At 42.2% G+C, this 71,003-nt stretch overlaps 1 protein-coding gene and 1 long non-coding RNA gene across 2 annotated transcripts; both read left to right on the top strand.

Moving 5' to 3' along the window:
• The first annotated feature begins 1,519 nt into the window (after positions 1–1,519).
• LOC120036450 lies at positions 1,520–2,606 on the top strand. Its single transcript, XR_005474507.1, has 3 exons — positions 1,520–1,589; positions 2,041–2,172; positions 2,520–2,606. It is a non-coding gene; the product is annotated as an uncharacterized LOC120036450 (long non-coding RNA).
• Positions 2,607–34,471: 31,865 nt separating this feature from the next.
• LOC120036449 (myosin heavy chain, fast skeletal muscle-like) lies at positions 34,472–55,734 on the top strand. Its single transcript, XM_038982888.1, has 39 exons — positions 34,472–34,687; positions 35,027–35,169; positions 35,380–35,536; positions 36,513–36,540; positions 36,800–36,908; positions 37,073–37,165; positions 37,341–37,401; positions 37,553–37,651; positions 37,988–38,091; positions 38,463–38,601; positions 41,916–42,034; positions 42,203–42,352; positions 42,447–42,617; positions 42,859–43,162; positions 45,341–45,405; positions 45,499–45,586; positions 45,685–45,802; positions 45,923–46,046; positions 46,491–46,627; positions 47,074–47,329; positions 47,567–47,809; positions 48,123–48,299; positions 48,394–48,539; positions 48,719–48,809; positions 49,113–49,502; positions 49,624–49,750; positions 49,938–50,056; positions 50,260–50,456; positions 50,599–50,782; positions 50,893–51,058; positions 51,369–51,493; positions 51,655–51,963; positions 52,185–52,388; positions 52,529–52,654; positions 52,794–52,964; positions 54,364–54,468; positions 54,562–54,657; positions 55,118–55,249; positions 55,600–55,734. The coding sequence occupies exons 1-39, from the start codon at positions 34,480–34,482 to the stop codon at positions 55,618–55,620; spliced, it is 5,802 nt and encodes a 1,933-aa protein (XP_038838816.1). The 5' UTR covers positions 34,472–34,479; the 3' UTR covers positions 55,621–55,734.
• Positions 55,735–71,003: the final 15,269 nt, after the last annotated feature.

The raw sequence follows: 71,003 nt of genomic DNA, 5'->3' as shown, positions 1-71,003 counted from the left end.
ACTTTTTCTCTCATTAACCCACCTTAATCAGGAGTTTCCAAATGTCTTTGCATCAGGGACCCCTTCATAATATCATAACACAACTCTTACATTAGAGTGCGATATAAAAAGCATCCACGCAGTTTTATATGACTTCAGCAGTGCATGGTCGGACTAATCAAGTCTTGGCCGCTGGAAAAGAACATTTGAAAGTCCGCTCTCTTGGCATCAGAGGGAATATTTTCCCATTTTAAAGCATAAATTACAGTGCAATTATGTTCAAAACAAAAACATTGTAAATATGTCACACTTATGTTATGGACTTGAGAAGAATTGGAGCCAAGACCTTCAAATAAAGTAAAGATATAAAACTGTATTTATCTAGTTGTTTCATTTAGGCTTGTAAAGTTCTTCTAAACTGCAATTTAAGTTAATAGATTCAATAATATAATAATGATAATAATAATAATACAAATGTCTGATACATAAACACACATTGATCTAATTCATCTCATAGTAATATTTTATTTACATCTAGTCACGTGTTTCATTTCTCTCTCTCTAGATCGCAAGCTACATGTCTATTTATTCTGCTGCAAAAGGGCCGTTACTAGGGAAGCTAGCGTTGCTATGCGGGGCTACCAGCTAGAAGGCTAACGACTAAATTAGCTTGTAGGCTACAGGACTTTCATAAGTTCATAAAAACATGAAAACATAACATCTTAACAAACATTACTCTCTAGAATATGGTGCTTTTCCACTCGCTTACCTTAAAAATAAAGACATAAAAATGTATTTATGTCGGTGCTTCTGTCTTGCTGTCGCAAACTCATTACATTCAAACAGGCCAGTGGCGGCCTCTGTTGGTCATACTGGTACTGCAACATGCACTGCTAAATGCACGACAAAATCGGTCAAATAAAAAAAAGAGTCCTATATATTATAACTACAAGAAGAATTGACCTTTAAAATGTATAATTGTCAGAATAATGTGCCGACCAATATCCCTGTGAGCCTCCCATGCCCATGTTGTACATCTAAGGGTTTAGAACATAAACAGTGGATTAATAATATTACATTGTATTGTATTGGACCTTCTAATCTTGTTCCACAGATCCTTGGTAGTTTAAATCTGTTGTTGCTAGCAATATTCATGAACAAATTTAAGGGTAAATTCCACTTTGGGAACCACTTGGAAAAGTACATAATGAAAAGACAACAATTGTGCCTCCTTGACTGGGTAGAAGACTATACCTCTGTTTCACAAAGATTTGTTTCACCACCTCAAACAAATGCCTAAATGTATTTGTTCCACAAAGGTGCGTGAGCTCGAACTGAGGTGGAGGCAGAGCAGAGAAGAGGTGCAGACGCGGTCAAGGGAGTCCGGAAGTATGAGCGCAGAGTCAAGGAGCTCACTTACCAGGTAAGAGAAAGTGCATTCTTACACACTTGACACTAACACAGACAGGTTTGTGTATAAAACTATACTGACAATGATTTTATCTTCTCCCACAGACTGAGGAGGATAAGAAGAACGTTACAGACTTCAGGACCTGGTAGATAAGCTGCAGATGAAAGTGAAGGCCTACAAGAGGAATTCTGAGGAAGCAGTAAGTCACATACTGAGTCAAATACTCTGAATGCAGAAATTCAAAAAAATAAAATGTTTATCCCTAGTAAACATTACAATACTTAATATCCATACAATGTAGTTTGAAGTAAGTGTTGCAACACACCAGTCAACAACGACAATTGATAGTGCAAGTAATTGCTGATGAAATTGTACACATTTCTGAGTGCCTCCTATGTGTTACCAACTTAAAGAAGAGAGTTTGAATATTAATTAGCTGGTCTAGTGATTGTGCTGGAGGCAGTGGTTTGATCCCCCGTTCTCACTTTCTCTGCTGTATCATCTATCTCCCTGTATACATTGTTATCCTAAATCTGTCTTTTTTGTATTTAAAAAAAAATATACCTTTAAAAACAGAATATTAATTTGCTACCTGAAGCTTCAAACTTTAAATGCTGATGTTCTGCTCTCCCTCTCTTCTCCTCACCCAGGAGGAAGCAGCCAATAGCCATATGTCTAAGTTCAGGAAGGTTCAGCATGAGCTGGAGGAGGCTGAGGAGCGTGCTGACATCGCTGAGACTCAGGTCAACAAGCTCAGAGCCAAGACACGTGACTCTGGAAAGGTACAGAACTGCTGCTAAACCTATCCCTGACTCATGTTCAGATATGACCACATCAACACCACCTATGAGTCAGTCTTCTCAGAGGTCAACACAGACCTTTTACACTCAACTGTATTTAAGATCACCACATCAGCACATTTCAGGAAGGGCAAAAAAAGAAAGGTTAATTCTGTTGGTACTTCAAAATTGAAAATCCAAGCTGAGCACTGAGCACTAAATGCTTGATATATTATATTCTATCCATATATTTATCATGTTCATTATTATTACTGATCCATTATATTCTATCAATATATTTATCATCATTATTATTACTGATACATTATATTATTTATGTCTTCTTACAGGGAAAAGAAGTTGCTGAATAAACAAGACCAAAGTATTGAAGATCAAAGTCTTACCATTTTCCTGTGTTGCATAAAATATGATTTTCATGGTGAAATGTTGAGTTGATTAAAAACATGTAGATCTACATACACTTCCTTTGTGACTGTGGACTTATTACTCAGCAAACAGATTTTTAATACCATAAAATATATTGTTCTTTAATTAATGGAGCAATTTGGGATTCCAACAACAACAAAGCAGACACCCCAGCAAAGCGGTAACTTTTATTGGTAAACATCTGAGGGATGAGGCTAGGGAAATGTAACCACTATCAAATTCTCAGACTGAGCTATGGATGTAAGGACTGACCATCCATAACATAAAAATTATAGTTTTAACTCTTTACACTCTTTACACTGGAATTGTAGGGATATTCTCAGAACTATGTTCTCAGAAAACAACAAACCAGAGTTTTGCTTTTTTTTCCCCCCCACCTTTATTTAATCAGATAGGCTAGTTGAGAACAAGTTCCCATTTACAACTGCGACCTGGCCAAGATAAAGCAAAGCAGTTCGACACGTACACAGAGTTACACATGGAATAAACATACATATAATACAGGAGAAAAAAGTCTATATACAAATGAGGTAAGTTAAGGGAGGTAAGGCAATAAATAGGCCATAGTGGCGAGGTAATTACGATATAGCAATTAAACACTGGAGTGATAGATGTGCAGAAGATGAATGTGCAAGTAGAGATACTGGGGTGCAAAGGAGCAAAATAAATAAATAAATACAGTATGGGGATGAGGTAGTTGGATGGGCTATTTACAGATGGGCTATGCACATGTGCAATGATCTGTGAGCTGCTCTGACAGCTGGTGCTTGAAGTTAGTGAGGGAGATATGAGTCTCCGGCTTCAATGATTTTTGCAGTTCGTTCCAGTCATTGGCAACAGAGAACTGTAAGGAAAGGCGGCCAAAGGAAGAATTGGCTTTGGGGGTGACCAGTGAAATATACCTGCTGAAGCGCGTGCTACGGGTGGGTGCTGCTATGGTGACCAGTGAGCTGAGATAAGGCGGGGCTTTACCTAGCAAATACTTGTCGATGACCTGGAGCCAGTGGGTTTGGCGACGAGTATGAAGCGAGGGCCAGCCAACGAGAGCATACAGGTCGCAGTGGTGGGTAGTATATGGGGCTTTGGTGACAAAACGGATGGCACTGTGATAGACTGCATCCAATTTGTTGAGTAGAGTGTTGGAGGCTATTTTGTAAATGACATCGCCGAAGTCGAGGATCGGTAGGATGGTCAGTTTTGCTAGGGTATGTTTGGCAGTATGAGTGAAGGATGCTTTGTTGCGAAATAGGAAGCCGATTCCAGATTTAATTTTGGATTGGAGATGCTTAATGTGGGTCTAGAAGGAGAGTTTACAGTCTAGCCAGACACCTAGGTATTTGTAGTTGTCCACATATTCTAAGTCAGAACCATCCAGTGTAGTGATGCTGGCGGGCAGGAGCGGGCACTGATCGGTTGAAGAGCATGCATTTAGTTTTACTTGCATTTAAGAGCAGTTGGAGGCCACAGAAGGAGAGTTGCATGGCATTGAAGCTCGTCTGGAGGTGGGTTAACACAGTGTCCAAAGAAGGGCCAGAAGTATACAGAATGGTGTCGTCTGCGTAGAGGTGGATCAGAGAATCACCAGCAGCAAGAGCGACATCATTGATGTATACAGAGAAGAGAAGTCGACCCGAGAGTTGAACCCTGTGGCACCCCCATAGAGACTGCCAGAGGTCCGGACAACAGGCCCTCCGATTTGACACACTGAACTCTATCAGAGAAGTACTTGGTGAGCCAGGCGAGGCAATCATTTGAGAAACCAAGGCCGTTGATTCTGCCGATAAGAATGTGGTGATTGACAGAGTCGAAAGCATTGGTTAGATCGATGAATAAAGCTGCACAGTATTGTCTCTTATCGATGGCGGTTATGATATTGTTTAGGATCTTGAACGTGGCTGAGGTGCACCCATGACCAGCTCGGAAACCAGATTGCATAGCGGAGAAGGTACGGTGGGATTCAAAATGGTCGGTGATCTGTTGTTAACTTGGCTTTCGAAGACCTTAGAAAGGCAGGGTAGGATAGATATAGGTCTGTGGCAGTTTGGGTCTAGAGTGTCTACCCCTTTGAAGAGGGGAGTGACCGCAGCAGCTTTCCAATCTTTGGGGATCTCAAACGATACGAAAGAGAGGTTGAACAGGCTAGTAGGGGTTGCAACAATTTCGGCAGATAATTTTAGAAAGAGAGGGTCCAGATAGTCTAACTCAGCTGATTTGTAGGGGTCCAGATTTTGCAGCTCTTTCAGAACATCAGCTATCTGGATTTGGGTGAAGGAGAAATGGGGGAGGCTTGGGCAAGTTGCTGTGGGGGGTACAGGGCAGTTGACCGGGGGTAGGGGTAGCCAGGTGGAAAGCATGGCCAGCCGTAGAAAAATGCTTATTGAAATTCTCAATTATCGTGGCTTTATCGGTGGTGACAGTGTTTCCTAGCCTCAGTGCAGTGGGCAGCTGGGAGGAGGTGCTCTTACTCTCCATGGACTAGGACTAGGCTAGTGATACATTTATTACATCAATTTTCCCATTATTAAAGTGTTAGTGATGGCTTTTTAACAGTCTGATGGCCTTGAGATAGAAGCTGTTTTTCAGTCTCTCGATCCCCGCTTTGATGCTCCTGTACTGACCTCAGCCTTCTGGATGATAGCGGGGTCAACAGGCAGTGGCTCGGGTGGTGGTGTCCTTGATGATCTTTTGGCCTTCCTGTGACATCGGGTGGTGTAGGTGTCCTGGAGGGCAGGTAGTTTGCCCCCGGTGATGCATTGTGCAGACCTCACTACCCTCTGGAGAGCCTTACGGTTGTGGGCGGAGCAGTTGCCGTACCAGGCGGTGATACAGCCCGAAAGGACGCTCTCGATTGTGCATCTGTAAAAGTTTGTGAGTGTTTTTGGTGACAAGCCGAATTTCTTCAGCCTCCTGAGGTTGAAGAGGCGCTGCTGCGCCTTCTTCACAACGCTGTCTGTGTGGTTGGACCATTTCAGTTTGTCCGTGATGTGTACGCCGAGGAACTTAAAACTTTCCACCCTCTCCACTACTGTACCGTCGATGTGGATAGGGGCTGCTCCCTCTGCTGTTTCCTGAAGTCCACGATCATCTCCTTTGTTTTGTTGACATTGAGTGTGAGGTTATTTTCCTGACACCACACTCCGAGGGCCCTCACCTCCTCCCTGTAGGCCGTCTCGCCGTTGTTGGTAATCAAGACTACCACTGTAGTGTCGTCTGCAAACTTGATGATTGAGATGGCGGCGTGCATGGCCACGCAGTCATGGGTGAACAGGGAGTACAGGAGAGGGCTGAGAACGCACCCTTGTGGGGCCCCAGTGTTGAGGATCAGCGGGGTGGAGATGTTGTTACCTACCCTCACCACCTGGGGGGCGGCCCGGCAGGAAAACCAGGAACCTGTTGCACAGGGCGGGGTCGAGACCCAGGGTCTCGAGCTTGATGACGAGTTTGGAGAGTACTATGGTGTTAAATGCTGAGCTGTAGTTGATGAACAACATTCTTACATAGGTATTCCTCTTGTCCAGATGGGTTAGGGCAGTGTGATTGCGATTGCGTCATCTGTGGACCTATTGGGGCGGTAAGCAAATTGGAGTGGGTCTAGGGTGTCAGGTAGGGTGGAGGTGATATGGTTCTTGACTAGTCTCTCAAAGCACTTCATGATGACGGAAGAGAGTGCTACGGGGCAGTAGTCATTTAGCTCAGTTACCTTAGCTTTCTTGGGAACAGGAACAATGGTGGCCCTCTTGAAGCATGTGGGAACAGCAGACTGGGATAAGAATTGATTGAATATGTCCGTAAACACACCAGTCAGCTGGTCTGCGCATGCTCTGAGGACGCGGCTGTATTCCCTTGCAAGGGTTAACACGTTAAATGTTTTACTCACGTTGCCTGCAGTGAAGGAGAGCCCGCAGGTTTTGGTAGTAGGCCGTGTCAGTGGCACTGTATTGTCCACAAAGCGAGCAAAGAAGTTGTTTAGTTTGTCCGGGAGCAAGACATCGTGGTCCGCGACGGACTGGTTTTTCTTTTGTAGTCCGTGATTGACTGTAGACCCTGCCACATACCTCTCGTGTCTGAGACGTTGAATTGCGACACGACTTTGTCTCTATACTGACGCTTAGCTTGTTCGATTGCCTTGGGGAGGGAATATCTACACTGTTTGTATTCGGTCATGTTTCCGGTCACCTTGCCCTGATTAAAAGCAGTGGTTGAGCTTTCAGTTTTGTGCGAATGCTGCCATCAATCCACGGTTTCTGGTTGGGAAATATTTTAATAGACACTGTGGGTACAACATCACCGATGCACTTGCTAATAAACTCGCTCACCGAATCAGCTTATTCATCAATGGTGTTGTTTGACGCTATGCGGAACATATCCCAGTCCACGTGATCGAAGCATCTTGAAGCGTGGAATCCGATTGATCGGACCAGCGTTGACAAGACCTGAGCACGGGTGCTTCCTGTTTTTGTTTCTGTCTATAGGCTGGAGCAACAAAATGGAGTCGTGGTCAGCTTTTCCGAAAGGAGGGCAGGGGATGGCCTTATATGCGTCGCGGAAGATAGAATGACAATGATCCAGGGTTTTGCCAGCCCGGGTCGCGCAATCGATATGCTGATAAAATTTAGGGAGCCTTGTTTTCAGATTAGCCTTGTTAAAATAGGCATATTCTTGATACCATTTGAAAGAAAAAACTTTGAAGTTTGTGGAAATGTGAAATTAATGTAGGAGAATATAACACATTAGATCTGGTGAAAGACAATGCAAAGAAAAAAAACATTCCGTTTTCTATTATAATTTTTCATAATCTTTGAAATGCAAGAGAATAGCCATTATTACACTTAGGAGTCTAGGCGCAATTTAGATTTGGGCCACGAGATGGCAGCAGTGTATGTGAAAAGTTTTAGACTGACACAGCAGGGGGTTGAAACTGTAGGACCCAGTTTCTACATTTGAATATAAAATGGATTTTATCGAACAAAACCATGCTACATTTTAACTCTGGGACCCTCAGGATGACATATCAGCGCAAGATTACTGAATGTAAGAACATTATATACCTTCAGAGGTGAATGTATAAAACCAGTTGCCATGATACATGTTTTGTTGTTGTTGTGCACTCTCCTCAAACAATAGCATGGTATTTGTTTCACTGTAATAGCTACTGTAAATTGGACAGTGTAGTTAGGTTAACAAGAATTTAAGCTTTCTGGTCATATAAGACATGTCTATGTTTTGGGAAATGTTTTTGTTACTTACAACATCATGCTAATCAATTTTCGCCTAAAATGACATACCCAAATCGAACTGCCTGTAGCTCAGGCACTGACGCAAGGATATGCATATTATTGGTACCATTGGAAAGGAAACACTTTGAAGCCTTTCTTTTGCCTGCCACTGCAAAAGTTTATTGGTGGTGCCTGAAAGAGATCCTGGAGGGGAATCGGAGGAGCCTAAAGCATTGAGGAATCGGAGGAGCCTAAAGCATTGAGGAATCAGAGGAGCCTAAAGCATTGAGGAATCGGAGGAGCCTAAAGCATTGGGGAATCAGAGGAGCCTAAAGCATTGAGGAATCAGAGGAGCCTAAAGTATTGAGGAATCAGAGGAGCCTAAAGTATTGAGGAATCAGAGGAGCCTAAAGTATTGAGGAATCAGAGGAACCTAAAGCATAGAGGAATCAGAGGAGCCTAATCCCCAGGAAACTGGGGATTAACGGCTGTACTTAGCAAGGGCTTCCCCTGGGCTGTCTGGCAGGAAGTATTTATGGACTACCGTGGCGTGTGTGCTCTTTAGGGGGATCACCACAGTAGATATGTGTGTGTAGAAGGAAACACAATGGAAAATAATTCAAAATGTTTCTATCTTAAGTGTATGATTATTGCCTTTTAACTGTGTCCCATGCCTGCCAGAAATGATTGCCTTTCAGGGCTGAATGACCTTTATTGCATTACATTGAATTGATTGTTTGTAATTTATGTTACTTTAAGGTATCAAAAAAATATAAAGGAAAATTATTGGATGAAACATTGAATTTGGCATTACTGCTATTAGCCAATAGAAACACATTCAATAACAGATTCACTACATGGAACAACAAATAATCCCCCCCAATAATCTGAAATTAGTTTGTTTCTGAAGTGTCTGTCCTATATATGAGAGATATGAAAGATCAGGAAATTCACTTTAAGACCACAAGATGTCACCATAAAAACATTCCCAACACTTTCCCTGGCTGCCACTGCTCTTACTCAACAAAAATGTCCTTTGTCTCATCACAACCTTTGGAGATATTTAATTAAAATGATTTTGTGGTAAGTTGATCAAATCTTTTTACATTTTGAAAAAGTTGTAGATATTTTCCAATGTTAGATCTATAGCTGTTTCTTAAATATGCAAGTAAGAAAGCCTTAAGATAAATAATCCACTTGTTTAGAGGGGCAGTTACTCCAGTACTTTTTAAAAAACCACCCCATTCCTAAAAACAACATTTCATGAAATAACTAAAAAATAGTTAACTGTAGCCATTTATTCCCCTTTATAGTTTGTCTTAGCATGACATTTACATTTACATTTACATTTAAGTCATTTAGCAGACGCTCTTATCCAGAGCGACTTACAAATTGGTGCATTCACCTTATGACATTCATCCACATATCATTTTTGTTCTGCAAACGTTGCTTTTTTGTGTCAGCAAATAGACATTTCTAGTTACCCCCTAGTACCTTATTTATTCCCTTATTTTAGTTTAGTGCCTATCTTCATAAATACTTACATACATTTTTTTAAACTGGTACTGGGGACCTTCAGAAGAGTCTTGTGAGGCTTGTGGGAATCCTAGTGCAAAACAGAGAACACAGCTGTCCACAGAGGGGTCATATAAGTGTAGCCCAAACCGTTCTGACGCTACAGACAGAAGTTGGCAAAAGAGGCTGCACCGACTTCATACGAGTCTTGTGAGGCTTGTTGACGGAGAACGCCATCGTGTCCGGGATGTCTCATTGTCTGACAATCATCGCTCTAGCTCTAACAATTTTCACAACAGATGCGGAAGGGCGATATCGGCGGATGCGTTGGATTGAGACATGCAGCCCATGCAAAAAAAAAACAGATAAAGTATCTCTAGCTTAAATTGACGGATTTTGATGGATATTTGTTTTATGTTAGATTTCCGCGGAAATTGTAGGCAAAGGGTTAATGTTTTGTTTTCCAGTGCAAAATGTTTTGAATATGTTTTTGTTGCATGCCTTAATAATGAACATGACCCGCCTCATGGACCTGGCTAATTATTGCAAATCTCCAAACAACATTTAGTATAACTCTTCTCCAATAGAGGGCGCTAAATGCCCAGACTAGAAAACGCTACACAGGGGGCCTTTCTTTTGCCTGCCACTGCAAAGGTTAGTGGAGGAGCCTGAAAGAGATCCTGGAGGGGAATCGGAGGAGCCTAAAGCATTGAGGAATCGGAGGAGCCTAAAGCATTGGGGAATCGGAGGAGCCTAAAGCATTGGGGAATCGGAGCAGCCTAAAGCATTGTGGAATGGGAGGAGCCTAAAGCATTGTGGAATGGGAGGAGCCTAAAGCATTACCTAAACAAACAGTTGATAATGACCACAGTTAACCTCTGACTGTCTGTGAGTCAGCATGTAGTGAGGGCTTTCCCTGACAGTTGATTGGCTAGCATATTTATAGACAACATGTGAGTGTTTTAGGAAACTGGGGATCAACGGCTGTACTTAGCAAGGGCTTCCCCTGGGCTGGCTGGCAGGAAGTATTTATGGACTACCGTGGTGTGTGTGCTCTTTAAGGGGATCACCACAGTAGATATGTGTGTGTAGAAGGAAACACAATGGAAAATCTTTCAAAATGTTAAGCATATGATTAATGCCTTTTAACTGTGTCCCATGCCTGCCAGAAATGATTGCCTTTCAGGGCTGAATGACCTTTATTGCATTACATTGAATTGATTGTTTGTAATTTATGTTACTTAAATTTATGTTACTCAATTTTCGCCTAAAATGACATACCCAAATCTAACTGCCTAGCTCAGGCCCTGAAGCAAGGATAAGCATATTCTTGGTACCATTTGAAAGGAAAAACTTTGAAGTTTTTGGAAATGGGAATGTGGTATGTGCAACGTTTTAGACTGATCCAATGAACCATTGCATTTCTGTTCAAAATGTTGTATCAAGACTGCCTAAATGTGCCTAATTTGTTTATTAATAACTTTTCATATTCAATATTGTGCACTCTCCTCAAACATTAGCATGGTATTCTTTCACTGTAATAGCTACTGTAAATTGGACAGTGCAGTTTGATAAATGCAGTTATACTTTACAATGCCAGGATGTCATACTCATTCAGGCTTTTCATCTAGTATGAATTCACTGCACACTATTGAAGAAGAGAATAGTCTCTTCAGATTCAAAATATTGGCACATTGAACCATGTCACAGACTGTAGTATAAAACTCTGTGGATGGAGCTGAAACAATGATGTGACATCTATTCTGCCATCTTGATGCACGTTCCCCATAGCCTTCATTAGATCATGCCTTCTCAGTATGAACGAGCCTAGTGTGTTGGTATTTGCTACTTAATGCATGTTGTAAATATAATATACTGGTAGTATGGTAAGTACATAACATATACATTGAGTGTACAAAACATTAGGAACACCTGCTCTTTCCACAACAGACTGACCAGGTGAAAGCTATAATCACTTGTTGATGTCACTTGTTAAATCCACTTCAATCGGTGTAGATGAAGGGGAGGAGACAAGTTAAATAAGAATGTTAAGCCTTGTGACATGGATAGTGTACGTGTGCCATTCAGAGAGTGAATGGGCAAGACAAAATATTTAAGTTTCTTTCAACAGGGTATGGTAGTAGGAGCCAGGAGCACCGGTTTGTGTCAAGAACTGCAACGCTGCTGGGATTTTCACGCTCAACAGTTTCCTGTGTGTATCAAGAATGGCCTACCACCCAAAGGACATCCAGCCAACTTGACACAACTGTGGGAAGCATTGGAGTCAACATGGGCCAGCATCCCTGTGGAACGCTTTCGACACCTTGTAGAGTTCATTCCCTGACGGATTGAAGCTGTTCTGAGGGCAAAAAGGGGGGGGGGGGGGGGGGGGGGGGGGGGGGGGGGTGCAACTCAATATTAGATGGTGTTGTGTACACTCATTAATGTTTTGTACATTCATTCAACTTCAAAATTATTGGCACCCTTACAAAGATTTGTAAAATAAATAATTAAAATACTGAGCAGAACTGTATGATAAAAATAATTGGAACATTTTATAAAAATGATTGTAATTGTTAAGGAACCTTTTAGACAACCCTACTGTTTCACTATATTCACATTGTCCAGGGGACCTAGGCTTGCCTTATTGTTCTGTAACCTGACTAGGTGTGTGTATAAACATGTAAGTATGAGTGTGTGGACGGTGTTGAGTGTGTATGGGGAGAGTGTGGATTGCGCAGATGATTACGGGCCTCGTCCCCGTGTCTTTACACGGCTCGCCGTAATTTGGGGCTTAGTAAAAAAAAAACATTACACATTCCTGCGCCTGTCTCCAGAATCTCTTCATGCCAGCGTGACAGGCCACAGGACCAGTGGAATCAAACAGCCCCATAACAAAGACCCACTACCATATTGAACAGTAGGTGTAAGGTTCTGTTCTGCATATACATCCTTCTTTCAACACCAAACCCACTACCATATTGAACAGTAGGTGTGAGGTTCTGCATATACAGCCTTCTTTCAACACCAAACCCACTACCATATTGAACAGTAGGTGTGGGGTTCTGTTCTGCATATACATCCTTCTGTCAACACCAAACCCACTACCATATTGAACAGTAGGTGTGGGGTTCTGTTCTGCATATACATCCTTCTGTCAACACCAAACCCACTACCATATTGAACAGTAGGTGTGGGGTTCTGTTCTGCATATACATCCTTCTGTTAACACCAAACCCACTACCATATTGAACAGTAGGTGTGGGGTTCTGTTCTGCATATACATCCTTCTTTCAACACCAAACCCACTACCATATTGAACAGTAGGTGTGGGGTTCTGTTCTGCATATACATCCTTCTTTCAACACCAAACCCACTACCATATTGAACAGTAGGTGTGGGGTTCTGTTCTGCATATACATCCTTCTTTCAACACCAAACCCACTACCATATTGAACAGTAGGTGTGGGGTTCTGTTCTGCATATACATCCTTCTTTCAACACCAAACCCACTACCATATTGAACAGTAGGTGTGGGGTTCTGTTCTGTATATACATCCTTCTGTCAACACCAAACCCACTACTGGTGGGCATGGCCAAACAGCACTTATTTTTTCTGGCAACCCTTCCAAAGAGCCTATTGGCATGGACGTGGCTTCTAATTGTAGATTTGGAGACTTGGTGACCCGAAGATGCGACCAAGTTCTGTTATTCTCCCCCTTTCGACCATGGATATTTCTTTGCTTCCCGAACCATCTTCCTCACTGTGTGTGGGAATAACATTCACTTGTGCAACAGAATATTTGTATTAATTGTGCTGTCAATGTTCACTTGAACCAAGTGTAAAGGACGTCATGCTGCTTGCTTAGCGATCACCACTTCCTCCTGATTCAGAACATACCGAGGCTCAAACCCAGGACCTCTATCTCACAAACACATGACCTCCTGAAGCGTCCTAACCAGTCGCACCACCAAAAAGCTAACTATTCAGCAGCACAAGTGGAGACGCTGCAGGCTGAGGACTGAGTTTCACAGATCCCCATCTGCTACACAAGCAATGACAAGTCTATACCCGTTTAGGAAAAAAGTATTTTAATGTATTCGGTAATGTTACACTTATCCAGATTTACCAGAGGGTTCAAATTGCAATGAGTTAGAGGCTAGATAGCTTCGTCAGCATAGTGGAGGCTTCACACTTTTTTGAGAAGGCTATAAATATAATCCACAGTGGCGGGAGAGGTTGGAATGAAGGCCAAACAGTCAGTCAACACAGACTAGATACATGGTGTCAGACGGCAGTCATGGAGCAGTGAGCAGTTACCTACTCTGTCAGCTTACATTAGTTGCAGGTTTTGTGAAATCTGTGGTTCTGAAACCCAATGGCCACCCTCCATGCAGACTACATTGAAGACGCATGCCAGATCCCAGAACGCCTAGATTAGATGTTTATTAACATATCGGCTGACTACATCATATGATATAGCAATCTGATGTGGCACACAACTATTGGTTGATGCACTGCAACCAATAAGAGACTCTGGAATCATGATCCTGTGTGACCTAAAGAGAAAGGTTCTGCCCCATGGCCATGGAGTGTGAAGGAAAGTTGATCAGACACATTGGTTCCACACTGATGTCACTTCCATGTTGTGATTTTGAACATATTTAGTGTTGAATAAGTTCTGAAAGAAGAGGAAGCATGAACTATTTCAGAAAGAAGGTTACTAATACCTACTTATTGTAGGTATTAGGGGTGATTCCTCAAGAAACTAGAACAAAAACAAGACCACGATGTTGGGGATTATCACAACATTTCATCCTTTGGAGGAAGAATTGTTGACATATATTTGACATTAGTTTGTTTTTTGAGGGGGGTTAATATTTTTTTTCACAAAAAACATGAAAACAGAACACCAACTATATAAAACATTCTCTAAGAACGTCAACATACAATTTCTAAATTTGGATCTTAAAGCATAATTGAGAAATAATGAAATGAAGTTGGATCATATGTGACATTTAACGACCCTGTTAAAAATCAGGTATGTGGTTCTGGGTAATGGCTGAATGGAACATGACGAGAGGCGGGGAGTGTGTTGGGTGTCTCCATACAAGTTGATTTTCTAAGTTTCATCTACAGTCATTTGTTGTCATATTGGCTTAGATGTGATGGTAGAAAGATTTTAATTGAACATTGAGCATTGATCAATGCCTTCTTAAGAAGTCGGTGGCTGCCGGCTTAAAGTTTTGCTACGCTGTACCTAATGAACACAACCCTAATTCCAGTTCAACAAATTGAAAAAAATACAACATTATTGAGATGATTGCGATATTAAAGTTGACTTTTATTATGACTGTTTGATATATTATGACTTTTTGGTACACGGCCCTGTTTGTGGTATAAATTGCAGAACTATAAAGCAGAGGCTCCTATCATCAGGTCTTCAGTCATCCCAGATATAACAGCTGCTATAGACGGGAAGGATATTACCAAAGCAGCAGTTAATAGTCAGTCGACTGCCCTTGAAAACCAACTTCTCCTTTTGAAAACAGCCCATGTGGCATGATATGAGTCAGAAACATTTACTCTAGTGTCAAAATTGACTACAAAGTGTAAATAGGATAATCAGGATAAATCTAGGATAAATAATAATTCTGGTGTTGTGAAGGACAGCTCTGTGACAGGGATCAACATCCCACAGCTGGTTGGGCTGGAGGATGGTACGGTACTGGTGGAAAGTTATGGCTGGCAACAACACCTGACTCCCTACTTCAGGCCGCTGCCACAGTTCAAGCAGTACCAGCATTTCAGGTGAATATCATTTTCATTGCATTGTGTGAGGTTATTCTTCTTATCTAAACTTGGGAGGTGAATTGATGTTGTGGAAGGTTGTAATGTCTTCTACATTTTTTTTGTTATTTCCTGTTTTACAGCTTCGATGCTCTGGAGCCTGGTGTTATTGTCACCGATGAGCGTTCAGACCAAGTCAGGACCAGGTTTTAGCTGCTGCGCAACATCCTTCCTCCCATAGATGGTCTGCCTGTACCAGCACCACCTGGACTGGACACAGCTGGACAAACGTATCTTTTGGAGAAGATCTGGGAGTTTTGCGACGAAGAGGCTATGGACATCACATGCCCTGCACCAAAGTCAAGGGCAGGACAGGAACACGCTTTCCAAATATAGATTCCCTTGTTCATGCGTGGTTTTAATCTGGACACTTTCTGTGTTTACCTGGAATTTTTCCTTATTGTAGGCTACTACTTTTACCACTTTTAGTCTTAATCTTTACTACACTACTCATTGTTTAGCACAAGACCTCACATGTGAATTCTTAAACAGGTGGGTGGGGCTGGCTTAAGAGGGTGTGAACAATGCTGAATGGGTGTAGACAAAAGACAGCTCTCCAGTAGGTACCAAAACATTCAAAAGGCCATTTTCACAAAAGTGAGATTACAAGTTTATCAACTTTGAAAGCAGAATTACTTTCTCATTGTTCCCAAAAAAAATGCAGTGTATGGTATACCATTTTGTAGCTCTGAGTCTCTACTTTTATCCAATGTAAAAAAAAAAAAAAAAAAATCAGATTTTGCTACATAAGACCGATTTGAGCAGGTCGGTCACATATTATGTTTCACCGAGTCGTGGCTGAACGACAACACGGATAATATAGAGCTGGCTGGGTTTACTGTGCAGGACAGAGAAGCTACGTCTAAGACGAGGGACGGGGGTGTGTGTCTATTTGTCAATAACAGCTGGTGCGCAATGTCTAATATTAAAGAAGTCTCGAGGTATTGCTCGCCTGAGGTAGAGTACCTCATGATAAGCTGTAGACAACACTATCTACCAAGAGAGTTCTCATCTATATTATTCGTAGCCATCTATTTACCACCACAAACCGATTCCACACACAGAGACGCATACAAAGCCCTCGACCTCCATTTGGCAAATCTGACCATAATTATATCCTCCTGATTCCTGCTTACAAGCAAAAACTAAAGCAGGAAGTACCAGTGACTCGCTCAATACGGAAGTGGTCAGATGACGCGGATGATACGCTACAGGACTGTTTTGCTATCACAGACTGGAATATGTTCCGGGATTCACCCAATGGCATTGAGAAGTATACCACCTCAGTCACCGGCTTCATCAATCATTTATCGACTACGTCGTCCCCACAGTGACCGTAAGTACATATCCCAACCAGAAGCCATGGATTACAGGCAACATCCCCATCCAGCTAAAGGCTAGAGCTGTCGCTTTCAAGGAGTGGGACACTAATTTGGACAGTTATAAGAAATCCCGCTACGCCCTCATACGAACCATCAAACAGGCAAAGCGTCAGTACAGGATTAAGATTGAATCCTACTACATCAGCTCTGACGCTCGTCGGATGTGGCAGGGCTTGTAAACTATTACGGACTACTAAGGGAAATCCAGCCGCGAGCTGCACAGTAACGTGAGCCTACCATAAAAGGCTAAATGCCTTTTAAGCTTGCTTCAAGGCAAGCAACATTGAAGCATGCATGAGAGCACCAGCTGTTCCAGATGATTGTGTGATCACGCTCTCCGTAGCCGATGTGAGCAAGACCATTAAACAGGTCAACATTCACAAAGCCGCAGGGCAGGACAGATTACCAGGATGTGTACTCAAAGCATACGCAGACCAACTGGCAAGTGTCTTCACTGACATTTTAAAACTCCCTGACTGAGTCTGTAATACCTACATGTTTCAAGCAGACCACCATAGTCCCTGTGCCCAAGGAAGGCTCCTTAACCAAATCAGATTTATTTATATCGCCCTTCTTACATCAGCTGATATCTCAAAGTGCTGTACAGAAACCCAGCCTAAAACCCCAAACAGCAAGCAATGCAGGTGAAGAAGCACGGTGGCTAGGAAAAACTCCCTAGAAAGGCCAAAACCTAGGAAGAAACCTAGAGAGGAACCAGGCTATGAGGGGTGGCCACTCTTCTGGCTGTGCCGGGTGGCGATTACAACAGAACATGGCCAAGATGTTCAAATGTTCATAAATGACCAGCATGGTCAAATAATAATAATCACAGTAGTTGTCGAGGGTGCAACAAGTCATCACCTCAGGAGTAAATGTCAGTTGGCTTTTCATAGCCGATCATTAAGAGTATCTCTACTGCTCCTGCTGTTTCTAGAGAGTTGAAAACAGCAGGTCTGGGGCAGGTAGCACGTCCAGGTAGCACGTTTTTTAACAGCTTCTAACCCCAAGCCATAAGACTGCTGAACAATTAATCAAATGGCCACCCGGACTATTTACATTGACACCCCCCCATTTGTTTTTTCACTGCTGCTACGCTCTGTCTATTATCTGTGCATAGTCACTTTACCCATACCTACATGTACAAATTACCTCGACTAACCTGTATCCCGCACATTGACTCGGTACCGGTACCCCTTCTATATAACTCGTTATTGTAATTTTATTGTGTTACTTTTTATAATTTTTGACTACTACTATCAGGTGTGAAGGTAAGATCCAGATGCAGACCACGTCGAATAAACGATAATCCAACAGGGGCAGGCAATAGACAGGTCAAGGCAGACAGGGGCCTGATTGGTGGAGTGCTGCAGATATGTTTGTCCTTCTGGAATGTTCTCCCATCTCCACAGAGGAACTCTAGTGCTCTTGTAACAGTTTAACTTTAGTCCGTCCCCTCGGCCCGACCCGGGCGCGAACCAGGAACCCTCTGCACACATCAACAACAGTCACCCACGAAGCATCGTTACCCATCGCTCCACAAAAGCCGTGGCCCTTGCAGAACAAGGGGAACCACTACTTCAAGGTCTCAAAGCGAGTGACGTCACCGATTGAAACGCTATTAGCGCGCACCCCCGCTAACTAGCTAGCCATTTCACATCGGTTACACTCTGTCAGAGTGACCATCGGGTCTTGGTCACCTCTCTGACCAAGGCCCTTCTCCCCCGATTGCTCAGTTTGGCAGGCCGGCCAACTGTAGGAAGAGTCTTGCTGGTTCCAAACTTCTTCCATTTAAGAATGATGGAGGCCACTGTGTTTTTGGAGACCTGCAATGCCGCAGACATTTTTTGGTATCCTTCCTCAGATCTGTGGCTCGAAACAATCCTGTCTCAGAGCTCTACGAACAATTACTTCGTCCTCATGGCTTGGTTTATGCTCTGACGTGCACTGTCAACTATGAGACCTTATATAGACAGGTGTGTGCCTTTCCAAATCATGTTCAATCAATTTAATTTACCACAGGTGGACTCCAATCAAGTTGTAGAAACATCTCAAGGATTACAAATGGAAACAGGATGCATCTGAGCTCAATTTCGAGTCTCACTGCAAAGGGTCTGAATACTTATGTAAATAAGGTATTTTTTTAATACATTTGGTAAAATAAAAAATAAAAAAACATGCTTCCACTTTGTCATTATGGGATATTGTGTGTAGATTTATGAGGAATTTACTTGATTTTATCCATTTTAGAATAAGACTGTAACGTCACAAAATGTGGAAAAAGGGAAGGGGTCTGAATACTTTCCAAAGGCACTGTATTGCTGTGGAAGCTGGATGTATTTCTGACACACCTGTTTCTGAACATGGCCATATTGGGCTTGTAAATGATCTGTTGATTTAGTTTGCTTCCTGTAGCTCTGCCATCGACTGTATGGGATCAAATTGGAGTTTCAAGAACAGTTCAGCAGGTTTGATACCATCTCTATGACGGAGGGTCATAAAGCAATCCTAAACTACTTTAGGCTGCATGTATTTCTGACACCCAGTTTGGATCATGGTCATGGTTGGAGAAGGTCACTAGGCAGGGGGTAATAACTGTGGACTTGTTTGTCCAAAGATCTGTAAAGCTTGCTGTAAAACACAACAACTCCCCATTTGATCCAAGTGTTTATCCTTGTAAATGTATTAGATTAATATTCCATTGACATTACACTGCATGCTGAAATGGGGAGCAGAGAGAGATCCGATACAGGCCAGCACATTATTTTGACCTTATTAGTCAACCATGAGGCCCTTACATTGCTGACACCGTCATAGATTTACAGCAAGATATGTGACCTGGAAAATAAGATCTGAATTAACCGAGCCAAGATTGGATGTTTTGTAGGTCCATGCCACACCATGTGACATTTCAAATCCAGATATAGATTTTAGTAGCTTTGACATTTTAATGGATTGAATCATATTAAAAAAATGCTGACGTGAGCCAAGGCACTGGGGTGTCTCAGGCCAACTACTTTGCGGGTCGTTTTACAGAACAAAATGTATTGGATCAGCAGTTACTATCCGATCCCCCCCAAGGCCCTGCTAAAATACAAATGTACAATAACAGTTTTGTAATGACAGTTTACTCAACTGCTTAATGACTTCTGACAGTTAATAACAGTATATCAGGGACCTGCAACTCCTGTTCTGGACAGCCCATCCACATGGTGTGCAGGCTTTTATTCCACCCCAGCACTAACACAGTGGGTTCAGCTAAATCAAATGATCATAACCTTCAATTTAGCCCTGAATTACTAGTAAATCAGGTTGGGATTCCTATGAGTTGGGAGCCATCAGCCAATGAAGAAGAATATAATTGACTACTCTAAAATGGAGATAGCCTCAATGGCACTGCCCATGCTGTCACAGACACTATAATGACACAGATACAAATATGAGTCCTCTGTCTATCTGTTGTTAACACACAGTATCTGCCCTCTCATTGGCTAAAATGGTCCCGCCTAATCTCACCTCCTCCCATTTCCATTGTTAGAGTGGTCACTAAAATATATTGTCAATATAATAAACAATCTTTGGCAAAATCAACTTGTTGTGAAGGGTCATGCCACTCCTACAGGACTCCCAATTGCTCCTAATTACCCTAGGCCACGCCCCTTCCCTCCACACCTGTTACCACTCCCTAATCATCTCTCCACTGCCGTTTTACACCCCTTTCATTTTCATGTAGAAGTGGTGAGTAGATGGCGGCATGCACATTCAAATTGTGTCAACGTCTTTATTTATACCACAGAAGAGAATTGGAGATGGCGGAAACTGAGGTTTTGTTTGAAAATGCTTGTGAGTCGAGTGAAGCTAATAGTACAGAAAGTGAGAATGAGTGGTTTACCATGGCGAAGAAAAAGGGTAACAAGCGAAGAAGAGGTGTTGTGGAAAAAAGGTAATCACGAGACTCGTTTTTAGTCGGAGTGAGGTATTTTAGATCAATGCTACTGGGGAAATCCCTTTAACATCTCCAGGAAAATCTGGAATGTGTTGGAGGAAAGTGTGGAGTCGGTGAGAGTCACAAGAAGTGGTCTTATTTTTTGTGTGTTTGTGTGTCTGCGGAGCAGAAGAAGCATATTGGAGTGGAATTTTTCCTCTATGGATTGTCGTAGTCGGCTGCCTACAAAGGGGGGTATTTCTGGGGTGGCGCAAGAAATAAAGGCAGAGGATATAACTGAAGATATATCGATGGAGTGGTTGGTGTACGTCGTTTGACCTGTATGGTGGATGGGGAAAATAAATGAACTTCATCCATGCTACTGTTCTTTGATGAGTCTCTCCCTTCTCATTTAAAGTTAGGATTCATGAGATACATGGTTGGAGCTTTTGTTCACAAACCCCTTCAGTGTCATAAATGGAACCCCCATCGGAGAATGTAGAAGTGGTTCACTGCACTCAGTTAGGATAAATGTCACACTTCATTTCACTGCATATCTAATAAAGTCCCAACATCATTTGTACACACGTGGTACATTTCCTTGAGAAGTCACACTGCAAAAGGGGAAACTATTGGCCTAACCCACTAAATGGCAGGCTAATGTCTCATAGGCAGTTGTTTGTCTAACGTTTTAAAATACAATTTTATGTTTCTACATTTCCACAACCCAACCTTCCTGTCGGCCTTTACAAGCCCCAACTCCAACTCCTAAACCTTAATCAACCCCTCATGTGCTCTGTGTTCCTGTTCCACTGTGTAATAAATACTGAACCTGGATTCTTAATCTCAATCTCCTCATTGCATTCTGACCAATGGAAACATCTTAATACAATTCTTTGTTCTATATTTAATTCCTTTATTTTGGGGGGATTTGCCTGTATTGAATTGTTAGGTATTACTGCACTGCTAGGAACATAAGCATTTCGCTGCACCTGTGATAACATCTGTAAAATATGTGTTACGCGACCAATAAAATGTGATTTACAACTAATCATGATCTTCAATTTAGCCCTCAATTACCTTAAATCAGGTCCCGTATGTTAGTGCTGGAGAGGAAGAAATACAATTCAGTTCAATCAGGAAGTAAACAAAATTAAAAAATGTCACAATGCGTTTAAATAGACATAATTTCAGTTCACTTCCTGAATTTACTTGAAATGACCCCGGATCTGCATTGTGAGAAGACCCATGGTTGTAAAGTCAGATGAGGTCTTTGTAGCCAAATACACAGCTGTCTAGTTGGGTATGACAGCTGTACATATTCCTCTGACACTGATCTAAGGTCAGTTTTATCCCGGAGGGTAACTTCTGCCCAGAGCAAGTTTGGAGCTAAACATGTCCCTCAAATACAAAAACGCAGGTCATAGATCATGCAAGATCTTTGCACATTAAAATCAATATCATAAATGTTTCGTCTGCATGGTGCTAATGTTCTCTCCACCCACAAACATGGCAAGTAAATATCTTGTCTAATAACAGTGGCATCGGTGCCAGAATTAGGCTGCGTTGGCAGATATACCAAACAATAAACCTTGGCTGCAGTGAAGATGAGAGCACAGTCCAAGAAATGAAAAGGCCTTGATGGGATCCTTCCAGATGGTCAGCCCCCTGCTCAACTAGTGTATCCAGCAGATATGAGGCTTCTTGTACTGATGTGCTGGGTGGACACTGGGCATAATGAATGAATTAATATGAATATATAATAGTAGATAAGGTAATCCAAGCAATAACAATAACCCTAGAGAGGTAACAAATACATGAAATGGATGGCATTTAAACCCATTCTGACACAAAGAGAAGAGTCAGGTGTGAGAGATAGACACCTACACAATCTATACATACATACACTTTTCTATATGTTCCCAGCCTATGTCCCCAGTTACTGCCCATAAAGGCGTAAACTTGTGAACACCTAAAAAATAACGGCCTTCTCTGTTATGGACATGTTCATTTTATTATACCTTTTAGAGCCCCACCCTCCTGTGGAATAGTTCAGAACAGGACACGAACACGTCTGATACACCTTGGAATACGTGACATAACCAATATCTTTCAGTGTTTTTGTTACTAATCACCCCAAACAACCCAAAAGTACCCAAAACAACCCCAAACAGATACCCAACAGAACCCAAAAGAACCCCAAACAAGCCCACTGTAAGAGACTCGTAGTAACCCGCCATCTATAACCGCACGTCATAGAATTTCTTCACTTTGACGTGAAGGGTCACAGCCACCCCAAGAGTGGTTTGAGTGTGATCGCGGGTGGGTACGTTCCTTCGAATATCATCAAGTTAACATTCAGTCGAACCACACCCAGGCGAGAACGAGTCTATACCGGATACATTGTTTAAGATTTGGGAATGGGATTCACTATGGACTTACACCAAGTGGATGGCAGTATACCGTACTCAAAACATATTAGGAGCCAACCATGTAGAACTTCAGTCAATTAAGGGATTTTAAGACTTCATTAGACAGTTCGTCAATCATTTAGTTACGGGTTACAGATATTTGTATTTATCCTTTATTTAACTTGAGAAAGTCACATCGAGATTGACAGTGAGCCCTGGACTAGAAAGCAGCATTCATAGAGTTGTCACGCCCTGACCATAGAGAGCCCTTGTTGCTCTATGGTGTAGTAGGTCAGGGCGTAACTAGGGGGTATTCTAGTTTATAATTTCTATGTTGTGTTCTAGTTTATATTTTCTATGTTGGTGTTTTGTATGATTCCCAATTAGAGGCAGCTGGTAATCGTTGTCTCTAATTGGGGATCATATTTAAGTAGCTATTTTTCCCACCTGTGTTTGTGGGATATTGTTTAGTGTTTGGGCATGTGCACCACGTAGTCACGTTTAGTTGTTCGTTTATTGATATATTTTGTTTTGTTTAAGTTTCTTTTTGTATTAAATATGTGGAACTCAACATCCGCTGCGCCTTGGTCCCGTTCTTACGACAGCCGTGACAATAGTAAACACATGAAACACAACACAACGTTCTGTAGCGGCTCTCGTTGGTGGCAGGAAGAAGAGACCAAAGCGCAGCGGGCAAAGTGTTCATGATTCTTTTATTTAAAAAACACGCAAATGCGAGGAGCTGGTGCGGAGCTGGCACAGAGCGCACCGGGCTGTGAATGCGCACTGGAGACACAGTGCGCATCACCACAGAACACGGTGCCTGACCAGTCACACTCTCCCCACGGTAAGCACGGGGAGTTGGCTCAGGTCTAAACCCTGACTCCGCCAATCTCCCCGTGTGCCACCCCCCCCCCCCCCCCACACACAATTTTGGGGGGAGCTGTCTCTCGGGCTTCCGTTGTTGACCTAACTCCTCGTATTGTCGCCGTTCCGCTCTCGCTGCCTCCATCTGCTCCCTTGGACGGCGATACTCTCCGACCCGTGTCCAGGGTCCTTCTCCATTCAGGATTTCCTCCCATGTCCACTCCTCCTGGCCAAGCTGCTTGGTCCGTTTTTGGTGGGATCTTCTGTAGCGGTTCTCGTTGGTGGCAGGAAGAGTAGACCAAAGCGCAGCGTGGAAAGTGTTCATGATTCTTTTATTCAAAAAACACTCAAGCAAAATAACAAAAGCGAAAACGAAAGCGCACAGTTCTGTCAGGCTAAGACACTAAACAGAAAACAAGATCCCACAACCTAATGGTGGGAAAAAGGGCTGCCTAAGTATGATCCCCAATCAGAGACAACGATAGACAGCTGCCTCTGATTGGGAACCACACTCGGCCAAAAAACAAAGAAACAGAAGACATAGAATTTCCCACCCGAGTCACACCCTGACCTAACCAAACATAGAGAATAATAAGGATCTCTAAGGTCAGGGCGTGACACGTACAGTGCCTTCGGAAATTATTCAGACCCCTTGACTTTTTCCACATTTTGTTACATTACAGCCTTATTCTAAAATGGATTAAATAAATGTTTTTCCTCGGCAATCTGCACACAATACCCCTGATGAAAACCCGAAAACAGGTTTTAGAAATTTTTGCAAATGTATTAAAAATAAAAATAAAAACTACCTTACTTACATAAGTATTCAGACCCTTTGCTATGAGACTTGAAATTGAGTTCAGGTGCATCCTGTGGTAATTTCAATTGATTGAACATGATTTGGAAAGGCACACACCTGTCTATATAAAGTCCCACAGTTGACAGTGCGTGTCAGAACAAAAATGAAGCCATAAGGTTGAAGGAATTGTCCGTAGAGCTAAGACAGGATTGTGTCGAGGCACAGATCTGGGGAAGGGTACCAAAAAATATCTGCAGCATTGAAGCTCCCCAAGAACACAGTGGCCTCCATCATTCTTAAATGGAAGAAGTTTGGAATCATTAAGACTCATCCTAGAGCTGGGCGCCTGCCCAAACTGAGCAATCAGGGTAGAAGGGCCTTGGTCAGGGAGTTGACCAAGAACCCGATGGTCACTCTGTCAGAGCTCCAGAGTTCCTCTGTGGAGATGGGAGAACCTTCCAGAAGGACAACCATCTCTGCAGCACTCCATTAATCAGGCCTTTATGGTAGAGTGGCTAGATGGAAGCCACTCCTCAGTAAAAGGCACATGACAGCCCGCTTGGAGTTTTCCAAAAGGCACCTAAAAACTCTCAGACCATGAGAAACAAGATTCTCTGGTCTGATGAAACCAAGGTTAAACTCTTTGGCCTGAATGCAAAGCGTCACGTCTGGGGGAAACCTGGCACCATCCCTATGGTGAAGCATGGTGGTGGCAGCATCATGCTGTAGGGATGTTTTTCAGGGTTAGGGACTGGGAGACTAGTCAGGATCGAGGCAAAGATGAACGGATCAAAGTACATAGAGATCCTTGATGAAAACCTGCTCCAGAGGCCTCAGAACCTCAGACTGGGGTGAAGGTTCACCTTCCAACAGGACAACAACCCTACGCACACATCCAAGACAACGCAGGAGTGGCTTCGGGACAAGTATCTGAATGTCCTTGAGTGGCCCAGCCAGAGCCAGGACTTGAACCCGAACGAACATTCCTGGAGAGACATGAAAATAGCTGTGTAAAATGTTCCACGATGATAGTTCAGCAAAGCTAAAAGCACTCCTACCGAACTCTGTTCTTGTATTGGGAACATTATATAAAATGACTTCCTACCAAACTCTGTTCTTGTGTTGGGAACATTATATAAAATTACTTCCTACCAAACTCTGTTCTTGTATTGGGAACACTATATAATATGACTTCCTACCAAACTCTGTTCTTGTGTTGGGAACATTATATAAAATTACTTCCTACCAAACTCAGTTCTTGTATTGGGAACACTATATAAAATGACTTCCTACCAAACTCTGTTTTTGTATTGGGAACATTATATAAAATGACTCCCTACCAAACTATTATTTTGTATTGGGAACATTATATAAAATGACTCCCTACCAAACTCTGTTCTTGTGTTGGGAACACTATATAATATGACTTCCTACCAAACTCTGTTCTTGTGTTGGGAACATTATATAAAATTACTTCCTACCAAACTCTGTTCTTGTGTTGGGAACACTATATAATATGACTTCCTACCAAACTCTGTTCTTGTGTTGGGAACATTATATAAAATTACTTCCTACCAAACTCTGTTCTTGTATTGGGAACACTATATAATATGACTTCCTACCAAACTCTGTTCTTGTGTTGGGAACATTATATAAAATTACTTCCTACCAAACTCTGTTCTTGTGTTGGGAACATTATATAAAATTACTTCCTACCAAACTCTGTTCTTGTATTGGGAACACTATATAATATGACTTCCTACCAAACTCTGTTCTTGTGTTGGGAACATTATATAAAATTACTTCCTACCAAACTCTGTTCTTGTGTTGGGAACATTATATAAAATTACTTCCTACCAAACTCAGTTCTTGTATTGGGAACACTATATAAAATGACTTCCTACCAAACTCTGTTTTTGTATTGGGAACATTATATAAAATGACTCCCTACCAAACTATTATTTTGTATTGGGAACATTATATAAAATTACTCCCTACCAAACTATTATTTTGTATTGGGAACACTATATAAAATTACTCCCTACCAAACTCTGTTCTTGTATTGGGAACATTATATCACAGGAGGTGGTGGCACCTTGATTGGGGGGGATGGACTCGTAGTAATGGATGGAGTGGAATGGTATCAAATACAGCAAACACATGGATTCCATGCGTTTGATACCATTCCATTTGCTCATTTCCAGTTGTTATTATGAGCCGCCCTCCCATCAGCAGCCTCCACTGCATTATATAAAATGGCTTCCTACCAAACTCTGTTCTTGTGTTGGGAACAGAATATATAATTACTTCCTACCAAACTCAGTTTTTGTGTTGGGAACATTATATAAAATGACTTCCTACCAAACTCTGTTCTTGTGTTGGGAACATTATAAAAATGCTAGATATAAGAGAGTTCTGACATTGTTTTTTCAAGTTTAGTTTTCAGTGAACATGTGGCTTTATAAAATTCATCCTCAAAATATGCCACATTTTCATTACTTGAGAACAAATTAGCAAACCCCTTCTACTACTCATTAAGTACCTGTGTGTTATCAGAGTTTAACCCCCCTGCTCTTCATTAAGTACCTGTGTGTTATCAGAGTTCAGCCCCCCTGCTCTTCATTAAGTACCTGTGTGTTATCAGAGTTCAACCCCCTGCTCTTCATTAAGTACCTGTGTGTTATCAGAGTTCAACCCCCCTGCTCTTCCTTAAGTACCTGTGTGTTATCAGAGTTCAACCCCCCCCCCCCGCTCTTCATTAAGTACCTGTGTGTTATCAGAGTTCAACCCCCCCCCCCCCCCCCCGCTCTTCATTAAGTACCTGTGTGTTATCAGAGTTCAACTCCCCCCCCCCCCGCTCTTCATTAAGTACCTGTGTATTATAAGAGTTCAACCTCCCCTGCTCTTCATTAAGTACCTGTGTGTTATCAGAGTTCAACCTCCCCCTGCTCTTCATTAAGTACCTGTGTTTTATCAGAGTTTAACCCCCCCTGCTCTTCATTAAGTACCTGTGTGTTAACAGAGTTCAACCCCCTGCTCTCCATTAAGTACCTGTGTGTTATCAGAGTTCAACCCCCCTGCTCTTCATTAAGTACCTGTGTGTTATCAGAGTTCAACCTCCCCCTGCTCTTCATTAAGTACCTGTGTGTTATCAGAGTTTAACCCCCCCTCCTGCTCTCCATTAAGTACCTGTGTGTTATCAGAGTTCCACCCCCCTGCTCTTCATTAAGTACCTGTGTGTTATCAGAGTTCCACCCCCCCGCTCTTCATTAAGTACCTGTGTGTTATCAGAGTTCAACCCCCCTGCTCTTCATTAAGTACCTGTGTGTTATCAGAGTTCAACCTCCCCCTGCTCTTCATTAAGTACCTGTGTGTTAACAGAGTTCAACCCCCTGCTCTCCATTAAGTACCTGTGTGTTATCAGAGTTTAACCCCCCTGCTCTTCATTAAGTACCTGTGTGTTATCAGAGTTCAATCCCCCCTGCTCTTCATTAAGTACCTGTGTGTTATCAGAGTTCCACCCCCCCCCCCGCTCTTCATTAAGTACCTGTGTGTTATCAGAGTTTAACCCCCCCGCTCTTCATTAAGTACCTGTGTGTTATCAGAGTTCCCACCCCCCTGCTCTTCATTAAGTACCTGTGTGTTATCAGAGTTCAACCCCCCTGCTCTTCATTAAGTACCTGTGTGTTATCAGAGTTCACCCCCCCCCCCCCTGCTCTTCATTAAGTACCTGTGTGTTATCAGAGTAACCCCCCCTGCTCTTCATTAAGTACCTGTGTGTTATCAGAGTTCAACCCCCCCTGCTCTTCATTAAGTACCTGTGTGTTATCAGAGTTCCACCCCCCCGCTCTTCATTAAGTACCTGTGTGTTATCAGAGTTCATCCCCCCTGCTCTTCATTAAGTACCTGTGTGTTATCAGAGTTTAACCCCCCCTGCTCTTCATTAAGTACCTGTGTGTTATCAGAGTTCAACCTCCCCCCTGCTCTTCATTAAGTACCTGTGTGTTAACAGAGTTCAACCCCCCCTGCTCTTCATTAAGTACCTGTGTGTTATCAGAGTTCAACCCCCCTGCTCTTCAATAAGTACCTGTGTGTTATCAGAGTTCAACCTCCCCCCTGCTCTTCATTAAGTACCTGTGTGTTATCAGAGTTTAACCCCCCCGCTCTTCATTAAGTACCTGTGTGTTATCAGAGTTCCCACCCCCCTGCTCTTCATTAAGTACCTGTGTGTTATCAGAGTTCAACCCCCCTGCTCTTCATTAAGTACCTGTGTGTTATCAGAGTTTAACCCCCCCTGCTCTTCATTAAGTACCTGTGTGTTATCAGAGTAACCCCCCCTGCTCTTCATTAAGTACCTGTGTGTTATCAGAGTTCAACCCCCCCTGCTCTTCATTAAGTACCTGTGTGTTATCAGAGTTCCACCCCCCCCGCTCTTCATTAAGTACCTGTGTGTTATCAGAGTTCATCCCCCCTGCTCTTCATTAAGTACCTGTGTGTTATCAGAGTTTAACCCCCCTGCTCTTCAATAAGTACCTGTGTGTTATCAGAGTTCAACCTCCCCCTGCTCTTCATTAAGTACCTGTGTGTTATCAGAGTTTAACCCCCCCTGCTCTTCATTAAGTACCTGTGTGTTATCAGAGTTCAACCCCCCCTGCTCTTCATTAAGTACCTGTGTGTTATCAGAGTTCAACCTCCCCCTGCTCTTCATTAAGTACCTGTGTGTTATCAGAGTTCAACCCCCCCTGCTCTTCATTAAGTACCTGTGTGTTATCAGAGTTCAACCTCCCCCCTGCTCTTCCTGAACTTCCAATGGAATTTTTTTGTTGTTGTTTTGTTCCTAACTTATTAGGTTCCAGAACTGTAGACTATTTCATATCTGTATCTACTCAAGGTGTAATAACTGCCCTCTCTGATATCTGTGTTAGAATAGGCAGTCTTTAATAAAACACATGCTTTCTAAGATGGCCTCTTGTATTCCTTTCTTTACACTGTATAGATAAGGGCTCCTCACATTACAGACCCCAGGTCCCTTAACTCATCATCCCAACATGGCTTGTTCAGCTGATTACACGTAATATTCTATATTCAAATCATATTTTCCCATTTCATTAAAATCATTTAGCATATGCTCTAATCCAGAGGGATTTACAGTAGTGAGTGCATACATTTTCATATTTGTTTGTACCGGTCCCACTAGAGGAATTGAACCCACAGCCCTGGCATTGCAAGCACCATGCTCTACCAACTGAGCCACACAGGACCAAATTATAACACAAAATGTTTCATATCACACGTCTAAAGTTTCGATGAGTTTTAACAGTGTGACTTGTGCCATTTCAGAGCATAGAAAATAATTTGCCACATTTATTTTCTTACATTTAGGCCTTTGCAGGGTATGTGTATGTTGCATCGTGTGATGCTCAGTGGTCTCTCAGATAATTCGTGGCCCACAGAAAAGGTCATAAATAAAGGTCATCGTTGAAGCCAGATCAGCTGCTAAGCAGTTTATATCAGAGTGTAATAAATGTTTGAGGCAGCTATATCGCTGTCAGCAATATGAGTGGATAAGATTATTGAAATACTGTACTGGTGATATGTGAGTCATAAGAATCTACTGGACAGTTTTAGCCAACTGAAATGTGAGACAAATAAAAGCTCCTCCAGAATCTCCAATAGAACATGGGTCGTTCCACATAATGAGTCCCTTATGGGTCGTTCCACATCATGAGTCCCTTATGGGTCGTTCCACATCATGAGTCCCTTATGGGTCGTTCCACATCATGAGTCCCTTATGGGTTGTTCCACATCATGAGTCCCTTATGGGTCGTTCCACATAATGAGTCCCTTATGGGTCGTTCCACATAATGAGCCCCTTTTGGGTCGTTCCACATAATGAGTCCCTTATGGGTCGTTCCACATAATGAGTCCCTTATGGGTCGTTCCACATAATGAGTCCCTTATGGGTCGTTCCACATAATGAGTCCCTTATGGGTCGTTCCACATAATGAGTCCCTTATGGGTCGTTCCACATAATGAGTCCCTTATGGGTCGTTCCACATAATGAGTCCCTTATGGGTCTTTCCACATAATGAGTCCCTTATGGGTCGTTCCACATAATGAGCCCCTTATGGGTCGTTCCACATAATGAGTCCCTTATGGGTCGTTCCACATAATGAGTCCTTTATGGGTCGTTCCACATAATGAGTCCCTTATGGGTCGTTCCACATAATGAGCCCCTTATGGGTCGTTCCACATAATGAGCCCCTTATGGGTCATTCCACATAATGAGTCCCTTATGGGTCGTTCCACATAATGAGTCCCTTATGGGTCGTTCCACATAATGAGTCCCTTATGGGTCGTTCCACATAATGAGTCCCTTATGGGTTGTTCCACATCATGAGTCCCTTATGGGTCGTTCCACATAATGAGTCCCTTATGGGTCGTTCCACATAATGAGTCCCTTATGGGTCGTTCCACATAATGAGTCCCTTATGGGTCGTTCCACATAATGAGTCCCTTATGGGTCGTTCCACATAATGAGTCCCTTATGGGTCGTTCCACATAATGAGTCCCTTATGGGTCGTGAAACTTGGCAAATGAAACCGTTTTATTTCACCTAATTTTAACATTCCGTCGTAAAGTGAACATGTTCAACTTAATAAAACATGTTTTCCCATCGAAAGAGGTTAAACAAAAATAATACTATAGTAAGTGCCTCTACATTAAGTGCCAAATAAGGTAACAGGATGGACCGTAACAGGGTTGCGGTTTTTATCTGAACTCAGCCATGAATCCCCTTGTGACAGGCTTGCTGTGTGCAACTGGGAAGGGCAATTGAATGCAAGCTTTACAAAACAAATGTATTTGTTAAAACATTTCTAGCCTGTCTATCTATGGGTAACAGGGTTGTCGTGTTATTCTAAACCACTCAGTTTTCCACCACAAAATGGCCAAAAAGAGTAGAACCAGCTCACCTGCTTTTACATAAAGATTTGACTATTAGATGTTCAAGGTTTGCATTGAAAAAAATATTTAAAAAGGAAAAGGATTCATCATATTAAAACAAGAGTTCAGATCACATTGACCTTAAAATGAATCACTAATCACATGAAATAAATAATAATCTTCCAAAATGTATTTGTCAAAGCAACAAAACAACTAGCAATGATAAAATGATCGGGGTTAAGGGGGTTAAAATCTTCCTACAAGTCACAGAGGGTTCACATAGGGACATTGCATCCTAATGCATGAATTTTGCCACTTTAGCAAGTCTTTATTTATATTAGAGATCAGAGCATTTCATTTACTATAACATGCTTTTAAAATGCAATATTGGTTCACAATTTCTACTGAAAATGTCAAAGGGATGCTAAAGGGACTCATTTCGTGGAACAACTATCCAATTGTTGATAAACTACATGACCAAAAGTATGTGGACACCTGCTCGTCGAACATTTCATTCCAAAATCATTGGTATTAATATGGAGTTGGTCCCCCTTTGCTACTATAAAAGCTTCCACTCTTCTGGAAAGGCTTTCGACAAGATGTTGGAACATTACTGTTGAGACTTGCTTTCATTCAGCCACAAGAGCATTAGTGAGGTCGGGCACTGATGTTGGGCGATTAGGCCTGGCTCGCAGTCGGTGTTCCAATTCATCCCAAAGGTGTTCGATGGAGTTGAGGTCAGGGCTCTTTGTAGACCAGTCAAGTTCTTCCACACCGATCTCGACAAACCATTTCTGTATGGGCCTCGCTTTGTGCACTGAGGCATTGTCATGCTGAAACAGGAAAGGGCCTTCCCCAAACTGTTGCCACAATGTTGAGAGCACAGAGTCGCCTAGAATATCATTGATGCTGTATCGCTAAGATTTCTCTTCACTGGAACTTAGGGGCCTGGCCTGAACCATGAAAAAGAGCCCCAGCCCATTATTCATACTCCACCAAACTTTACAGTTGGCACTACACATTCGGGCAGGTAGCTTTCCTCCAAACCCAGATTTGTCCGTCAGACTGCCAGATGGTTTTGCGTGATTCATCACTCCAGAGAACGTATTTCCACTGCTTCAGAGTCCAATGGCGGTGAGCTTTACACCAGTCCAGCTGGCGCTTGGCATTGGGCATTGTGATCTTAGGCTTGTGTGCGGCTGCTCGGCCATGGAAACCCATTTCATTAAGCTTCCGACAAACAGGTATTGTGCTGACATTGCTTTCAAAGGCAGTTTGGAACTCGATAGTGAGTGTTGCAACCGAGGACAGACGATTTTTACGTGCTTCAGCTCTTGGCGGTTATGTTCTGTGTGCTTTTGTGGCCTACCACTTCGCGGCTGAGCAGTTGTTGCTCCTAGACGTTTCCACTTCAAAATAACAGTACTTACCGTTGATCGGGGCAGCTCTAGCAGGGCAGAAATTTGATGAACTGACTTGTTGGAAAGGTGGCATCCTATGACAGTGCCACGTTGAAAGTCACTGAGCTCTTCAGTAAGGCCATTCTACTGACAATGTTTGTCTATGGAGATTGCATGGCTGTGTGCTCGAATTTATACACCTGTCAGCATTGGGTGTGGCTGAAATAACCGAATCCATTCATTTGAAGGGGTGTTCACATACTTGTATGTATGTTTATATATAGTTTACCTAAACATTATATTTAACAGTTTTATGAGCTGGAATTAAAAGCCTAAATGTTTCCGTTCTAGCTTTTAAATCTTAATTTAATATGGTTCCACCAGGGTGATAAATCAAACTGAGCAAAGCACGAGGTAACGGCCAACTCCGTCACAAGCATGAGGTGAGGAGACAGTTCAGATGTGTTTATAAGCTAAATAATATAAATAATAGGTGAACATATATATAAAGTTGTTGATGAGGATTAATGCGACTTAAATGGAACTAAATAAGGTCAGATTAGATTTAATGAAAACTATTTTAGTTGTAGTGGGGCAACATGGATTCCACTACAGTATTTGAGGGTCAGTGGAAGTAACATTGGAATCAATTAGATTAATCAAACTTTTGATATTGTCATAACTATTAGTAATGAAATCTCTCATTTATGTTAATTCACTGAAATTCAATTCGGAGACAAACATTAAAAAGTTATGTAATGGGAGTGTGGCGCTCCTGGAAGTGGGAGGTGCTAGTGATACACAGAAATAAACACCTCTCTCATCCAATTCATTTCCTTTCCCAGAGTGGTCCATAATTAACTTTTGCTTGGTTAGCACTTCCAACCAGATATAAGGAGGCTGAGGCCCCAGCATCCATGAGTCAGATACCTTCTTTCTCTGTGGTAAGACCTCTCCACCTCCTTAGATTTTTTAATGTGTCTCATCCTTGCACTCAGCATCTGAGGCAGTAGCTAACTGCACTATTTGAATTGAGTTCTGTGAGATTTTACAATATTAAATCAAGTGGCATTAAAAGTAATGTTGTTTTTATTATGTGTTTTACTTCAAATCTGTAACTTTCATTTACAGTCAAAGTGTTGCTCCTGCACTTGAAAGGGTGTTCTAGAATGTAACTGGGTTTTCAGGGGAATTTATTTGAATTCCTAACAGAATGTGTGGATGTGTAGTAAATGAAAGTTACCAGTTGCACCTGTAGTAGAATTTGACATGTAATGATTTAGTTACATGTTTTCTAGCCCTTCCGGGGCTAAATGATAAGGCTTTAGACTTGTGTGTTTTCACAACACCCTAATGTTTCACAGGGTCCTCCAAGAAGTACACATTCATCTGTAGGAAGGGGAAAAGAAGGTGAGACATGGTTCCAGTCTTCACATAAAAAGTTATGAGAATATTTTGTGAGAGATATCGCTCACCCAACTCTGTTGACTGAGGAGGAAGCACCACAGAGTCAATCATGTTTCATGTTTAATCTCTTTCCTAGTTATCCGTCACCATGAGTACGGACGCTGAGATGCAAATCTACGGCAAGGCTGCCATATACCTCCGTAAATCTGAGAAGGAGAGGATGGAGGCACAAGCCGCACCCTTTGATTCAAAAAACGCCTGCTATGTGACAGACAAGGTGGAGCTGTACCTTAAGGGTTTAGTCACTGCCAGGGCCGACGGGAAGTGTACTGTAACAGTTACCAAACCTGACGGCAGTAAGGAGGTAAGTCTGATCTGAAAACTATTCAAGTTCAAGTTTGTACAATCACTCTAATTCTTGAAAAGTCAACTAAATGCATAAACAAACTTCCAATGTTTTTTGTAAGCAGAATATAATCTTCAAAGACATCAATTTTATTGCTGCAATTTATAAATTATATGGAATTTCTCATGTTGACTAGTCACCAGTTATGTCAGTGGGTGATAACAAAGTAGTTGGATTAATGTGGACATGCATTTTTTAAATGATTAAACTTGTATTTAATGAGCAAAAAGCATTCAGTCATGTCCAGTTTGATCTGTGTGTAATCTAGATTTCTGACTGTTTCAGGAAGGAAAAGAGTTCAAAGATGCAGACATCTATGAGATGAACCCCCCTAAGTACGACAAGATTGAGGACATGGCCATGATGACCTACCTGAATGAAGCCTCTGTGTTGTATAACCTCAAAGAGCGTTATGCAGCATGGATGATCTATGTAAGAAACCTGCACATACAAACACACACATACATGAACGTAATAAATACACACATACATTACTACACATAAATGAAAGGTAGAAACCAAAACATATCAATACAGTAGACCCACATCAGTAAACCAAAGTACACCCACATCCTCACATAAATCCAGGTAAAAGTACATCTGACTTTACTAATCCACAAATGTAATTATGCTTTCATCCAGACCTACTCTGGGCTCTTCTGTGCCACGGTGAACCCCTACAAGTGGCTCCCTGTGTACGACGAAGAGGTTGTCAACGCCTACAGAGGGAAGAAGAGGGTGGAGGCTCCACCCCATATCTTCTCCGTCTCTGACAACGCCTTTCAGTTCATGATGATTGGTACGATATCTCATGGATGGACGGATGGATCAATCAATCAAATGTATTTATAAAGCCCTTTATACATAAGCAGATATCACAAAGTGCTTATACAGAAACCCAGCCTAAAACCCTAGACACCAAGCAATGCAGACCCTAAGAAAAAACCTAGAGAGGAACCATGCTCTGAGGGGTGGCCAGTCCTCTTCTGGCTGGAGATTATAGGAGTATATGGCCATTAAGGCCATACAAGATGTTCAAACGTTCATAGATGACATGCAGGGTCAAATAATTATCACAGTGGCTGTAGAGTGTGCAATAGTTCAGCACCTCAGGAGTAAATGTCAGTTGGCTTTTCATAGCCGAGCATTCAGAGGTCGAGACAGCAGGTGCTGTAGAGAGAGAGAGAGAGAGAGAGAGAGAGAGAGAGAGAGAGATAGGGAGAGTCAAAAAACAGCAGGTAGCACGTCAGGTGAACAGATCAGTGTTCCATAGCCGCAGGCAGAACAGTTGAAACTGGAGCAGCAGCACGGCCAGGTGGACTAGGCACAGCCAGGAGTCATCAAGTCAGGTAGTCCTGTGGCATGGTCCTAGGGCTCTGGTCCTCAGAGATAGAGAGAGAGAAAACGTAAGTTCACACAGGACACCAGCTAAGACAGGAGAATTTCACCGGACTTAAAGGTCGAGACCGAGTCGTCGTCTCTCACATGGATAGACAATCCATAAAAATGGAGCTCTATGGATGTCCATAAGTGCATATAGATATCAAAGTCCATAAGTGCTAATGGATGGATGGATGGATGGATAGTTGGGTGTAAAATCAAATCAAATCAAATTCAAATATGCTTTAGAGTTTTCTCGTCTAGGTTAGAACAGTTTGCTGGGAATGTCTGATTTCAGTATCCATGAATGGAAAATGTTCCAAAATAAAATTCATGATTATACGAATGTACCCATAATGTTGCAGTATGATAAGCAATGTGTTTTTTGGTTCCAGATAAGGAGAACCAGTCCGTCCTGATTACGTAAGTTGTTTACTAAAATGTCACTTGAGAAAGTGTTCCTACTGTAATAAGTTGGGTCACCTGGTGTGATGAAATACATGACATTATGAATAGATTAGAGCATTAGGCTATGTGTAATAATGAGTCGATGAAAGGGAATATTTGTTAATGATTTACTTATGTTAGAAAACAAGTATTTTTCAATGCTATTTCTTGGTGAAAGCCAATCTGACACTCAAACATGTACCTAAAACCCCTCTTTCTCTGTCATATAAACCAGTGGAGAATCCGGTGCAGGAAAGACTGTCAACACCAAGCGTGTCATCCAGTACTTTGCCACCATTGCAGTGTCTGGTGGCAAGAAGGAAGCAGACCCCAACAAAATGCAGGTAGGTTGTGCTTATGTTTGCCTTTTAATCACATTTCAGTTTGGTTTTCTGAGCAAACTTTTTTTCCAGCTGTGAATCATGTTTCAAGAAATTTGTTCAAGTCATAGAGAAAAACAAACTTGACCACTTTTCCCGTTTCTGAGCAACTTGTGTTTCTCAATCAGGGGTCTCTTGAGGATCAGATCATTGCAGCTAACCCTCTGCTGGAGTCTTACGGTAATGCCAAGACAGTGAGGAACGACAACTCGTCTCGCTTTGTAAGTATGAAGGGCATACTGTGGAAGTTACCTTATATTAGAAAAATGTATTTCAGTAGTTCCCTATTGTTATATCAATAGATGTCCAACAAACTGTAACATTTAAAGGTGTCTATCAAAGTAAAATGTTAGATTAATTTGTTGACCTATTCCTAACCCCCATGCTCTACTACAGGGTAAATTCATCAGGATTCACTTCCAGGCTGGTAAACTGGCTAAAGCTGACATTGAGACCTGTGAGTTGGTTTTGATTGTTTCTCAATGCTTTCCTAAATTCACACAGATCATTTTTTGTAGATCATATCATCAAATTTGATTTCATCTTGTTTTCTCTCTCTCTCTCTCTCTCTCTCTTTGTGTCACTCGCGCTCTCTCTTTCACCCTCAGACCTGCTGGAGAAGTCCAGAGTGTCCTTCCAGCTGCCCGATGAGAGAGGCTACCACATCTTCTTCCAGATGATGACAGGCCACAAACCTGAGCTAGTTGGTACGACAAAGTAGAGGTTCAGGGGAAATTATTCCCACCCTCATCCGTGGAACTTGTTAAAAATATTCATAGTCCACACTAATAATACTATTACAATGAGTACATCCAAGGTAACAAGGCATCTAGACATTTGGAGGGTCTTTGGGAAAAATCTATCAAGTAATGCAGTGTGATGCACTAGTCCACAAGTCTCAGTCTCCTCTTTTGATGCTATTCATTATATACTACATGTATCCTTGAGACCATCTATTGAGTAAAGGAGGGAGAGATACTGTAAAGGTAGGACAGCAGAATTCTAAGAGATTTAACTGACAAGCTGTTCTCCGTTGTCCACAGAATTGGCGCTCCTCACCACCAACCCCTACGACTTCCCCATGTGCAGCCAGGGTCAGATCGCTGTGGCCAGCATTAATGACAATGACGAGCTGGATGCGACAGATGTGAGTCAAACAAAGTGTTAACCAAACTATAGATATATAATGGGTAGGACCATCATACACACTGAATGCACTGTGACTTAGTGGCAGCTGGGAACTTTCATGTATTTTATGTTTGATTCAAAATGCCTTGTGTTAGTTAAGCATGAACATAAAGGAACTTTTCATGCCTTCACACTTCGCCTTGAGGCACATACATTTAAGACATCCACAAGAGAGCACCACTAAGTGCCCTGTGGAACTGTGTAAAACTCATTTTGTGCTGCCATCTACTAATGTGTTGGCCAAGAGTCAAATCTATCCATCCCATTCGTTCTGGAGTGAGCACAGAACTGTAGCGTAACGTCACTGTTGTACTTCTTCCTTATTGCCAGGATGCCATTACCATCCTGGGCTTCACTAATGAGGAGAAGCTTGGCATCTACAAGCTGACAGGAGCTGTAGTGCACCATGGCAACATGAAATTCAAGCAGAAGCAGCGTGAGGAGCAGGCCGAGCCAGACGGCACAGAGGGTGAGTCCCACTCATAGATATACAATATGTAGAATATTAGTCCCATTCCCAGTCCCAAACATAGAAATAGAACACCTAAGACAGACAGTGCCACATGAAAGTGTAATGGAAATTCTCCACTAAGGATACTCCTCTTGGTTCCCGGAGCAATGTTCTAGGCGTACTGCCAAATTGCTTATACAGTGATAGTGAGTACAATCAGTCACTCGCATGAACCCAACAGAATTGGTAATAAGAAGAAGCATTTTAAGAAAAAGCTGCATTGATCTGAAAACACACAAACATAAAATGTTCCATCACATTCCCTCCTTTTATCACTTCCGTTATAATTATTGTAACATGTTAAGGTGAGCATTAGATTATGGCTTAAACTAGCAAAGGAGGTTCTATCAAAATACTTCTATAAAAGTAAGTGAAATCAACACATAAAATGACACTTTATCCTTTCAAACCCTTCATTCTGGGTTGTACAATCTAACTAATAACTTATCCTTATTCCAATGGTCTAACACTTGTAAAACCATTGTAGTAGAATGGTTTAACTTAAGACCTTCCTTTCATACAGGTACACACATGCTTCATTACATAAGTTCATTTATGGAAACATCAAAAGCGGCAGGGGACTTTCTCTTCAACCTTCTGGTTCCTAAGAGACTGAAAAGAAAAAAGAATTATGGAATATGACCAGTGTTAGTAAAACGTTAAACTATGCATGATCATATATGGCAAAAATCCCAAAGTTTGATAACATGATGATTCCCACTCTCCCCTAGCCTGACTCTATACCTGATAACATGATGATTCCCACTCTCCCCTAGCCTGACTCTATACCTGATAACATGATGATTCCCACTCTCCCCTAGCCTGACTCTATACCTGATAACATGATGATTCCCACTCTCCCCTAGCCTGACTCTATACCTGATAACATGATGAATCCCACTCTCCCCTAGCCTGCCTGACTCTATACCTTTAGGATACTGTTCTGCTGGGGTCCATAAAACATGAAGGCTCTAAAAACACCAACTCATGCTTTCACCTAGGTTTCCTCATCAGGCAACAGGAGAGGTGTTCCCACATCATGTCATCCTCACTTCGCCTCTATTTTTCATGCTTATATGCAGTCAACAAGTATAGATATTGTTTTCCCAAGTATAATGATTGTTTTCCCAAACAAGCCCTCTCCCCTTCTGAGTCTAGGATGTACAATGAATCTCTGTGGCTAGGCAGGTGGTGTCTCCCAGTCTTCATATCAGTCAGGAGAAGCCTTCAGATTAGGAAGTCCACATTCTTGCAGTCTGCCTCAGTCCTTTGTTAATTACCCAGACTCATACACAAACAGCTATTTGAGAATAAGCAATTTATATAATGATGTAAAACAGTGAAGCTATAAGAAAGTTTTATACGCCAATAGTTCACACTCTATATAGTTAGCTCTACGATATGACTCCTATCTCACTCTTGTGGAAATATTCTGTCTCAGAGACAGGCCCCTTTGTACTTTGCCACCGGCCACAAATACAGTTGCACATAGATCATTCCATCTGACCCATAACACATGAATTACTGCTACTAGGCCACTTTAAGAAACATACTAAAACGTGGTCAAGTCAAATAATTAGTCCCTCATCTGGAACAGTGATCACTCACATGTTCCACACCACCTTGAATACATATTGCCTTGAACAGGGAAGATAAAGAATACATGTTTAATCATTTTCTCTCCTTCTCGACTTTCTGAATCATACTTTAAACTACTGATAAATGATCCCATGCTTCTTGAATCTATGACTTTAATTTAAGACTCACACACCGACACTGGCAGAATGTTCATCTAAAGACAGGGGTGTATACATGTACTACATGTCAACATATAGTATATTCATCTGATATTTCTAGCATTAACTTTGTCCTTGTCTTATACTATCGCCAGTGGCATGTTAGTGACACATCAGTATCTCAATTTCTAGTCCAAATTACTAAATAACATTTCAAAGTGTGCAGACCCCCACAATCAACCTAATACCCACAAATAAACCATTTTGGACCATCCTAAATCAGTTACGGTAACGGTTGACCACCCCTCCCCCTCCCAGCACTCATTCTTCTGGCGTCTCTTTGTTTTCTTCTTAAGATAGCGTTGCAGTTCATCCTCACAATGGTACACATGGAACTCATGCCTGTCAACGTGGATGGCCCTTGATAATGTCCCGATTTCAATATCCCCAAGCAGACGAAACTCTCACCTGAGCCGCCGCCACCACCCTTTGTGGTCCATTCTGTCTTATCCGTTTTCCGGCCAGTCCACAAGCAGCATGAGATACGTTTGGAGGGGTTAAGGATCACACTGTTCTCGGTGGAATGATCCCTTCCATGCATCTAGATACCATCTGTGGTCACATTCACCATAACCTCGAGACAGACCAGAACAACAGTTTAGGCTATTTCTGATTCAGGAAATCCAGAATAACCTTTCACTGTATGACAAATTATTACATTCCCAATATTCTTAATTCTAATTTCTAAGGCAAATATCAAAGAGAATCACAACTGTTCAAACCATTTCAAATGTCAAAGAGAATCACAACTGTTTGCAAATTGGCTTATACTCCCCTATCATGTTGGCAACCTCATGGCAGAGTTACAGGGTCAGGGAGTCAGAGAACAGCAGACCCAATCTGGTGAGATGTGTATTGAAGCCAAACAACAACAGCAATACACTACTTACTAGCATTTACCAGCATTTACATATTATACTGAAATCTCACCCAGTGTCTCTAGCCTTTGAGTGATCAGGCCTCACCAGAAAGTCAGAGCAAAGGTCATTCAACACCATTAAGTGAGTGTTCTTTCCCCTTTCAGAGTAACATGAGTTATCAGTTTCCTTCAACTAGGACATCTTTCCAGTAGGAAATCCCTCTCAATCACTACTGCTAATACACATGGATCACTCTCAAACAATGTTCTGCTTTTACCCCTATTGTAAGGTTGAGAAACATGCAAAACAAACATGATAACTTTCTCCTTATTGGAAGGCATTGTTTTCATTTTAGTCTAACAATGTTACTCTTAATAAAAGGATAAAGGATTCATTTACATTGGGTGTTCGTCTTAAGTGGAGAAATTCCATTACAAAAGTCATGCAGGAGAGTTTTTGGAAACCAAATTCCAAACTCCCGAAATGATTTGAAATGATGAATATGGGAGAAAATCAAAACCAAACTCACAAAGTTATCCAAACTATTATGTCAGTGTGACATCATAAACAAGTGATCTTGTGTCCCTGAGTCTGTTGTTGTTGGTTCTCTCTCCAGTGGCTGATAAAATCGCCTACCTGCTGGGCCTGAACTCAGCTGAGATGTTGAAGGCTCTGTGCTACCCCAGAGTGAAGGTCGGCAATGAGTATGTGACCAAGGGACAGACTGTGGCTCAGGTAAGACTGCAAAACACAGCATCTACCAATTTCTGAGCACTGGAATTATTTTGGGGACGAGTGCATTGCTTTTTTAAAATAGTGATGTTGTTTATCCCAAGGTCTTATCACCTTATCACCAGACACGGTCAATATCTCATGTATTAATTTGAGGTATTATCATTGCAGGTTAATAACTCAGTCAGTGCTCTGGCCAAGTCCATCTATGAGAGGATGTTCTTGTGGATGGTCATCCGTATCAATGAGATGTTGGACACCAAGAATCCAAGGCAGTTCTATATCGGTGTGCTTGACATTGCCGGGTTTGAGATCTTTGATGTGAGTATGAGACCAGAACAAGACAATTAGATGTGATTGAGATGGATTACAGTCTTGTATGATGAAATGATCCCTTTTAAAACTCCATCAACAGTACAACAGCATGGAGCAGCTGTGCATCAACTTCACCAATGAGAAACTGCAACAGTTTTTCAACCACACCATGTTCGTCCTGGAGCAAGAGGAGTACAAAAAGGAGGGAATCGTCTGGGCCTTCATTGACTTCGGCATGGACTTGGCTGCCTGCATTGAGCTTATTGAGAAGGTAAGCTGTCTGTGAGGATTTTAATGGACCATTATAATGGACTGCAAAAGCAAAGATCATAGTGAGCCCTGTGTGAGATATTATCACAGTGGTACAACGTATCTGACTGTTGAGAACTCAATATGTTTCCTATTATGTTCCCCGAAATGAATGTAATCCGCAAATAGAATGTTTACTAAAGGAATGAATGTTATCCTAAACGGAAATATCACTAATTTGATATACATCTCTTTTCGTAAAGCCATTGGGCATCTTCTCCATCCTTGAAGAGGAGTGCATGTTCCCCAAGTCTTCAGACACTACCTTCAAGGACAAGCTGTACGCCCAGCATCTTGGTAAAACAAAGGCGTTTGAGAAGCCCAAGCCTGCCAAAGGCAAGGCAGAGGCCCACTTCTCCCTGGTGCACTACGCCGGCACTGTGGACTACAACATCACTGGCTGGCTGGAGAAGAACAAGGACCCTTTGAACGACTCAGTTTGTCAACTGTACGGGAAGTCAGGAGTCAAAATGTTGGCTGCCCTGTATCCCCCTCCCCCTCCTGAGGGTAAGACTAGCATCATGTCACAACATTTAATTAAATACTAGTTACAAGTCAGACCCAAATGTTCTTTGGTCTTTCAATGTATCACAATTTCTCAACGTTTATTACTAGGTTGATTTACTCATAGACTTGGTTAATTTAATCATGCAGTAGGTCTTATTTAACACAATCTCATTGGCAGCATTTGCCTCTAGATACATGTGAAGTTAACTTTTACCGCCTCTCAACCCCGGATCCGGGATCACCCCCCCCCCCCCCCCCCACACTGATTAGCATCGCTAGCATAGCGTCACAATTAAATAGTAGCATCTAAATATCATTAAATCACAAGTCCAAGACACCAAATGAAAGATACAGATCTTGTGAATAAAGCCACCATTTCAGATTTTTAAAATGTTTTACAGGGAAGACAAAATATGTAAATCTATTAGCTAACCACGTTAGCAAAAGACACCACTTTCCTAACTCCATCAGTTTCTTACTCCATCAGGTGCTATCACCAATTCGGCCAAATAAAGATATTGATAGCCACTAACCAAGAAAAAACCTCATCAGATGACAGTCTGATAACATATTTATTGTATAGGATAGGTTTTGTTAGAAAAATGTGCATATTTCAGGTATAAATCATAGTTTACAATTGCACCCACCATCACAACTCGACTAGAATAAATACACAGAGCAACGTGTATTACCTAATTACTAATCATAAAATATTTCTTAAAAATACACAACTCACAGCAATGGAAAGACACAGATCTTGTGAATTCAGACAATATTTCAGATGTTCTAAGTGTTTTACAGCGAAAACACAATAAATCGTTATATTAGCATACCACATATGCAAACGTTACCCGACCATTGATTCAAGCCAAAGAGAGCGATATCGTTATCATCGCCAAAATATATTAATTTTTTCACTAACCTTCTCAGAATTCTTCCGATGACACTCCTGTAACATCATATTACAACATACATATAGAGTTTGTTCGAAAATGTGCATATTTAGCCACAAACAACCGTGGTTATACAATGACAATACTAGCAAAACTAGCCTGAAAATGTCGGACGCCATCTTTCACAGTGATCTTGTCTCATGGATAACTATTCATAAACTTGACTAAAAAAATATAAGTTGGACAGCTATCGAAAGACAAATTAGTTCTTAATGCAATCGCTGAATTACATTTCTAAAATTATCCTTACTGTGCAATACAGGGTTCGCCAAGCGAAGCTATACCAAACAAAATGGCGGAATATGCGTTTAAAAATTTTCGACAGAACAACGATTTATCATCTTAAATATTTCTTACTGTGAGGTGATCTTCCATCAGAATCTTGGGCAATGTATCCTTTCTTGGGTCTAATCTTCTTTTGGTCGAAAGATGTCCTCTGTCCGTCGAAATGCCCACTAACGTTCGACCGGGACCCCGAAACGTGCCCAAAGCTTCAAAGAGCATCACATAGAAATGCCACAAAATCGCACTAAACGGATATAAATTGCTATAAAACGGTTTAAATTAACTACCTTATGATGTTTTTAACACCTATAACGAGTAAAAACATGACCGGCGCTATATTACTGGCTAAACCAAGGCTTGGAAAAAGCCCAGTCCAACGTCCTTCTTGCGTTGAGCGCAGGGTCCAAAAGAACGCTACTTCCGGTATTTGGTGATTTATAGAGGCACTGATTGCGCAATCGACTCCATTCAAATCGTCACCACTTACTGACATCTAGAGGAAGGCGTGGGCAGTGTTTGTATCCTCATAGGATTTACAGGGACTTTAAAACTGATCTGGAACCAGAGGCCAAGATTTCTGAAATCTCACACACTGGGAGGAAAAGTGCTGTAGAATGAGTTCTGTTTCACTCAGAGACATAATTCAAACGGCTATAGAAACTAGAGAGTGTTTTCTATCCAATAATAACAATAATATGCATATTGTACGAGCAAGAATTGAGTACTAGGCAGTTTAATCTGTAGAGCAAATTATGCTAATGCGAAACAGCACCCCCTATAGTGGCAAGAAGTTAACCAGAGATTCTCTGGTTTATAATTAGTGTGCTTGCTGAAGACAAGACCACTCTAGATTTCTTACTCTTATTATTATTCTATTTATTCCACCCGCTCTAGGAAATGTACTTTTCTAGTTATCTTTTACTTTTCCCCATTTTAACAGATAAAGCCAAGAAAGGAGGCAAGAAGAAGGGTGGTTCCATGCAGACAGTGTCCTCCCAGTTCAGGGTGAGCTTTTGAAATGTGTATATTCAGTCCTTTAAAATGTGCATTGATTATCGTAAATTATTTCTGAGAAAATGGTTTGTAACCCTCTTACAGGAGAACTTACATAAGCTGATGACCAACTTGAGGAGCACTCATCCTCACTTTGTGCGCTGCCTGATCCCCAACGAGTCAAAGACTCCAGGTACAAGAATATCTTATCAGTACACTATCAGTGACTTTAACAATCCCAATCTTTAACCTGATTATGAGTATTAAAAGAGACTTGTTTTGTTTTACCAGGTCTGATGGAGAACTTCCTGGTTATCCACCAGCTCAGGTGTAATGGTGTACTGGAGGGTATCAGGATCTGCAGAAAGGGCTTCCCCAGCAGAATCATCTATGCTGACTTCAAACAAAGGTATACACACACAAACACAAATGCACAAAGGTTTTCCCAGCATCAGAATAGTCTTACCTTTTACGAAATATAACCAACATATTACAACTTGACATACTTTAAAAATGTCTCCTCATTCAGGTACAAAGTACTGAATGCCAGTGTCATCCCTGAGGGCCAGTTCATGGACAACAAGAAGGCTTCTGAGAAGCTGCTTGGGTCCATTGATGTGAATCACGAGGATTACAAGTTTGGACACACCAAGGTCAGTCAAATGCCCCCAGCAAAAGCTGACATCAAAACACAACTTGAATAATAATTTAAACCTGTACCATATAAAATCTCTCCAGTTGATCTATCCATCCTTTTGTTCTTTCTTATTCATTTAACTAATGGAAAAGGTGGAAAAACATTGTACTGTTTTTTTCTTCAGTCATTCATCACAAGTATAGACGAGAAACTAAACTCATTACCATGTGCATTGTGTTAGAGTGGTATGGCTGCAGTTATCTGTATCTGTGTACATTATTAATCTACAACTGTACAATAACTAACAACTTAGAAACAACCGATCCAATGGTATGTTTGTAACCGTTGCAAAGTTAATGTTGTTTAAATCAATCTAGTGGTGTTGTTCCCCTCTTTTGATTCAACCCTTTCTATCTGTCACCATCTGTGGTTCCATTGACCATGTTAACCTGTGTCTCAGGTCTTCTTCAAAGCCGGTCTGCTGGGTGTCCTGGAGGAGATGAGAGATGAGAAGCTGGCCTCTCTAGTCGGCATGGTCCAGGCTCTCAGCCGTGGATTCCTCATGAGGAGAGAGTTTAGCAAGATGATGGAGAGGAGGTGAGGAATAGTAGACATCTTGGCAAAGCTTTCTGTCAACCACCTGTATCTAATGCATTATGATTACATACTGTATATGCTGTGAGTTGTTCAGAATGAGAAAGTACATCTTATAATGGTCAACTAAAGCTTTTGGGTTCATTCATTTAGTCCAGAAATGGATGTAGCAACTAAGGATTCTAGCTTTATAGCTGCAGTTTGGGATTTGGCTGTTCAACTGTCATTTAAATGTGTGGTATTTACCTTTTAATTCTTGAAGAATATAAAATGCATCATGAGCTTAGCATAACCTGTCAGTCCTTGCATCTAGTCCGCTATCTGTGAATTTAGGAGGGGTTACATTTCCCTAACCCCTTTGCTCAGCTGTAAACAAACAGTGACAGGTGGTTCTGTTTTGTTGTTCATCTAATCACTCACCATGCCACTCCATCGTTTCTGTCGACCAGAGAATCAATTTACGCCATCCAGTACAACATCCGCTCATTCATGAATGTCAAAACCTGGCCATGGATGAAGTTGTACTTCAAGATCAAGCCCCTGCTGCAGAGCGCTGAGACTGAGAAGGAGCTGGCCAACATGAAGGAGAACTATGAGAAGATGAAGACAGACCTGGCCAAGGCTCTGTCCACGAAGAAGCAAATGGAGGAGAAGTTGGTGTCCCTGACGCAGGAGAAGAATGACCTGTCGCTCCAAGTCGCATCTGTGAGTGAACAACTACCCTCGTATGGGCACATTTACATACACATGAATACACACACATACACACACATATGAACACACTGTAAAGTATGTGGCTAACTCACACATTTTTATTGCCCATGTTATATATTGTATATATTTCATGAATGTCTATTGATTTGCTCTGAACTTTTTGACTAAAGTGTATATTTTGACACAAAAAATTAGGTCGCTGAATTTTTTCTCCTGTTCTGAAACCAGGAAGGAGAGAGTCTGAATGATGCTGAGGAAAGGTGTGAGGGGCTCATCAAGAGCAAGATCCAGCAGGAGGCCAAACTCAAAGAGACGACCGAGAGGCTGGAGGATGAGGAGGAGATCAATGCTGAGTTGACTGCCAAGAAGAGGAAGCTGGAGGATGAGTGCTCTGAACTGAAGAAGGACATTGATGACCTGGAGCTCACCCTGGCCAAAGTGGAGAAGGAGAAGCACGCCACTGAAAACAAGGTCTTGTGTCTTACCATAGACAGTCTAACCAAACAATAATCACCTCAAAACATAGCTTAACAGAAATGGAATTCACGTTGTACAATAGTAGAATTTCAGTTGCGTGGTACTCTCAACATTCATTGCATGTTCTGATCCCCCTCATTTATGTTTTCCACTCAGTACACTGGCATTGTTAACACTTCCATCTAGTGTTGAATCTATAGTACAGTAAATGTAGATGCAGTTCTAATCTTAATGAAATGAATGCAATATATAACAAACTAAATCTCCCCTTTATGGTGAAGTATAATTATGTTGTGGCCATTTACAGGTTAAAAACCTGACAGAGGAGATGGCGTCTATGGATGAGAGTGTTGCCAAGCTGACCAAGGAGAAGAAAGCCCTCCAAGAGGCCCACCAGCAGACACTGGATGACCTGCAGGCAGAGGAGGACAAAGTCAACACTCTGACCAAGGCCAAGACCAAGCTGGAACAGCAAGTGGACGACGTGAGTGGTTTGACATTTTGGCCATGATAGTATGTAAGATGATATTATCTTCAGTTGTTTAGATTTGAACAATATATGTATTTTTATCTTCTAGCTTGAGGGTTCTCTGGAGCAAGAGAAGAAGCTTCGTATGGACCTTGAGCGATCCAAGAGAAAGCTGGAGGGAGATCTGAAACTGGCCCAGGAGTCCATAATGGACCTGGAGAATGACAAGCAGCAAGCTGATGAGAAAATCAAGAAGTAAACACAAACCTATGACTACAGTATTAGCTGCTATAATGGTTGTTCTTGACAAATTCTTGTAATAAGGAATTAACACTTGAATGGTATTTTTAAAAGCAAAGTAAACGGTATGATTCTCTCCCTTTACACTATCAAACAAAAACTAACTCTGCAATCGGTGTATTTGTGTTTCTTAGGAAGGAGTTTGAGACCACCCAGCTCCTCAGCAAGGTTGAGGATGAGCAGTCTCTGGGAGCTCAGCTGCAGAAGAAGATCAAGGAACTCCAGGTACAGTACAGGATATAAGCTCCAGTACAGAAAAGCACAGACTTGAATCATTTCCTGAAAACATTGTTCTGGTAGCACACATTTCCCGGTGGCTTCTGATGGCTGAGTAGGTTGGAAGATGGTGGTTCTGAACATTGTGGTTTTGGTTCCTGCATGGGACACTGTCTACTGAATATATTAGTGTAACTGGCTTTTTATTAAACACATTTATGCAAAATATACATACTATTATTATTTTGTGAGGTTCAATTGTTTCAACTGTATTGTAGTGTTCATCCCCCCTGCTCCTGCCCCCTGTTCTAGGCCCGTATTGAGGAGCTGGAGGAGGAAATTGAGGCTGAGCGTGCTGCCAGGGCTAAGGTTGAGAAGCAGAGGGCCGATCTCTCCAGGGAACTTGAGGAGATCAGCGAGAGGCTGGAGGAGGCCGGAGGCGCCACTGCTGCTCAGATTGAGATGAACAAGAAGCGTGAGGCTGAGTTCCAGAAGCTGCGTCGTGATCTTGAAGAGTCCACCCTGCAGCATGAGGCCACAGCCGCCGCTCTGCGCAAGAAGCAGGCCGACAGTGTGGCTGAGCTCGGGGAGCAGATCGACAACCTGCAGCGCGTCAAGCAGAAGCTGGAGAAGGAGAAGAGCGAGTACAAGATGGAGATTGATGACCTCTCTAGCAACATGGAGGCCGTCGCCAAGGCTAAGGTGAGTAGTGATGTTTTGGTAAAGCAGTGTTGAGGAGGGTCAACTACATTACCATTCAAGTGAACTGACGTTGACAGGAGTCACATATATAAAGTAATGATGGAAAATGTTTCACTAACAGGGCAATCTGGAGAAGATGTGCCGTACTCTTGAGGACCAGCTGAGTGAGCTCAAGACTAAGAATGATGAGAATGTTCGCCAGGTCAACGACATCAGTGGACAGAGAGCCAGACTCCTGACAGAAAATGGTACCTTCAACAATGAACAACAAGCCAATGCTTTCCTTCAGAAAACACAATAACGTGTTGGGGGCTGTATCCACATAATTTATACTGTAATATTCCCCACCTAACATTGCCCTACGATACCTCAAAATAAATGTTCAATCTTAGAGAACAGAGACCCTATTAACAAGATGTCCCTCTGTCCCTGCAGGTGAGTTTGGCCGCCAGCTGGAGGAGAAGGAAGCCCTGGTGTCTCAACTGACCAGAGGAAAACAGGCCTTCACCCAGCAGGTGGAGGAGCTGAAGAGGGCGATTGAGGAGGAGGTCAAGGTAAGGGACCCAAAATGGACTCCACGTCCACAGAGTTTAGAGCTATATCTTCATATAGACGGTGACTACGCCACCCTCTGAGACTTCTACTGTCTCTCAACCCTCAGAGAATTCTACTGTCTCTCCACCCTCAGAGACTTTTTCCCATAATTTGTTTGAGCATCTCGCTAATCATTATTTGTCTTTCTCTTTCTTTCTCACAGGCTAAAAACGCACTGGCCCACGGTGTCCAGTCTGCCCGCCATGACTGTGACCTCCTGAGGGAGCAGTTTGAGGAGGAGCAGGAGGCCAAGGCAGAGCTGCAACGTGGCATGTCCAAGGCCAACAGTGAGGTGGCTCAGTGGAGGACTAAGTATGAAACTGATGCCATCCAGCGTACAGAGGAGCTGGAGGAGGCCAAGTGAGTCGCACACAACAGAAAAACTCAGATATGGTGTGGATGGTGAGGGTGGTAGGGGGCTCTGAGAAAATGTTACATCAATATGTATTGTTTATCAAAATAAAATAAATACACCATTAAACCACCCTCTGTTGTCCAACAGGAAGAAGCTGGCCCAGCGTCTGCAGGATGCTGAGGAGACCATTGAGGCGACCAACTCCAAGTGCGCCTCCCTGGAGAAGACCAAGCAGAGGCTGCAGGGAGAGGTGGAGGACCTCATGATTGATGTTGAGAGAGCCAACGCATTGGCCGCCAACCTCGACAAGAAGCAGAGGAACTTTGACAAGGTGAAAATGAATAAACCTATATTTTTTATCAATTGTATAATTATTTCTCATTTCTAATTTAAAAACTCTTCATCTATGACTTCTAATTAAAATTCCATGGATTCTCCTAGGTTCTGGCAGAGTGGAAGCAGAAGTATGAGGAGGGCCAGGCTGAGCTGGAAGGAGCTCAGAAGGAGGCTCGCTCTATGAGCACTGAACTCTTCAAGATGAAGAACTCCTACGAGGAGGCTCTGGATCATCTGGAGACTCTGAAGAGAGAGAACAAGAACCTGCAACGTGAGCATTTGGCAGCAGTTCTATTTGGCTCATGTTTGACTAGTGTTTTGAAAATGGAGGGAACTGTAATCATCAACATTAATTTTACAACATTTCAGAATTGTCACATACAGTATAATTTGTAAATATTTTACTTGTAGTTGTTATTCCTTTGAACATTCCAATAAGTGGTCGGCGATTAGATTTGCAAGATCCTATGAAGTGCTGTTAATTAATTAACTGTTAATATGATTTCATGTCAAATTCAGCACACTGGAATATCCACTGAAAATCTCCCAAGTGTAAACTGCTCCTGTGTGTGTGTGTGCAGAGGAGATCTCTGACCTGACTGAGCAGATCGGAGAGACTGGCAAGAGCATCCATGAGCTGGAGAAGGCTAAGAAGACCGTGGAGACAGAGAAGTCTGAGATCCAGACCGCTCTGGAGGAGGCTGAGGTACAAACTACAGCTGTTTGATGGGGAAAGCAGTGTTACACTAGCCAACGCCAGCTACAGTCCAATGATCCTTGTATTGGAGTTTGTTGTAGTCATACATATTTAATTCCTACATACAAATGTATTGAACATGATTTTTCTGACTGCTTCTGTTTGTCCAGGGAACACTGGAGCACGAGGAATCCAAGATTCTGCGTGTGCAGCTGGAGCTGAACCAGATCAAGGGTGAGGTGGACAGGAAGATCGCTGAGAAGGATGAGGAGATGGAGCAGATCAAGAGGAACAGCCAGAGGGTGGTTGACTCCATGCAGAGCACCCTGGACTCTGAGGTCAGGAGCAGGAATGATGCCCAGAGGGTGAAGAAGAAGATGGAGGGAGACCTGAACGAGATGGAGATCCAGCTGAGCCACTCCAACAGGCAGGCCGCTGAGGCCCAGAAACAGTTGAGGAACGTCCAGGGACAGCTCAAGGTAAAGGGACTGGGACATCAGGCTCAAAAACCTGAACATAGCTAGGGATTTGTTTGTGAATCTGTAGAAAAGAATTGAACAGAGGAATTGAATAGAGTGGACAATGCACTGTAGAAAGTTAGGGATACTGGGTAAATTCTTCCCAATTAACATTTATATCACCCATCCTATCACCCCTATTTCCACAAGTCCTAATGAATGTATGTCCTTGTGAACCACAGGATGCCCAATTGCACCTTGACGATGCCGTCCGTGTCGCAGAGGACATGAAGGAGCAGGCAGCCATGGTGGAGCGTAGAAATGGTCTGATGGTGGCTGAGATCGAGGAGCTGAGAGTTGCTCTGGAGCAGACAGAGAGAGGCCGCAAAGTGGCTGAGACTGAGCTGGTAGACGCCAGCGAGCGTGTTGGACTGCTGCACTCCCAAGTATGGGTCAAAGCCATTTCCAACCAAGCATACTGTTTAAACACACCTTGAATTCAACAATGCATGCATTGAGAGTTTAATAATTTCATCCTTGTAAATTCTCTTTAGAGCTAAACAAATCGTCTTGTTTCCTCCTTCAGAACACCAGCCTTCTGAACACCAAGAAGAAGCTGGAGACTGACCTGGTGCAGGTGCAGGGAGAGGTGGACGACATCGTCCAGGAGGCCAGGAATGCAGAAGAGAAGGCCAAGAAGGCAATCACTGACGTGAGTCCTTGAATTACATCATCTTGATTTGTACCTAAGGGCCAATGGTAGCTGGGCTGGTTAAGAACAACAAAGATCTCAGAGGGAACGTTATGATTTTTGCCAATTGGTGCATTAATTAAACAAACTACTTTTCCAGGCGGCCATGATGGCTGAGGAGCTGAAGAAGGAGCAGGACACCAGTTCTCACCTGGAGAGGATGAAGAAGAACCTGGAGATCACAGTCAAGGACCTGCAGCACCGCCTGGATGAGGCTGAGAATCTGGCCATGAAGGGAGGCAAGAAGCAGCTCCAGAAACTGGAGTCCAGGGTGAGTTACCAGCAGGGTGGATTTGGGGTTGGATTAAAAAACAGTTTGCTGGAAATGTATTTGATCATGTAAAATACACTGGAGCATTTTGTAATTACTTTTTCTCTCATTAACCCACCTTAATCAGGAGTTTCCAAATGTCTTTGCATCAGGGACCCCTTCATAATATCATAACACAACTCTTACATTAGAGTGCGATATAAAAAGCATCCACGCAGTTTTACTATGACTTCAGCAGTGCATGGTCGGACTAATCAAGTCTTGGCCGCTGGAAAAGAACATTTGAAAGTCCGCTCTCTTGGCATCAGAGGGAATATTTTCCCGTTTTAAAGCATAAATTACAGTGCAATTATGTTCAAAACGAAAACATTGAAAATATGTCACACTTATGTTGTGGACTTGAGAAGAATTGGAGCCAAGACCTTCAAATAAAGTAAAGATATAAAACTGTATTTATCTAGTTGTTTCATTTAGGCTTGTAAAGTTCTTCTAAACTGCAATTTAAGTTAATAGATTCAATAATAATAATAATGATAATAATAATAATACAAATGTCTGATACATAAACACACATTGATCTAATTCATCTCATAGTAATATTTTATTTACATCTAGTCACGTGTTTCATTTCTCTCTCTCTCTAGATCGCAAGCTACATGTCTTATTTACTCTGCTGCAAAAGGGCCGTTACTAGGGAAGCTAGTGTTGCTATGCGGGGCTACCAGCTAGAAGGCTAACGACTAAATTAGCTTGTAGGCTACAGGATTTTCATAAGTTCATAAAAACATGAAAACATAACATCTTAACAAACATTACTCTCTAGAATATGGTGCTTTTCCACTCGCTTACCTTAAAAATAAAGACATAAAAATGTATTTATGTCGGTGCTTCTGTCTTGCTGTCGCAAACTCATTACATTCAAACAGGCCAGTGGCAGCCTCTGTTGGTCATACTGGTACTGCAACATGCACTGCTAAATGCACGACAAAATCGGTCAAATAAAAAAAAGAGTCCTATATATTATAACTACAAGAAGAATTGACCTTTAAAATGTATAATTGTCAGAATAATGTGCCGACCAATATCCCTGTGAGCCTCCCATGCCCATGTTGTACATCTAAGGGTTTAGAACATAAACAGTGGATTAATAATATTACATTGTATTGTATTGGACCTTCTAATCTTGTTCCACAGATCCTTGGTAGTTTAAATCTGTTGTTGCTAGCAATATTCATGAACAAATTTAAGGGTAAATTCCACTTTGGGAACCACTTGGAAAAGTACATAATGAAAAGACAACAATTGTGCCTCCTTGACTGGGTAGAAGACTATACCTCTGTTTCACAAAGATTTGTTTCACCACCTCAAACAAATGCCTAAATGTATTTGTTCCACAAAGGTGCGTGAGCTCGAGACTGAGGTGGAGGCAGAGCAGAGAAGAGGTGTAGACGCGGTCAAGGGAGTCCGGAAGTATGAGCGCAGAGTCAAGGAGCTCACTTACCAGGTAAGAGAAAGTGCATTCTTTATACACTTGACACTAACACAGACAGGTTTGTGTATAAAACTATACTGACAATGATTTTATCTTCTCCCACAGACTGAGGAGGATAAGAAGAACGTTAACAGACTTCAGGACCTGGTAGATAAGCTGCAGATGAAAGTGAAGGCCTACAAGAGGAATTCTGAGGAAGCAGTAAGTCACATACTGAGTCAAATACTCTGAATGCAGAAATTCAAAAAAATAAAATGTTTATCCCTAGTAAACATTACAATACTTAATATCCATACAATGTAGTTTGAAGTAAGTGTTGCTACAACACACCAGTCAACAACGACAATTGATAGTGCAAGTAATTGCTGATGAAATTGTACACATTTCTGAGTGCCTCCTATGTGTTACCAACTTAAAGAAGAGAGTTTGAATATTAATTAGCTGGTCTAGTGATTGTGCTGGAGGCAGTCGGTTTGATCCCCCGTTCTGCACTCACTTTCTCTGCTGCTATCATCTATCTCCCTGTATACATTGTTATCCTAAATCTGTCTTTTTTGTATTTAAAAAAAATATACCTTTAAAAACAGAATATTAATTTGCTACCTGAAGCTTCAAACTTTAAATGCTGATGTTCTGCTCTCCCTCTCTTCTCCTCACCCAGGAGGAAGCAGCCAATAGCCATATGTCTAAGTTCAGGAAGGTTCAGCATGAGCTGGAGGAGGCTGAGGAGCGTGCTGACATCGCTGAGACTCAGGTCAACAAGCTCAGAGCCAAGACACGTGACTCTGGAAAGGTACAGAACTGCTGCTAAACCTATCCCTGACTCATGTTCAGATATGACCACATCAACACCACCTATGAGTCAGTCTTCTCAGAGGTCAACACAGACCTTTTACACTCAACTGTATTTAAGATCACCACATCAGCACATTTCAGGAAGGGCAAAAAAAGAAAGGTTAATTCTGTTGGTACTTCAAAATTGAAAATCCAAGCTGAGCACTGAGCACTAAATGCTTGATATATTATATTCTATCCATATATTTATCATGTTCATTATTATTACTGATCCATTATATTCTATCAATATATTTATCATGTTCATTATTATTACTGATACATTATATTATTTATGTCTTCTTACAGGGAAAAGAAGTTGCTGAATAAACAAGACCAAAGTATTGAAGATCAAAGTCTTACCATTTTCCTGTGTTGCATAAAATATGATTTTCATGGTGAAATGTTGAGCATTGATTAAAAACATGTAGATCTACATACACTTCCTTTGTGACTGTGGACTTATTACTCAGCAAACAGATTTTTAATACCCATAAAATAGTGTACTTTAAATTAATGGAGCAATTTGGGATTCCAAAACAACAAAGCAGACACCCCAGCAAAGCGGTAACTTTTATTGGTAAACATCTGAGGGATGAGACTAGGGAAATGTAACCACTATCAAATTCTCAGACTGAGCTATGGATGTAAGGACTGACCATCCATAACATAAAAATTATAGTTTTAACTCTTTACACTCTTTACACTGGAATTGTAGGGATATTCTCAGAACTATGTTCTCAGAAAACAACAAACCAGAGTTTGCTTTTTTTTTCCCCCCCCACCTTTATTTAATCAGATAGGCTAGTTGAGAACAAGTTCCCATTTACAACTGCGACCTGGCCAAGATAAAGCAAAGCAGTTCGACACGTACACAGAGTTACACATGGAATAAACATACATATAATACAGGAGAAAAAAGTCTATATACAAATGAGGTAAGTTAAGGGAGGTAAGGCAATAAATAGGCCATAGTGGCGAGGTAATTACGATATAGCAATTAAACACTGGAGTGATAGATGTGCAGAAGATGAATGTGCAAGTAGAGATACTGGGGTGCAAAGGAGCAAAATAAATAAATAAATACAGTATGGGGATGAGGTAGTTGGATGGGCTATTTACAGATGGGCTATGCACATGTGCAATGATCTGTGAGCTGCTCTGACAGCTGGTGCTTGAAGTTAGTGAGGGAGATATGAGTCTCCGGCTTCAATGATTTTTGCAGTTCGTTCCAGTCATTGGCAACAGAGAACTGTAAGGAAAGGCGGCCAAAGGAAGAATTGGCTTTGGGGGTGACCAGTGAAATATACCTGCTGAAGCGCGTGCTACGGGTGGGTGCTGCTATGGTGACCAGTGAGCTGAGATAAGGCGGGGCTTTACCTAGCAAATACTTGTCGATGACCTGGAGCCAGTGGGTTTGGCGACGAGTATGAAGCGAGGGCCAGCCAACGAGAGCATACAGGTCGCAGTGGTGGGTAGTATATGGGGCTTTGGTGACAAAACGGATGGCACTGTGATAGACTGCATCCAATTTGTTGAGTAGAGTGTTGGAGGCTATTTTGTAAATGACATCAGCCGAAGTCGAGGATCGGTAGGATGGTCAGTTTTGCTAGGGTATGTTTGGCAGTATGAGTGAAGGATGCTTTGTTGCGAAATAGGAAGCCGATTCCAGATTTAATTTTGGATTGGAGATGCTTAATGTGGGTCTAGAAGGAGAGTTTACAGTCTAGCCAGACACCTAGGTATTTGTAGTTGTCCACATATTCTAAGTCAGAACCATCCAGTGTAGTGATGCTGGCGGGCAGGAGCGGGCACTGATCGGTTGAAGAGCATGCATTTAGTTTTACTTGCATTTAAGAGCAGTTGGAGGCCACAGAAGGAGAGTTGCATGGCATTGAAGCTCGTCTGGAGGTGGGTTAACACAGTGTCCAAAGAAGGGCCAGAAGTATACAGAATGGTGTCGTCTGCGTAGAGGTGGATCAGAGAATCACCAGCAGCAAGAGCGACATCATTGATGTATACAGAGAAGAGAAGTCGACCCGAGAGTTGAACCCTGTGGCACCCCCATAGAGACTGCCAGAGGTCCGGACAACAGGCCCTCCGATTTGACACACTGAACTCTATCAGAGAAGTACTTGGTGAGCCAGGCGAGGCAATCATTTGAGAAACCAAGGCCGTTGATTCTGCCGATAAGAATGTGGTGATTGACAGAGTCGAAAGCATTGGTTAGATCGATGAATAAAGCTGCACAGTATTGTCTCTTATCGATGGCGGTTATGATATTGTTTAGGATCTTGAACGTGGCTGAGGTGCACCCATGACCAGCTCGGAAACCAGATTGCATAGCGGAGAAGGTACGGTGGGATTCAAAATGGTCGGTGATCTGTTTGTTAACTTGGCTTTCGAAGACCTTAGAAAGGCAGGGTAGGATAGATATAGGTCTGTGGCAGTTTGGGTCTAGAGTGTCTACCCCTTTGAAGAGGGGAGTGACCGCAGCAGCTTTCCAATCTTTGGGGATCTCAAACGATACGAAAGAGAGGTTGAACAGGCTAGTAGGGGTTGCAACAATTTCGGCAGATAATTTTAGAAAGAGAGGGTCCAGATAGTCTAACTCAGCTGATTTGTAGGGGTCCAGATTTTGCAGCTCTTTCAGAACATCAGCTATCTGGATTTGGGTGAAGGAGAAATGGGGGAGGCTTGGGCAAGTTGCTGTGGGGGGTACAGGGCAGTTGACCGGGGTAGGGGTAGCCAGGTGGAAAGCATGGCCAGCCGTAGAAAAATGCTTATTGAAATTCTCAATTATCGTGGCTTTATCGGTGGTGACAGTGTTTCCTAGCCTCAGTGCAGTGGGCAGCTGGGAGGAGGTGCTCTTACTCTCCATGGACTAGGACTAGGCTAGTGATACATTTATTACATCAATTTTCCCATTATTAAAGTGTTAGTGATGGCTTTTTAACAGTCTGATGGCCTTGAGATAGAAGCTGTTTTTCAGTCTCTCGATCCCCGCTTTGATGCTCCTGTACTGACCTCGCCTTCTGGATGATAGCGGGGTCAACAGGCAGTGGCTCGGGTGGTGGTGTCCTTGATGATCTTTTTGGCCTTCCTGTGACATCGGGTGGTGTAGGTGTCCTGGAGGGCAGGTAGTTTGCCCCCGGTGATGCATTGTGCAGACCTCACTACCCTCTGGAGAGCCTTACGGTTGTGGGCGGAGCAGTTGCCGTACCAGGCGGTGATACAGCCCGAAAGGACGCTCTCGATTGTGCATCTGTAAAAGTTTGTGAGTGTTTTTGGTGACAAGCCGAATTTCTTCAGCCTCCTGAGGTTGAAGAGGCGCTGCTGCGCCTTCTTCACAACGCTGTCTGTGTGGTTGGACCATTTCAGTTTGTCCGTGATGTGTACGCCGAGGAACTTAAAACTTTCCACCCTCTCCACTACTGTACCGTCGATGTGGATAGGGGGCTGCTCCCTCTGCTGTTTCCTGAAGTCCACGATCATCTCCTTTGTTTTGTTGACATTGAGTGTGAGGTTATTTTCCTGACACCACACTCCGAGGGCCCTCACCTCCTCCCTGTAGGCCGTCTCGCCGTTGTTGGTAATCAAGACTACCACTGTAGTGTCGTCTGCAAACTTGATGATTGAGATGGCGGCGTGCATGGCCACGCAGTCATGGGTGAACAGGGAGTACAGGAGAGGGCTGAGAACGCACCCTTGTGGGGCCCCAGTGTTGAGGATCAGCGGGGTGGAGATGTTGTTACCTACCCTCACCACCTGGGGGCGGCCCGGCAGGAAAACCAGGAACCTGTTGCACAGGGCGGGGTCGAGACCCAGGGTCTCGAGCTTGATGACGAGTTTGGAGAGTACTATGGTGTTAAATGCTGAGCTGTAGTTGATGAACAACATTCTTACATAGGTATTCCTCTTGTCCAGATGGGTTAGGGCAGTGTGATTGCGATTGCGTCATCTGTGGACCTATTGGGGCGGTAAGCAAATTGGAGTGGGTCTAGGGTGTCAGGTAGGGTGGAGGTGATATGGTTCTTGACTAGTCTCTCAAAGCACTTCATGATGACGGAAGAGAGTGCTACGGGGCAGTAGTCATTTAGCTCAGTTACCTTAGCTTTCTTGGGAACAGGAACAATGGTGGCCCTCTTGAAGCATGTGGGAACAGCAGACTGGGATAAGAATTGATTGAATATGTCCGTAAACACACCAGTCAGCTGGTCTGCGCATGCTCTGAGGACGCGGCTGTATTCCCTTGCAAGGGTTAACACGTTTAAATGTTTTACTCACGTTGCCTGCAGTGAAGGAGAGCCCGCAGGTTTTGGTAGCGGGCCGTGTCAGTGGCACTGTATTGTCCACAAAGCGAGCAAAGAAGTTGTTTAGTTTGTCCGGGAGCAAGACATCGTGGTCCGCGACGGACTGGTTTTTCTTTTGTAGTCCGTGATTGACTGTAGACCCTGCCACATACCTCTCGTGTCTGAGACGTTGAATTGCGACACGACTTTGTCTCTATACTGACGCTTAGCTTGTTCGATTGCCTTGGGGAGGGAATATCTACACTGTTTGTATTCGGTCATGTTTCCGGTCACCTTGCCCTGATTAAAAGCAGTGGTTTGAGCTTTCAGTTTTGTGCGAATGCTGCCATCAATCCACGGTTTCTGGTTGGGAAATATTTTAATAGACACTGTGGGTACAACATCACCGATGCACTTGCTAATAAACTCGCTCACCGAATCAGCTTATTCATCAATGGTGTTGTTTGACGCTATGCGGAACATATCCCAGTCCACGTGATCGAAGCAATCTTGAAGCGTGGAATCCGATTGATCGGACCAGCGTTGACAAGACCTGAGCACGGGTGCTTCCTGTTTTTGTTTCTGTCTATAGGCTGGGAGCAACAAAATGGAGTCGTGGTCAGCTTTTCCGAAAGGAGGGCAGGGGATGGCCTTATATGCGTCGCGGAAGATAGAATGACAATGATCCAGGGTTTTGCCAGCCCGGGTCACGCAATCGATATGCTGATAAAATTTAGGGAGCCTTGTTTTCAGATTAGCCTTGTTAAAATAGGCATATTCTTGATACCATTTGAAAGAAAAAACTTTGAAGTTTGTGGAAATGTGAAATTAATGTAGGAGAATATAACACATTAGATCTGGTAAAAGACAATGCAAAGAAAAAAACATTCCGTTTTCTATTATAATTTTTCATAATCTTTGAAATGCAAGAGAATAGCCATTATTACACTTAGGAGTCTAGGCGCAATTTAGATTTGGGCCACGAGATGGCAGCAGTGTATGTGAAAAGTTTTAGACTGACACAGCAGGGGGTTGAAACTGTAGGACCCAGTTTCTACATTTGAATATAAAAATGGATTTTATCGAACAAAACCATGCTACATTTTAACTCTGGGACCCTCAGGATGACATATCAGCGCAAGATTACTGAATGTAAGAACATTATATACCTTCAGAGGTGAATGTATAAAACCAGTTGCCATGATACATGTTTTGTTGTTGTTGTGCACTCTCCTCAAACAATAGCATGGTATTTGTTTCACTGTAATAGCTACTGTAAATTGGACAGTGTAGTTAGGTTAACAAGAATTTAAGCTTTCTGGTCATATAAGACATGTCTATGTTTTGGGAAATGTTTTTGTTACTTACAACATCATGCTAATCAATTTTCGCCTAAAATGACATACCCAAATCGAACTGCCTGTAGCTCAGGCACTGACGCAAGGATATGCATATTATTGGTACCATTGGAAAGGAAACACTTTGAAGCCTTTCTTTTGCCTGCCACTGCAAAAGTTTATTGGTGGTGCCTGAAAGAGATCCTGGAGGGGAATCGGAGGAGCCTAAAGCATTGAGGAATCGGAGGAGCCTAAAGCATTGAGGAATCAGAGGAGCCTAAAGCATTGAGGAATCGGAGGAGCCTAAAGCATTGGGGAATCAGAGGAGCCTAAAGCATTGAGGAATCAGAGGAGCCTAAAGTATTGAGGAATCAGAGGAGCCTAAAGTATTGAGGAATCAGAGGAGCCTAAAGTATTGAGGAATCAGAGGAACCTAAAGCATAGAGGAATCAGAGGAGCCTAATCCCCAGGAAACTGGGATTAACGGCTGTACTTAGCAAGGGCTTCCCCTGGGCTGTCTGGCAGGAAGTATTTATGGACTACCGTGGCGTGTGTGCTCTTTAGGGGGATCACCACAGTAGATATGTGTGTGTAGAAGGAAACACAATGGAAAATAATTCAAAATGTTTCTATTTTAAGTGTATGATTATTGCCTTTTAACTGTGGTCCCATGCCTGCCAGAAATGATTGCCTTTCAGGGCTGAATGACCTTTATTGCATTACATTGAATTGATTGTTTGTAATTTATGTTACTTTAAGGTATCAAAAAAATATAAAGGAAAATTATTGGATGAAACATTGATTTGGCATTACTGCTATTAGCCAATAGAAACACATTCAATAACAGATTCACTACATGGAACAACAAATATCCCCCCCAATAATCTGAAATTAGTTTGTTTCTGAAGTGTCTGTCCTATATATGAGAGATATGAAAGATCAGGAAATTCACTTTAAGACCACAAGATGTCACCATAAAAACATTCCCAACACTTTCCTGGCTGCCACTGCTCTTACTCAACAAAAATGTCCTTTGTCTCATCACAACCTTTGGAGATATTTAATTAAAATGATTTTGTGGTAAGTTGATCAAATCTTTTTACATTTTGAAAAAGTTGTAGATATTTTCCAATGTTAGATCTATAGCTGTTTCTTAAATATGGCAAGTAAGAAAGCCTTAAGATAAATAATCCACTTGTTTAGAGAGGGGGCAGTTACTCCAGTACTTTTTAAAAACCACCCCATTCCTAAAAACAACATTTCATGAAATAACTAAAAAATAGTTAACTGTAGCCATTTATTCCCCTTTATAGTTTGTCTTAGCATGACATTTACATTTACATTTACATTAAGTCATTTAGCAGAACGCTCTTATCCAGAGCGACTTACAAATTGGTGCATTCACCTTATGACATTCATCCACATATCATTTTTGTTCTGCAAACGTTGCTTTTTTGTGTCAGCAAATAGACATTTCTAGTTACCCCCTAGTACCTTATTTATTCCCTTATTTTAGTTTAGTGCCTATCTTCATAAATACTTACATACATTTTTTAAACTGGTACTGGGGACCTTCAGAAGAGTCTTGTGAGGCTTGTGGGAATCCTAGTGCAAAAACAGAGAACACAGCTGTCCACAGAGGGGTCATATAAGTGTAGCCCAAACCGTTCTGAACGCTACAGACAGAAGTTGGCAAAAGAGGCTGCACCGACTTCATACGAGTCTTGTGAGGCTTGTTGACGGAGAACGCCATCGTGTCCGGGATGTCTCATTGTCTGACAATCATCGCTCTAGCTCTAACAATTTTCACAACAGATGCGGAAGGGCGATATCGGCGGATGCGTTGGATTGAGACATGCAGCCCATGCAAAAAAAAACAGATAAAGTATCTCTAGCTTAAATTGACGGATTTTGATGGATATTTGTTTTATGTTAGATTTCCGCGGAAATTGTAGGCAAAGGGTTAATGTTTTGTTTTCCAGTGCAAAATGTTTTGAATATGTTTTTGTTGCATGCCTTAATAATGAACATGACCCGCCTCATGGACCTGGCTAATTATTGCAAATCTCCAAACAACATTTAGTATAACTCTTCTCCAATAGAGGGCGCTAAATGCCCAGACTAGAAAACGCTACACAGGGGGCCTTTCTTTTGCCTGCCACTGCAAAGGTTAGTGGAGGAGCCTGAAAGAGATCCTGGAGGGGAATCGGAGGAGCCTAAAGCATTGAGGAATCGGAGGAGCCTAAAAGCATTGGGGAATCGGAGGAGCCTAAAGCATTGGGGAATCGGAGCAGCCTAAAGCATTGTGGAATGGGAGGAGCCTAAAAGCATTGTGGAAATGGGAGGAGCCTAAAGCATTACCTAAACAAACAGTTGATAATGACCACAGTTAACCTCTGACTGTCTGTGAGTCAGCATGTAGTGAGGGCTTTCCCTGACAGTTTGATTGGCTAGCATATTTATAGACAACATGTGAGTGTTTTAGGAAACTGGGGATCAACGGCTGTACTTAGCTAGGGCTTCCCCTGGGCTGGCTGGCAGGAAGTATTTATGGACTACCGTGGTGTGTGTGCTCTTTAAGGGGATCACCACAGTAGATATGTGTGTGTAGAAGGAAACCAATGGAAAATCTTTCAAAATGTTAAGCATATGATTAATGCCTTTTAACTGTGTCCCATGCCTGCCAGAAATGATTGCCTTTCAGGGCTGAATGACCTTTATTGCATTACATTGAATTGATTGTTTGTAATTTATGTTACTTAAATTTATGTTACTCATTTTCACCTAAATGACATACCCAAATCTAACTGCCTAGCTCAGGCCCTGAAGCAAGGATAAGCATATTCTTGGTACCATTTGAAAGGAAAAAACTTTGAAGTTTTTGGAAATGGGAATGTGGTATGTGCAACGTTTTAGACTGATCCAATGAACCATTGCATTTCTGTTCAAAATGTTGTATCAAGACTGCCTAAAATGTGCCTAATTTGTTTATTAATAACTTTTCATATTCAATATTGTGCACTCTCCTCAAACATTAGCATGGTATTCTTTCACTGTAATAGCTACTGTAAATTGGACAGTGCAGTTTGATAAATGCAGTTATACTTTACAATGCCAGGATGTCATACTCATTCAGGCTTTTCATCTAGTATGAATTCACTGCACACTATTGAAGAAGAGAATAGTCTCTTCAGATTCAAAATATTGGCACATTGAACCATGTCACAGACTGTAGTTATAAAACTCTGTGGATGGAGCTGAAACAATGATGTGACATCTATTCTGCCATCTTGATGCACGTTCCCCATAGCCTTCATTAGATCATGCCTTCTCAGTATGAACGAGCCTAGTGTGTTGGTATTTGCTACTTAGATGCATGTTGTAAATATAATATACTGGTAGTATGGTAAGTACATAACATATACATTGAGTGTACAAAACATTAGGAACACCTGCTCTTTCCACAACAGACTGACCAGGTGAAAGCTATAATCACTTGTTGATGTCACTTGTTAAATCCACTTCAATCGGTGTAGATGAAGGGGAGGAGACAAGTTAATAAGAATGTTAAGCCTTGTGACATGGATAGTGTACGTGTGCCATTCAGAGAGTGAATGGGCAAGACAAAATATTTAAGTTTCTTTCAACAGGGTATGGTAGTAGGAGCCAGGAGCACCGGTTTGTGTCAAGAACTGCAACGCTGCTGGGATTTTCACGCTCAACAGTTTCCTGTGTGTATCAAGAATGGCCTACCACCCAAAGGACATCCAGCCAACTTGACACAACTGTGGGAAGCATTGGAGTCAACATGGGCCAGCATCCCTGTGGAACGCTTTCGACACCTTGTAGAGTTCATTCCCTGACGGATTGAAGCTGTTCTGAGGGCAAAAAAGGGGGGGGGGGGGGGGGGGGTGGCAACTCAATATTAGATGGTGTTTTGTACACTCATTAATGTTTTGTACATTCATTCAACTTCAAAATTATTGGCACCCTTACAAAGATTTGTAAAATAAATAATTAAAATACTGAGCAGAACTGTATGATAAAAATAATTGGGAACATTTTATAAAAATGATTGTAATTGTTAAGGAACCTTTTAGACACCCTACTGTTTCACTATATTCACATTGTCCAGGGGACCTAGGCTTGCCTAATTGTTCTGTAACCTGACTAGGTGTGTGTATAAACATGTAAGTATGAGTGTGTGGACGGTGTTGAGTGTGTATGGGGGAGAGTGTGGATTGCGCAGATGATTACGGGCCTCGTCCCCGTGTCTTTACACGGCTCGCCGTAATTTGGGGCTTAGTAAAAAAAAACATTACACATTCCTGCGCCTGTCTCCAGAATCTCTTCATGCCAGCGTGACAGGCCACAGGACCAGTGGAATCAAACAGCCCCATAACAAAGACCCACTACCATATTGAACAGTAGGTGTAAGGTTCTGTTTCTGCATATACATCCTTCTTTCAACACCAAACCCACTACCATATTGAACAGTAGGTGTGAGGTTCTGCATATACAGCCTTCTTTCAACACCAAACCCACTACCATATTGAACAGTAGGTGTGGGGTTCTGTTCTGCATATACATCCTTCTGTCAACACCAAACCCACTACCATATTGAACAGTAGGTGTGGGGTTCTGTTCTGCATATACATCCTTCTGTCAACACCAAACCCACTACCATATTGAACAGTAGGTGTGGGGTTCTGTTCTGCATATACATCCTTCTGTTAACACCAAACCCACTACCATATTGAACAGTAGGTGTGGGGTTCTGTTCTGCATATACATCCTTCTTTCAACACCAAACCCACTACCATATTGAACAGTAGGTGTGGGGTTCTGTTCTGCATATACATCCTTCTTTCAACACCAAACCCACTACCATATTGAACAGTAGGTGTGGGGTTCTGTTCTGCATATACATCCTTCTTTCAACACCAAACCCACTACCATATTGAACAGTAGGTGTGGGGTTCTGTTCTGCATATACATCCTTCTTTCAACACCAAACCCACTACCATATTGAACAGTAGGTGTGGGGTTCTGTTCTGTATATACATCCTTCTGTCAACACCAAACCCACTACTGGTGGGCATGGCCAAACAGCACTTATTTTTTCTGGCAACCCTTCCAAAGAGCCTATTGGCATGGACGTGGCTTCTAATTGTAGATTTGGAGACTTGGTGACCCGAAGATGCGACCAAGTTCTGTTATTCTCCCCCTTTCGACCATGGATATTTCTTTGCTTCCCGAACCATCTTCCTCACTGTGTGTGGGAATAACATTCACTTGTGCAACAGAATATTTGTATTAATTGTGCTGTCAATGTTCACTTGAACCAAGTGTAAAGGACGTCATGCTGCTTGCTTAGCGATCACCACTTCCTCCTGATTCAGAACATACCGAGGCTCAAACCCAGGACCTCTATCTCACAAACACATGACCTCCTGAAGCGTCCTAACCAGTCGCACCACCAAAAAGCTAACTATTCAGCAGCACAAGTGGAGACGCTGCAGGCTGAGGACTGAGTTTCACAGATCCCCATCTGCTACACAAGCAATGACAAGTCTATACCCGTTTAGGAAAAAAGTATTTTAATGTATTCGGTAATGTTACACTTATCCAGATTTACCAGAGGGTTCAAATTGCAATGAGTTAGAGGCTAGATAGCTTCGTCAGCATAGTGGAGGCTTCACACTTTTTTGAGAAGGCTATAAATATAATCCACAGTGGCGGGAGAGGTTGGAATGAAGGCCAAACAGTCAGTCAACACAGACTAGATACATGGTGTCAGACGGCAGTCATGGAGCAGTGAGCAGTTACCTACTCTGTCAGCTTACATTAGTTGCAGGTTTTGTGAAATCTGTGGTTCTGAAACCCAATGGCCACCCTCCATGCAGACTACATTGAAGACGCATGCCAGATCCCAGAACGCCTAGATTAGATGTTTATTAACATATCGGCTGACTACATCATATGATATAGCAATCTGATGTGGCACACAACTATTGGTTGATGCACTGCAACCAATAAGAGACTCTGGAATCATGATCCTGTGTGACCTAAAGAGAAAGGTTCTGCCCCATGGCCATGGAGTGTGAAGGAAAGTTGATCAGACACATTGGTTCCACACTGATGTCACTTCCATGTTGTGATTTTGAACATATTTAGTGTTGAATAAGTTCTGAAAGAAGAGGAAGCATGAACTATTTCAGAAAGAAGGTTACTAATACCTACTTATTGTAGGTATTAGGGGTGATTCCTCAAGAAACTAGAACAAAAACAAGACCACGATGTTGGGGATTATCACAACATTTCATCCTTTGGAGGAAGAATTGTTGACATATATTTGACATTAGTTTGTTTTTTGAGGGGGGTTAATATTTTTTTTCACAAAAAACATGAAAACAGAACACCAACTATATAAAACATTCTCTAAGAACGTCAACATACAATTTCTAAATTTGGATCTTAAAGCATAATTGAGAAATAATGAAATGAAGTTGGATCATATGTGACATTTAACGACCCTGTTAAAAATCAGGTATGTGGTTCTGGGTAATGGCTGAATGGAACATGACGAGAGGCGGGGAGTGTGTTGGGTGTCTCCATACAAGTTGATTTTCTAAGTTTCATCTACAGTCATTTGTTGTCATATTGGCTTAGATGTGATGGTAGAAAGATTTTAATTGAACATTGAGCATTGATCAATGCCTTCTTAAGAAGTCGGTGGCTGCCGGCTTAAAGTTTTGCTACGCTGTACCTAATGAACACAACCCTAATTCCAGTTCAACAAATTGAAAAAAATACAACATTATTGAGATGATTGCGATATTAAAGTTGACTTTTATTATGACTGTTTGATATATTATGACTTTTTGGTACACGGCCCTGTTTGTGGTATAAATTGCAGAACTATAAAGCAGAGGCTCCTATCATCAGGTCTTCAGTCATCCCAGATATAACAGCTGCTATAGACGGGAAGGATATTACCAAAGCAGCAGTTAATAGTCAGTCGACTGCCCTTGAAAACCAACTTCTCCTTTTGAAAACAGCCCATGTGGCATGATATGAGTCAGAAACATTTACTCTAGTGTCAAAATTGACTACAAAGTGTAAATAGGATAATCAGGATAAATCTAGGATAAATAATAATTCTGGTGTTGTGAAGGACAGCTCTGTGACAGGGATCAACATCCCACAGCTGGTTGGGCTGGAGGATGGTACGGTACTGGTGGAAAGTTATGGCTGGCAACAACACCTGACTCCCTACTTCAGGCCGCTGCCACAGTTCAAGCAGTACCAGCATTTCAGGTGAATATCATTTTCATTGCATTGTGTGAGGTTATTCTTCTTATCTAAACTTGGGAGGTGAATTGATGTTGTGGAAGGTTGTAATGTCTTCTACATTTTTTTTGTTATTTCCTGTTTTACAGCTTCGATGCTCTGGAGCCTGGTGTTATTGTCACCGATGAGCGTTCAGACCAAGTCAGGACCAGGTTTTAGCTGCTGCGCAACATCCTTCCTCCCATAGATGGTCTGCCTGTACCAGCACCACCTGGACTGGACACAGCTGGACAAACGTATCTTTTGGAGAAGATCTGGGAGTTTTGCGACGAAGAGGCTATGGACATCACATGCCCTGCACCAAAGTCAAGGGCAGGACAGGAACACGCTTTCCAAATATAGATTCCCTTGTTCATGCGTGGTTTTAATCTGGACACTTTCTGTGTTTACCTGGAATTTTTCCTTATTGTAGGCTACTACTTTTACCACTTTTAGTCTTAATCTTTACTACACTACTCATTGTTTAGCACAAGACCTCACATGTGAATTCTTAAACAGGTGGGTGGGGCTGGCTTAAGAGGGTGTGAACAATGCTGAATGGGTGTAGACAAAAGACAGCTCTCCAGTAGGTACCAAAACATTCAAAAGGCCATTTTCACAAAAGTGAGATTACAAGTTTATCAACTTTGAAAGCAGAATTACTTTCTCATTGTTCCCAAAAAAAATGCAGTGTATGGTATACCATTTTGTAGCTCTGAGTCTCTACTTTTATCCAATGTAAAAAAAAAAAAAAAAAATCAGATTTTGCTACATAAGACCGATTTGAGCAGGTCGGTCACATATTATGTTTCACCGAGTCGTGGCTGAACGACAACACGGATAATATAGAGCTGGCTGGGTTTACTGTGCAGGACAGAGAAGCTACGTCTAAGACGAGGGACGGGGGTGTGTGTCTATTTGTCAATAACAGCTGGTGCGCAATGTCTAATATTAAAGAAGTCTCGAGGTATTGCTCGCCTGAGGTAGAGTACCTCATGATAAGCTGTAGACAACACTATCTACCAAGAGAGTTCTCATCTATATTATTCGTAGCCATCTATTTACCACCACAAACCGATTCCACACACAGAGACGCATACAAAGCCCTCGACCTCCATTTGGCAAATCTGACCATAATTATATCCTCCTGATTCCTGCTTACAAGCAAAAACTAAAGCAGGAAGTACCAGTGACTCGCTCAATACGGAAGTGGTCAGATGACGCGGATGATACGCTACAGGACTGTTTTGCTATCACAGACTGGAATATGTTCCGGGATTCACCCAATGGCATTGAGAAGTATACCACCTCAGTCACCGGCTTCATCAATCATTTATCGACTACGTCGTCCCCACAGTGACCGTAAGTACATATCCCAACCAGAAGCCATGGATTACAGGCAACATCCCCATCCAGCTAAAGGCTAGAGCTGTCGCTTTCAAGGAGTGGGACACTAATTTGGACAGTTATAAGAAATCCCGCTACGCCCTCATACGAACCATCAAACAGGCAAAGCGTCAGTACAGGATTAAGATTGAATCCTACTACATCAGCTCTGACGCTCGTCGGATGTGGCAGGGCTTGTAAACTATTACGGACTACTAAGGGAAATCCAGCCGCGAGCTGCACAGTAACGTGAGCCTACCATAAAAGGCTAAATGCCTTTTAAGCTTGCTTCAAGGCAAGCAACATTGAAGCATGCATGAGAGCACCAGCTGTTCCAGATGATTGTGTGATCACGCTCTCCGTAGCCGATGTGAGCAAGACCATTAAACAGGTCAACATTCACAAAGCCGCAGGGCAGGACAGATTACCAGGATGTGTACTCAAAGCATACGCAGACCAACTGGCAAGTGTCTTCACTGACATTTTAAAACTCCCTGACTGAGTCTGTAATACCTACATGTTTCAAGCAGACCACCATAGTCCCTGTGCCCAAGGAAGGCTCCTTAACCAAATCAGATTTATTTATATCGCCCTTCTTACATCAGCTGATATCTCAAAGTGCTGTACAGAAACCCAGCCTAAAACCCCAAACAGCAAGCAATGCAGGTGAAGAAGCACGGTGGCTAGGAAAAACTCCCTAGAAAGGCCAAAACCTAGGAAGAAACCTAGAGAGGAACCAGGCTATGAGGGGTGGCCACTCTTCTGGCTGTGCCGGGTGGCGATTACAACAGAACATGGCCAAGATGTTCAAATGTTCATAAATGACCAGCATGGTCAAATAATAATAATCACAGTAGTTGTCGAGGGTGCAACAAGTCATCACCTCAGGAGTAAATGTCAGTTGGCTTTTCATAGCCGATCATTAAGAGTATCTCTACTGCTCCTGCTGTTTCTAGAGAGTTGAAAACAGCAGGTCTGGGGCAGGTAGCACGTCCAGGTAGCACGTTTTTTAACAGCTTCTAACCCCAAGCCATAAGACTGCTGAACAATTAATCAAATGGCCACCCGGACTATTTACATTGACACCCCCCCATTTGTTTTTTCACTGCTGCTACGCTCTGTCTATTATCTGTGCATAGTCACTTTACCCATACCTACATGTACAAATTACCTCGACTAACCTGTATCCCGCACATTGACTCGGTACCGGTACCCCTTCTATATAACTCGTTATTGTAATTTTATTGTGTTACTTTTTATAATTTTTGACTACTACTATCAGGTGTGAAGGTAAGATCCAGATGCAGACCACGTCGAATAAAAAATAATCCAACAGGGGCAGGCAATAGACAGGTCAAGGCAGACA

This window comes from Salvelinus namaycush, unplaced genomic scaffold (genome assembly GCF_016432855.1).
Source record: "Salvelinus namaycush isolate Seneca unplaced genomic scaffold, SaNama_1.0 Scaffold1333, whole genome shotgun sequence".
Lineage (NCBI taxonomy): Eukaryota > Metazoa > Chordata > Actinopteri > Salmoniformes > Salmonidae > Salvelinus > Salvelinus namaycush.
This window is presented reverse-complemented; position numbering and strand designations above follow the sequence as displayed.

Excerpts from the sequence above, each read along its gene's own strand:
- LOC120036449 (XM_038982888.1), top strand. The coding sequence starts at position 34,480 with ATGAGTACGGACGCTGAGATGCAAATCTACGGCAAGGCTGCCATATAC. Across the intron at positions 34,688-35,026 it reads AGTTACCAAACCTGACGGCA|GAAAAGAGTTCAAAGATGCA; the intron begins GTAAGGAGGTAA and ends TGTTTCAGGAAG. Across the intron at positions 36,541-36,799 it reads AACCAGTCCGTCCTGATTAC|TGGAGAATCCGGTGCAGGAA; the intron begins GTAAGTTGTTTA and ends CATATAAACCAG.